The sequence below is a fragment of the Orcinus orca genome, chromosome 11 (assembly GCF_937001465.1).
Source record: "Orcinus orca chromosome 11, mOrcOrc1.1, whole genome shotgun sequence".
In the NCBI taxonomy this organism is placed as follows: Eukaryota; Metazoa; Chordata; class Mammalia; order Artiodactyla; family Delphinidae; genus Orcinus; species Orcinus orca.
The window spans coordinates 11798576-11869902 of NC_064569.1; the positions used below are offsets into that span (position 1 = coordinate 11798576).

At 41.0% G+C, this 71327-nt stretch overlaps 3 protein-coding genes across 4 annotated transcripts; 1 reads left to right on the plus strand and 2 right to left on the minus strand.

Moving 5' to 3' along the window:
* Nucleotides 1-4362: 4362 nt before the first annotated feature.
* Nucleotides 4363-31253, minus strand: ERP27 (endoplasmic reticulum protein 27). 2 transcript variants are annotated; one of them, XM_049693992.1, is made up of 8 exons: nucleotides 30748-31253; nucleotides 30311-30509; nucleotides 29847-29944; nucleotides 27990-28127; nucleotides 16051-16167; nucleotides 12323-12448; nucleotides 10990-11187; nucleotides 4363-10194 (listed from the first exon to the last, which is right to left on the minus strand). In XM_049693992.1, exons 2-8 carry the CDS (start codon nucleotides 30402-30404, stop codon nucleotides 10147-10149), a joined length of 819 nt encoding a protein of 272 aa, XP_049549949.1. In that variant the 5' UTR covers nucleotides 30405-30509; nucleotides 30748-31253; the 3' UTR covers nucleotides 4363-10146. The 2 variants fall into 2 exon arrangements, with proteins under 2 accessions (XP_049549949.1, XP_049549950.1); XM_049693993.1 differs by having other exon boundaries at nucleotides 29871-29944; nucleotides 30311-31253.
* Nucleotides 31254-31405: 152 nt separating this feature from the next.
* On the minus strand, nucleotides 31406-49510 carry ARHGDIB (Rho GDP dissociation inhibitor beta). Its single transcript, XM_004281115.4, has 6 exons — nucleotides 49358-49510; nucleotides 40323-40503; nucleotides 39554-39637; nucleotides 37586-37662; nucleotides 34110-34173; nucleotides 31406-32084 (listed from the first exon to the last, which is right to left on the minus strand). The coding sequence occupies exons 2-6, from the start codon at nucleotides 40495-40497 to the stop codon at nucleotides 31885-31887; spliced, it is 600 nt and encodes a 199-aa protein (XP_004281163.1). The 5' UTR covers nucleotides 40498-40503; nucleotides 49358-49510; the 3' UTR covers nucleotides 31406-31884.
* A 13733-nt stretch (nucleotides 49511-63243) lies between these two features.
* On the plus strand, nucleotides 63244-69451 carry PDE6H (phosphodiesterase 6H). The gene is made up of 4 exons (XM_004281114.3): nucleotides 63244-63373; nucleotides 64991-65165; nucleotides 66307-66347; nucleotides 68892-69451. Exons 2-4 carry the CDS (start codon nucleotides 65032-65034, stop codon nucleotides 68966-68968), a joined length of 252 nt encoding a protein of 83 aa, XP_004281162.1. The 5' UTR covers nucleotides 63244-63373; nucleotides 64991-65031; the 3' UTR covers nucleotides 68969-69451.
* The last annotated feature ends 1876 nt before the right edge of the window (nucleotides 69452-71327 follow it).

The following is a 71327-nucleotide window of genomic DNA, read 5'->3' on the forward strand; positions in this document are numbered from 1 at the left end:
AAATGAAAACCCTTAAAGGTGGAAGAGAGAGAGCTGAAAACAGACTCAATCCTGGATTTAGTTATAGGTCTGAATACCGTGGTGGACAGGAAGTGGTAAAGTTTACATCCTTAGTTAACACTAGAAGGGCAGTGAGTGCCAAAAAACATGGAAGGCAAGATTCAGACAAAACGTGTCTCCTTCACGGGGATTAATGTGCCAACTTTTATAAAAGGAAGATAAAGGATCCTACTAGGGTTCAGGTAATTTGTTTTTTTTCTGTCATGTGCAGCTTGTATGACTGTCAGCTGCCTTTAGGAACTTCATATATTCTTGGCTTTATTATTCACAGAGGCGATCTACATGGATCTGAGGCAATAAGCACATGTTGGAGCCTTGGATTCCAAGGGCTTTGAGCGAGCAGATTTGCGAGAAAAGAGTGAAAAGGAAACAAGGAGGAGGATGTTTATTTTTCATAAAGAAGCCCTGCCCTCACTTCCTGAACTCAGACCACTCTAGACTTTTTTCCATTTTGCGCAATGTTTGCAACACGGAATAAATTTATTAAAACCAAACAAACTAGGCATTGAATTTTGGCATTGAGACTCAGACAGAAATAGTATCAGCTGCTTTTGAGTCGCGTCTAATGATTGATTTACAAACCAGTGGTAGATTAAGGCTGTGCTGGAATGAACTGAACCAAAGTTATTTTCATTCTGAGGGGACGATAGGGAGGCAATATGTCTGTCCTGGCGCCCAGGACAGGAACTAGTTAGTCAGTCGGTTCTGCCCTCCTTTTCCTTCAATTTTCAAAACTGAAAATGTTAGTTCAAGGAACCCTTACAATCACTTTTCCCACCACCTTATTTTATTTTATTTTTTTTTGCGGTATGCGGGCCTCTCACTGTTGTGGCCTCTCCCGTTGTGGAGCACAGGCTCCGGACACGCAGGCTCAGTGGCCATGGCTCACGGGCCCAGCCGCTCCGCGGCATGTGGGATCTTCCTGGACTGGGGCACGAACCCGTGTCCCCTGCATCGACAGGTGGACACTCAACCACTGCGCCACCAGGGAAGCCCTCCCACCACCTTATTTTGCGTGGTGGAAACTGGGACTCAGAGAAGTAAGATGTCTTCCCCTTCTGAGTATGGGATCAAACAATACATCACACAGTTACCAGACAGTACCTACAAAGGGGGATTTTCCGTTTTGGCTCTTCTGGGTTGAAAACCCAATGTGGGAACAATTCGGTTTGCACACAGGTGAGCACACATTCTGAGTCAACTTTTTATTAATTGATAGACTCTGCGTTTAAGGATTCTCCTGTTTTCTCCCCTCTACTTCTCAGCCATTCGAGGCTGCCTTTTATGGTGCATCTGGACAAGGGTGTGTGCGTGTTTGCACAGGACTAGTTCACTGGAGTTTCTTAGTCCGGGCCAAAGTCAATGTGTATTTTTATATCTCAGAATGCTTTCCATTCTTCATCTCATTTTATCCCGACTGTATACTTGTGAGGAGATAGAAAGTTACGATGAACTCCATTTTACATGCAGGGAAAATGAGACCGAGAGATGTTCTCAAGATGACATGCTGAATTTAATGGGCAAGTCCAGATTCAGACCCAAATGTCTCCTCTCTCACCTCAGTTTTCCTAACAGCAGGCCTCTCTCCCACCATTCCCTCCCATTAATATGAATTAGAAAAGTATCTGATAAAGGAAGACTGGAAGGTACGTATGCTCCTATGCTCATTTTCACAAAAGATGCTTCTGGTTAATTTGTCCAATATGTTGGGCTAATTTTAAAGAGTGTTTGGATTCCTAAGAGTCACTTCTTTTTTGGACTTTGTTATTGTAAAATTTAACTTTCCATGTCTACACTAAAAGAGACAGATCCTTTCACATGCTTCTTTGTGGACAATCCATGCCCAACCCTTCTAGTGGAAAATCATTTTACTGTGACAGATGATAAAAGACTAGATGTCTTAAAAACAAAACCCATGACAGTCTTTTAAGAGCTGAGCAGAGGAGTAACTCTGATGGAAGGCACAGCTGCTTGGAGAGGTGACTTTTTCCTTAACGAGATTCCTATTCCCTTGGAGTTTCTTCCCTTTCATACAACTGTGACCACTTCGATCAGATCTTAAAATCTCGATCTCTCCATAGGAAGAAAAAAAATGAAACCTTTTATCTTGTTGGATTTTTGAGTATCTGTTTATTTAAGGATAAACTGAAACATGGTCAAGAATTTGTGGAGGTGCATGAGAAATTAATATTGGCTTCACAAATGAAACAGCCTTTGCTGTGGTTTGGGTTCTATTCCATTTTTGGTGACTAAGAGCTGTAACTATTATATGGTCTGTTCTAAATGCATCCCTTTTAAGATCTTGCTGAATGATTATCACAGCTTTCCTCGTTCATTCTTTACTTATCTAGCAACCAAATCCTTTTAAGTTTATTCTTAAAATTTTATCTCTTCTTGGAACTTGAGAAAGTTGTGTTTAAAATCGGATGTCTTGAAAACTATGTGAAAATTGTATTTGTGACTTTTCGGAAATGGCTTTTGCTAAGATACTAAAATGTAACCAGAATCACACAATTAGAAAATGGTGACTTTCTCCCTGAGGAAACGCTGATGAACTTGAATATTTTGTAATTTAGCAAATTGGAAAATGAGACAGTGGAAGGAGAAATAGAGGGTCATAAGTTGATGACAATTCTAAAACTGTCACCCTTAGTAAGTTGCCATTTTAAGACCTGGTCTAGCTTCCATAATTATATCCAGCCTTAACCTCACTGACTGCCATCCTTTTCCAAATACTAGCTGGCCCCAACACAGCAATAGTTCTCTGACCCTTTAGCCCTTGCCTTACAAATCAACATCCCATCATTGGCGAATACCATTCTTGCATTTCACAATCATGTAAATACCTTACCACAAACCACCTGCCTGCCCACAAACACCTAACATTTCCACTTACTGACTGACTTAGCCTCTTCCCCTCTCCAGCCCTGGTATATTACTAGTGGTGTGAAGGGAAAAGAGCAGGTGGAGTGAGCAGAATGAGTCAATCCAAGTAATTATTTCCCATTTTCTTTCTGTGGCATGTTTGTTTGCCTAAGTGCAGTGGAGTGCCCTCTGGGACCAGTAAGATTCTCATGATCATGGTGATAAAAGTGGAGAGTGCAGGACCAGGCCAGAACTTTCAATATACTGTTCAGTATGTATCTGCTTCCTCCTGGATACTTCGTTCCCTGACTATGCCCCTTTGTGCTATGCCCTCCTACTAACTCAACCTGCCTCAACATCTCCCCCATGTCATCACCCGGAGCAACATCCTAGGAAGAGGTAAAGATAGAGGGAGAAGTAGAGACAGAGACCATGAATTGTAGGAAAGTCATAAAGGATGGACATCAGGGTTGGTAATTATTAACAAGAAAGTGAACATACCAGAGGGAATGAGGAGCAGGAAGTGGAGACAGGAAGGTAAGGCACCATTGACTCTGAACATAAGGGAAAAGATATTTAATAAGTGATATGATAGTGTTTATGAAATTGAGTTGGTATAAATAAGCATTATGGTCAGAATTGAGAATTAAATCTAATGTTAGTTTTTGCTCACTCACAAATTACTATTCAAGTCTTCGCTTTCCCTTTGTTGAGTATACATCATCATCATCTTTAAAATATTTGAATACTTACTGAGTACATTAGAAATTCAGACCATGTTGGAAGGAGTCATTGAGAGGACATTGACCTGTGACCTGGACCTGGGCACCTGGAGGCTCCTCACCCACTCCCCTGTCCTTAGAAGGTACGTTCTGCCCACTGTTCTCATAGCTGGAGCCATTTCAAGGACACGGCCTTGAGAGAGTAACGTGTTGTTGAGGCCATCTGGACAGTATACATGACTGAACCCTGTTAAGATCTCTGTATAAACTTTTAAGATTCTGGTGGGCAGGTGCAGAGATCTACTAGTCTCTCGGCCACCCTAAACAAGCCTTGGATGAAGTTTCCTTGCTGATTAAAACTGCCACCTGCTGACCTGGAGTGCTCTCTTTCTTCTGTCTCTCCTTGCTCTTAGTGTGCAGGGGCCAATTTTAGGTTTCACCTGGGGAGCTCTCAAGTTTGAGAACCAACAGACCAAATTCCCAGTCAACTTCATATTTGTCCTCTACTGGGAAACCAGATGGCTGGGGATGGGAAGGGGTGAAGTCAACATATGGGGTCTAGTCTGTTTCCTGAAACATCTTCGCTGCATGGGAGACACAATAAATGCTTGATGAAAGGATGGATGGGTGAATGACTGTGAGAACAAGTCACTGGAAGCCTGCTCTAACCCTTCTTCTGAAGATAACATAAGCAAACATTCACCCCCAATCCCAATTCAGTGAAGTAGCTATATATTTTATTTGATAAAACAAATTTATTATTTCCTCATTCTTTTGCATAGCATTGGTACAATGATTATGGTAGCCTGAAAGAAGATACTGTGGTGAGCAGATCACCCCCAACTTCTTTAGATCAGAAGCACTCTTCCCGTATGTCTGAGTCCATTCAGGCTGCAATAACAAAATACCACAGACTGAGTGGCTTATAAACAACAGAAATGTATATCTCATGGTTCCTGAGGCTGGAAGTCTGAGACCAGGGTGCCAATATGGTTGAGTGAGGGTCCTCTTCTGGGTGGCAAACTTCTAATTGTATCCTCACGTAGTGGAAGGGGAAGGAAACTCTCTGGGATCTCTTATAAAGGCACTAATCCCATTCACAAGGGTTCCACTCTCCTGACCTAATCACCTCCCAAAGAGCCCATCTCCTAATACCTAATCACATTGGGTGTTGGAATTTAATATATGAATCCTGGGGTCACACAAACACTCAGACTATAGCAGCCCAGCTGCTGGGTGTGTTGACAGATGACAGTTCTCAGCAGAATTCCCTCTCACTAACTTCAAACCCAGAGATTGTCCTCTGCTAAGGAGAGTCACCTTGCCCACAATCACACCCTTTCCTGTGTGTGGCTTGCATCAAATGATCAACATCAGGGTATAAAGGCCCCACCCCCATTCTCCAATTTGGGGTAATTCTGCAAGGACATTTCAGCACCAAACAGCCCCATGGGATGATCTGGATATTGTGTGACTATATCACATCCCAGCTTTTCCTTCTGCCCAATCCTACTTTCTTCATTTCCTCACAGGTCCTAAGAACACCCCCCAATAAACTTTCTGCAAGGAAATTCAGTCTCAGAGTCTTCCTTCTGGGAAACATGACCTGTAACACTACACTTTAAATTAATTAATTGATTTATTTGTTTATTTTTGGCTGTGTTGGGTCTTCATTGCTGCGCACGGGCTTTCTCTAATTGCGGAGAGCAGGGGCTACTCTTTGTTGTGGTGCGCGGGCTTCTCACTGAGGTGGCTTCTCTTGCTGTGGAGCACGGGCTCGATGTGCATGGGCTTCAGTAGTTGTGGCACGTGGGCTCCGTAGTTGTGGCTCACGGGATCTAGAGTGCAGGCCCATAAGTTGTGGTGCACAGGCTTAGTTGCTCCCCAGGATGTGGGATCTTCCTGGACCAGGGCTTGAACCATGTCCCCTGCATTGGCAGGAGGATTCTTAACCACTGTGCCACCAGGTAAGTCCAACACTACATATTTGTTAATTTTTAAATTCTTCACTACAGCTGGAATTAGGTCAAATCTCATCTATTTTTTCTTCCTCAAGCCCAGGCTAAAACCATGTTACTGTATTAAGACTAGTAGGTCTAATGTAGAAATTGAATCCTGCTATTAAGACTTAGTGCAACTGTTTGGACAACGACACATTAAAGTCTGGATTCCACACAATTTTTCAGAACCTATACATGTAGCTTAACCCCCTCATCCTTCACTCTCCCTTACCTTCTGCTCCTAGAGTCACTCAGATATTTCACTGTGAAGCTCACAGAAACAATGACCTCTGGTTGCAGATTGGAAAGAAAAAGAATGACACCCTGGCCTATCTTGGAAATGATTTGAATGAGGGTGAATCTCATGCTTGTTTACAAAGGTATGACTTTAAAATTCATTTGTTTCTTTGATTTCTTGAGTACCGTTTCTTCAAAGGTTCAAAACTCAAAAGAAGTTTTAAACATCCTTCTTTTTCTATTCTTAGGTCTCTGTATGTAAAAGTGCTGTAATTAGGAGCATGCGTCAGATATATCCCACTTCCTGTTCTATTTTCCTTGCTTAGGAAACCAGATCCTTCCAGAAAGGTGAAATAAATAGGACTGGTTCCAAACTCAATTGTGAAGTAAAGTTTGTCCATGATGAGCCTCTCCCCTTTTGTGGTAGACTCTGTCCCTTTGTTGTTCCTCTTCCCCAACTCCGGGGCTCCTCAGCCCACTGCCAGCCTCCCATCCATCCCTCTCCACAGCACCCCCTTCTCCTTTATCCAGCTTTCTCTGTCCTAAAGTTCTCTGAATCAGTCTGATGGCTTCCATGCTGCCTGTTGTCACTACAACTGAAACTTCCCTGTTCTATAGCTCATCACCCAAGGCCAAATTTTCTCTCTTAGGAGGCAACTTTGCCTGACATCCTTGTAGTTGATTAGTAGGTATTTAAATGAATGAATGAATATATGAATAAATGAACTGTTCTCTAATAATGCACCACTTGATACCCATCTTATCCCTCCACACCCAAGGTATACGTGTATTAATAAGGGTCTGATGAAGACAGTATGCCTTCCTTTGTAGCATGACCAAACTAGGTGAGTTGGGAGAGAAATCTCACGACAGGTGAGTGTGAGAGGATTGTATTAACCATATGTTTCTGATGCTTTGACATCTGGGGCCTTGCTGACCCTGGAGAGATTGCTCCTCCCAGAGCTAGCCAATTCTAGAGGTAGTAAGCAACTCATCTGCTAGAGTTTCTTTCACATGCAAATTAACAAGTCCATATTCTGTACCCATACCACCTCCTTTACTGAACTCTCACAAGGCTCTTACACTCTGGGACAAAATCCATTTGCCCTAATAACACCAGGGCCATGTTCAGGGCAACCAGCGACAGCTTCTATGGCCCAGAGTCTGCTGAAATTATTCAAACCAGCCAATCCTGCTTACCCTGCCTTGACTGTTCCTTCCCACAAAAGCCACAATGAAGGCTCTTGCCCATATTTCCTCCTTGTTTCTTCTGTCTCCTGACCAATGCTGGTGTTTCCCCATGTGGCCCTTTGTGACATGGCATGTGCCCTCCTCTTGGGAACTGTGAGTAACAAACTATCTTTTCAATGGCAACCATCTCCTGATCTGTTGGCTTCACCACACATGGATAATAATAAAGCCTACATTCAAAAAAATTATTTCAAAGAAGGACGGGGTGTAGCTCAGTGGTAGAGCACATGCTTAGCATACATGAGGCCATGGGTTCAACTCCCAGCGCCTCCATGTTTGATTGATTAACAAAAACACAAAACTTTAAAAGTTATTTCAACTATTTCTCCTGAAGGAAGACTTTCCTTTGCCATAAGTTCTGACAATTGGAGAAACGACCATTACCCAGAGAAGACAGGGTAGCATTAAACCAAAAAATAAAAGTAATGAAAAACTTACTTAATATGTATTATCACTCTGGATTTCAAAAACTCCTATGAATTATTACTGTATTATCTTCAGTGAACTGAAGTTCTAAGCTAGAAAGTGTTTTTTCCAAGGTCACAAAGCCACAGGCACAGAAGAGGTGAGACTCAAATACAAACTTTCCTGGCATTGCTCTGACTCATGCCTTCCTCCCACTCCTGCCTTCTGTTGTAGTCTTCCAAACCTTCTAATAGATTTTACAAAGTTCTATTGTATAACATCACCACTTCCTTCATCCTCTAAGGAAAAAAGTATGGCAGTCTTGCCAGCTAGGACCAATAAATGACTCCACAATGAAAAATAGCTGTGATATATCTAGATATTTCAACAATAATATGGCCTTGGGAAAATGAATCTAGAGTCTTAGGAAGATATTACTCAAAGACAGAGAAGATCTAAAGATGACAGAAGTTTATAATACTAAGTGTTATCTTTAGTGAATGAATGAGAACCTTTATAAATCTCTTCTTTTGAAAGAAGTTCCATTCTTTGGTCATAACTCCTGTACAAAGAACAAGATTGACTGTGAAGAAGACAGACAAAAATATCTTTCAGTTCTGGAGAAACATAAACTGAGAAGGAATAATTAAATTAAATACCATAAAGAGAAAAAGGCACATACAAAGTACTCTGTATAGTAAAATCGCTATTTGAAGGTAATCAAGCAGAAAAATGCACTGTAAAAATGTAAGACCTATGGTCAGTGGTGACCATAGTTATTAGGGGGAAGACTTCAAGTAAAATATTTGAAAAATTAACTCAATATTGAATAAAATATAGCTCATGGGAATTTATGTTTTAGCGTTTACCAAATTCCTACGATAGTCTGGAATCCCATTATTTTAAGCAAAGAAAGAGGGAACTTTGAAAAAGAGGGAAGAGAGGAAATAATAAAGTCAATCAAATGACTTGGAAATTTTTTAAAAAGGTGAAAAGTTTGGATTATGAGTATGGAGGAAAGACGATTAGATAAGAGGGCTTAAGACCAACCAGCAAGGAGTTAAAGGTACCATTTAGTGATGGTGATTGGCAGCTGTTAAGAATTTCCACTCAGTACAGGTAAGAAGAAACGAGCTTGTGTGGCTACTGGACCTCAGCTGGATATCAGGAAGAATTTCCTGACTGTAAATGTCAAGAGTTCTGGTTTGCAGTATCAAAGGGAGGCTTCTGGGATGTGCCTATCCCAGGAATATTTTTCAGCCTTAAGCAGGAGACTGTTTGGGTGGTTTTCAGTAGACCTGTGGACGGATGGGATGGGCTTCTCAGAATCTACTGGTCTCGTGTTGCCGAGGGGTGTACCATACACAGTTGCTTTCAGAGTCCATGCCAGCAGCTGACTCCCAGCTCAGTGGCCATGGAGATTTCCCCCCAGGAAGGAACAACTAAGTCTTTCAGTCTCTGTTCCCCACTTGGACCAGTCCTTAGGTATACACTGTAGTTTTTCAGCTCTTCAGCACTTAGGTACTTTGCTTTGGAGCCAAGGGCCTCCTGGGAACAATGTCTCATCTGTGTGTTCACAGTAACAGCCTGTGGGCCAGAGACACTCAGCCAAACTCTCCCTCCGTTCCACAAGGGCTGGATTGCACACTTCACCTGCAATAATCCACGTTTAGCCAGCCCCAGGTCGCCCCTGGGGCCAAGCTCCCCCTCCTACCCCTTCTCCAACCTTTTACCTAATTTGATTCCCGTAGCTCGTCTGCCACATTTATACCAATCCTCATGCAAGATGGTCTCTACCAGCTCCCATCCCACCCACAGTGAACGATAACACATTAGTGGCTCATGGCCTGACTCTAACAGCAGATACAAAAGGGGGAGGTCCATTCTGCTGAGTTGGGTGGCGGGATATTTATAAGGGATTTGGTCTGCAAAGAGATGCCAGTCTTTTCCTATAACATGATGGCCTTTTATTTATCATGCAGCTGTTGATTTATAGGGGGAGTTAGGAACTTGAAACAAGAATAGAGTTTTTACACGGTCTGTTTCTGCTGAGTTCAGAGACTTGGAAATACCATTTTACTTCTGACAAAAAGACAATTTCAGAAAGGCATTTTAAACCATCTTTTTGTCCTTGACCCTGAGTCAGAGAGGGACATGAGGAAAGCAGAGTTTCAACCCTCAGGCAACCCTACAAGATGTTGTGTGTAAGTCGCGTGCTGTATACGAATTCAATATCAAATGATACACCGGAACGATCTCCCTCTAGGAATGCTGTCACTTCACAGCAGTAGCGCAGTATTTCTCATAAAGCCTGCATCCAGTGGTATGTGTGACGGTGCATGGGCCTACTCAGTATGAATGCAGAAGAGAACACCGGAAGGGTAAAATTTAAAAGAAAGGGAAAGTAGAGTCAATGAGACTTTAAGGAACAAACTGGAGCTGTGCGTGCACGCGCGCGCACGTGTGTGTGTGTGTGTGTGTGTGTGTGCATGTATGTGTATGTGTAAAGTCTGGTGATCCTGTTTACTGTCTCTGAGGTTTGGGTCACCCCTTTTTATTCGGCATCAAGTAGTTACTTTGTCCTACGCAGAAGAAGCAGGGAGAAATCAGAGTTCCATCTTTGACATCTTTTCTTCTGAGTCATGATTTTCTCTCTGAAAAACACCATGAGACTGATATTCAGATTTGGAGTCCACTCTTGTTTTTGAACTCTGAGATTAGAAAATTGAGCTATTCAATTCCTCTTGAAAGTCCTAAATCCATCTTCAATTTTTATCTCATGAATCCTCATATGGAATTTACTTGTTTCCCATTGATGTTGTACACAGAATGGTAGAATCCAAAATTCAGCTCCTTTGAATATGCAAGACCTTTCCAAACCTGTTTTTGGAGTTCTGTTCCCATGACTACATCTCAAAAAGCATCCCAACTCTGACCACCGTATCCTCCTATCCCTTTGCTCTTTTCTTTTTTTACAGTGATACCATTTTTTCGCCTTTAATATTAATAAAGATCAGAAAGCTTGAGAACACATTGTGTGGACAAAGTTTGGGTAAAACAGGCTTTTGTTTATATTATTGGGGGATGAGAAACAGCTGGAAAAAACCTGGAAACAATCTAATCAATAAGAGAATAGTTAAATCATGGTCCATCAATACATTAAAATTCTGTGTAGTTGGTTAATAAACTATAAGAAAGCTTTTCACATATAAAGTGATACTTCATGTTAAGTAAAAGAGTCAAGCTGTACAATGATATACAATAGTGTATAATACTCTATCAATTATGCAAAAGAAGAGGCTGAGTGCATGTATTTATATGCACATTTCCTATCCCTTTACTCTTAATCAAATCCAGTGGAGGTCAAAGAATTTTTATTCAACAGGAAATTAAAGGGACCAAGAGGGGAGACAAACCTCAACTTGCTTTACCTGTAGTCTCATACTTACCAACCTCTTCCCTTTCAGGAATCCATCACAAAAGTTTTGCACGTGCTCTACTGAGACTTCCGTTATGGGCAGTGTATCCCACACATCGTCCAGAGTCTGGTAAATTGCCAATGCAGGCAGCTGAGGCTCCTTTAGTTTGAAAAATGATATCACCTTCCCATTTTTCTTCACACCGCTGTCCACCAGAATAAAAAGAATCTGCAGTTGGAGAAGTTTGGAAAAGAAAGATCTCTCTGAGGCTCTGGGGAGGAAGAGACACCTTGTGATTGTTGGAGTTTACACTGATGGAATTTAGGGTCTGTGCCACACAGTTTAAATCTTCATTGAGTTAAAATGAATTTCTTCTTATTTTGCATTGTTTTGGTTTTTTATCCCTTTGATTGGGTTTATTTAATTTTAAGACCGTAGAACTGGAAGAGACTTTAGGGGTTAGCTAAGGGAGAAAGTATGGCCTATTGGCTAAATGTGGAGAATTCTTTTTAAATGTTACCTGTAATACTTTCCAGCTGTGTGACTTTGGGTACATTACTTAGCCTCCCTGAGATTAGGTGTTCTCTTTGGAAAAATGGGCTTTTGTTGGCGGAGATTGAGTGAGAGAATGGATTTAATATTTCTAGTACAGTTTTAAGCGTATAGTAAGTGCTTGAAAACTGTTAACTATTTTGTATTATTAAATCAAACCTTCTGTCCAAAGTGGAAATCTTCTTGATAATAGTCTAGAGAGTTATTTACGTTTAGTAACACTGAAAACTTCCAGCGCTAGGGAAACCAGAAAACCAGAAAGTCAGCTTGTTTTATTACCAGACAGCCCTTGTCATCGAGGCCTCTAATTCAATGCAGTAGCCTTGAAGTGGTTGAAGTTTTACTATTTCAGTAACATAAGCAGAACTGCACAAAGTAGGGAAGGGAAAGAAATGAATATTTATTGGACATCCAGTGGGCACTAGATACCTGACAGGTGTTTTAGATGAGAAATAAGTCCTGAGGTCTAAAACTTCAGAGTTTATAGCAAGGAGTAAATAAATCGTGACTAAAAGGTGATTTTAAGTTTCAGTTTCTTTGGGTCTCTATTTTCTCTGCACCCATCAAGGCATTAAAAAAAAGAAATAGACTTACTGCTGATGGAAGATATGATTAAATACATCTTTAAGAGTATAAAATACATCTTAAGTTTTAAATCAGAGTAATGGGATTTATTATGCCCCAGTTCTCACTTTGTTATCTCTTAACCTGATGTATTTTCCTCATTTGTCTCACTTCCCTGGTCCCATCACCCTTTTTCTAGTGTCTTGTTGCTGAGTATGCAAAAAGGTATTTCCCAGTCCAGACTTACCTTCCCCTGGAAGAGCTTAGCTGCTTCCTGGTATCTGTGCAAGCTTTCTTCATACTCTGGGGAGGCCTTGTTCATCATCAGTAGAAGATGAATTGGAATCATACTATTAAATAGGCCAATTACAGTCTGGGAAATTGAAATGTATTGAAGTAGAATGAAAGTGAAAAGGAGGGAAAAAAAAACATTAGTGACAACCGGTGAATAGGTACACTAGAACATAAATGAGAGCTGTCCATCCATGACATCAGGGGCAACTCCTCCAAGATGGTGCTGAGTCAGTCTCAACCTCTGGTTTTCATGCAACTGTGTAGTTTTCTCCTCCCCATACTGAATAGGGCTGAGCTGAGTAACCAAAGGGATGTTGCAGTAATGCTGGAGTGTGACCTCCAGGGTTAGGTCATAGAAGACACAGTGGCTTCTGCCTTGTTCTCACTCATATCACTTACTCTCTTATGCTGGTCACTCAAGCAGTCTTATGAAGAGATTCGCATGGCAAGGAGCTAAGGCCTCCTGCCAACAGCCAGCACTGACTTGTCTGTGATTGAGCCATCTTGGAAGCAAACTCTTCAGCCCCAGTCAACCCTTCCCATGACTGCCTCCCTGACCAAGGGCTGCCACTTTACATGAGCCCCCAGATTCGCAGCACCTAACCCTAGCCACTCCCAAACGGTGGACCCACAGAAACTGTGCGAGACAGTCCATTTTTTTTCTGTTCTAAGTTGTTAAATTTTGGAGTAAGCTGTTATGCATCAATAGGTAACAAATACACCATGGAACATTTTAGTCACCTTTTAAACCCCTTTTCATGTTGCGAGAGGAGCCAGATGCACTTAAAATGTGGACTTTGCATGTCAGTAGTGTATACTTTTGAGTGCTTATGATGTGCTGGGCACTGTTTTCAGGTCTTTACGTGTAATAACTAATTTAATCCTCAAAGTCCCAGTTTTATAAAAGAAGAAATTGAGGCCCAAGATCTCCTAAAGTCCTGAAAGTGTTGAACTGCGATTCGCAGCAAGCAGTGTGGCTTCAGAGTCCGTGGTCTTAATCAGCGGGATGTACCGCCTCATACACAGCTGATGGCAAATCCTCAACAAAACCAATTCAGCCCTCAGCATGGTTGAATCAGAGCACCTCAGGTCAGCCATAAGATAAGCTCTTCAGGAGACCAGAAGCATTGGCCCTTTTTTGCTGATTAGAGATGGTCATTCCCCAGGAAGTTGTCGGTGATGGAGGGGAGGGGACAGCTGTGAACCAGAGGGAGGAGAGAAGATAGAGTGTAAAACTCTGGCACTGGTTCCCTTCATTTCCCTTTCCTGAAATAGTGCTGCAACTGTCGCTATTTTAAACAAAATCCCATTCCTTTTCACCCCTCCCTTCTAAATACAGAAAGCACTGCTGTAAAGCTAGCATGTGCACAAGAAGAGAGAGTATGGTGTGTTAAGGAATCTTTGGGCAGAGTCCCAGGGTGGTGGGAGGGGGAGCAACTAGGTAGGATCCTTCCAGAAGCTACACACTCCTCTGTAGAGATTTTTTTTTCAGCTCTACTGGCCAACATGTAGGTAAGGAGAGTCCAGTGAGTTCTTTCCCCAAACTTTCCCCCTGGAGTTTCAAAACCAGGTCTTACATTTTAAGTTTGGGAGATTGGATGCTAAATAATTGTCTCTTGTTCTACTAGATCCTGCTACTTAAATTTAGAGCATGCATCTACTCTCCTAGAGTGGAGATGGAGAATAAACCTTGAGAAGAGTCAAAAAATCAAAGCTGAGGAGTCAAATGATATAGTTGTCTTAGCAGAAGGGATTGAACACAGCAGAAGTGATTAGTTTAATTCTAATAGATTAAACAGCTGGATTTTCACCTTGAAGCCAAGGATTGAGTGTGTGCCTTAAAAGTGCACAGGAGGCCAACTACATGGCTGTGAATTTCTGCCCAGTTGCTACTGATACAAACCTCTGTACCAGCAACAGATGAGAAACAACTATAGTAGTGTGGGCAGGTCACCCGTTGAGAAAAACTACTTTTCGGAAATGTAAAAGTCACAGTAAAAGTTGAACTTGCTTCTCTAAAGAAATTCTTTCCTAATTTCTTCTTGATGTGATTTGCTGTCCCTACTAATATGGAACTTAACAAATGTCATTGTTCTTTAAGATGAGAGATGGACCAGGCATCAGAGCTCAGGAAGGCTAGTCCTTGCATCTGCCCTCGTTCGCCTGCAGAACTCCAGGACCCTGGACCATAAGCTCAGGGACCGGAAGATCATCTTTCCTGGTCCCACATGCACTCCTGGCAGCTTTATAGACACAATGACCAGAATGATGATGATCTAGGAGAAAAATGCCTTTTCAATTATTGCTGCCAACACCCCTGCAGTGCGTGTGTTTGGAATCTTACCAGAAGTGGAAATGGAGTCACCATTCCATGGAGAAAAACATGGTGTGAGAGGTGGACAGGAATTTAGTCAACAGGAAAAGGGGTGTTTTCTGTTGAAGGCTATGTGCGGCAATGGAAAAACCACAGGACCCAGTCAGACAGACCAGTCATAAAAAAATCAGGGACAAGTGGGTAGGGCTGTCACTGAAGCTCATATGGCCTTGAGGAAGTTACTTCACTTTTCTGAACTCCCATTTCCTCTCCAGTAGAATAGAAATAGACAAGATGAGCTAATGCATCATCAGTTAAACTTTCTGACTTAAAAGATGCCTTTTCCACTTACTGTGTAATCTTGAATGTTGTTTGGAACTCGAGAGTTCTCTATAAAATGGACATAATAATTTCCTCTCTTCTACCTCAAAGAATCTCTGTGAGTATTAAATGAGAAAATGGTGTGAAAGGGCTTTGTAAGTTCTAAAAAGCATGACATGCATATAAAGTACTGTTACTAGAGAGTGCATAGCATTTCTGAGCTGATGTAGATCACTGGAAGTCAACACTCCATCAGTCTACGATTTACGTTCAGGAAGGCAAAAGGCAGGGCATGCAAGGTAATTCTATAAGCTGTAGAGTGTTAGAAGGCCAGCAGGACAGGTGGACCAGCAGCTTCACCCAGGTTTCAGGCAGCATGCAACACCCAAAAAAGACAAACCCAGAAAGAAACCTGAGACCCCTTGAGGGTCTAGGCCAGACCAGGAAATGTGAGTTACTAGTCCACAAGGAGATAGGCACAGAAAATGGGAATAGGTGTATAAAAACTTAAAAAAAATTTTTTACATTGTTGCGACATCCAAATACGTGATCGGTGGGCTTTGTTTTTCAACATTTCATTGGTCTATTAATTTACTTTTATTGTAATTTACAAAAGTATTGGTCACCAATGCTTTAGGAAAACAAAATGGACCTTCAGCGTTTTTGCAGTTGTGGCGAGCTCACAATCTTGTTGCCTTCACTGAACTCTCTCAGGAAACCAAACTCAGAAGTTTCGAAGTAGTCACCTCAGCACTGCACTCTCTCTTTCTTACTAGTCATGTGACGTCATTTAACTTTTCTGTTTCTTTCTTTGTTGGGTAGGGACAAGTCTATCAATCTTAAGGGTTGCAGAGGGATGGCAACATAAACAACTAGGTGTTCAATTAATGGTGGTTAATATATATATATATATATTTTTTTTTTTTTGTGGTTAATATTATTATTGGTCAAAAGATCAGAACTCCTGGAGGAAAGGATTTCTGCTATGAAGGCAAGTACCCTCCCTGACATAGGGACTTAAGGGTCTGCGGAGAGGGGCTATTTACCGTAGGGTTATACTCTGTCACCAAGTGGAGGTTGTTCCTCTGAATGAAATGGCTTAACTTGGTAGCATCCATGCTTTCAATGTCTTCATTCTTTAAATCCAGTTGTTTGTTATCCACCTGGGTCACACAAAAAGGATAAAATTGTCACTGTCTTCATTTATCAGTAAATGTTTCTAGACTATTTACCACATGTCAGGCACTAACTAAAGCTCTAAAGACAGAAAGGTAAATAGGAATTGTTCCCTGCCCTCTAGGAACACACTGTCCTCTGGGACACAGAGAAGTAAACAGAAACATCACACAGAATGCGGCTAGTGTCATCACAGACCCATTTGTCACCTAAGGAAGAGCAGAAAAACTCCCAGGAAGAGGCAGCTCCTGAAGAATGGCTAAGACTTGTTCAGATGAATGAGGATGGGGGTGGGATTTTAAATAAAGAACAGCATTTGCCAAAGGCAAAATGATGCGAGATGCCCATTCTAAAAGCTGCAGTTGGTTTAGCTTGACTCTAGCAGTAGATGTTAAGTGCAGGTAGAAGAGAGACATAGACAGTGGAGTAGGCAGGGTAAATTCCCAAAGAGCCTTGAAGTCAAGGTAAGTAGATTAAACTCTAACCTGAGGGCAAGGGGAGACACTTACAGGATCAGATTTATGTTTTATTTATGTACCCTTCGAATGTGAAATAAAACACACATATAGAGAAAACCACAAAACAGAAAATGTAAACCTCAGTAAATGATCACAGAGCAAACAACTGTGGAACCACCACTCAGGGAAAGAAATAGAACATTGCCAGAATGTCTGAAGCCCTCTGTGATCCCTTCTAATCAATAATCCATTAGTTTTCTGCCAAAGGGACCATTATCCTGACTTATGATGACCTTCTTCATCCTTTCCTTTATAGCTTTACTTGCTTAAAAATGCATCTCTTAATGTTATAGTTTAGTTTCATCTTTTTAAAAACATTATGTAAGTGGAAACAAACTATTTTTTGTATGTGTATCTCAATTCTTTTGCTTAAAATTTTGTTTATAAGAGCCATCCATGTTATTGCATTTAGCTATAGTTTGTTCATTTTCCTTGCCCTATAATATCTGATTGTATAAATATGCAAAGCATTTATTCATTTTACTACTGATGAAAATTTAGACTGTTTTCAGCTTCTGGTTATTAAAATAAGGCTGCAATGAACACTCTTGTTCATTTCTCTTGGTACTCATGTCTCTATATCTGTTGGGCATGTATCTAGGATTAGGATTTGATTGTAGGATATGTGCATTTTTTTTTGTTTTTATGTTTTTTGTTTTTTTGTTTTTTGTTTTGCGGCACGTGGGCCTCTCACCACCGCGGCCTCTCCCGTTGCAGAGCACAGGCTCCGGACGCGCAGGCCCAGCGGCCATGGCCCACGGGCCCAGCCGCTCCGCGGCATGCAGGATCCCCCTGGACCAGGGCACGAACCCGTGTCCCCTACATCAGCAGGCGGACTCCCAACCACCGCGCCACCAGGGATGCCCGGATATGTGTATTTTTGACATGTATTTTGATGTGTGTTTGGGAGACAATGTCAAAGTTATTTTCTAAAATGGACAATAATGTACATTTGCATTTGTACTGTTGGAAATGTCCCATTGTTCCACATCCTTGCCAACACTTGGCGTTATCCACCTTTCTAATTTTATTCATTTTGGTGAATATCTGGTAGTATCTCACTGTGGTTTCACTTGTATTTCTCTGATTAACTAGTTGTATATCCATTTCTTTGAAGTCTGTGTTCAAGTCACTTGCCTATTTTTCTATTGAGTTGATCCTTTCTTTGCTGATTTGAAGATGTTTTATATATTCTGGATATGAACCCTTTGTGGTTTTATACTATATATCTTTTCTCACTGGGGACTTCCCTTTTAATGGTGACTGCATATGAACGGAAGGTAATTTCAATGTAGTCAAGTTATCAACCTTTTCCTATAACTCGTGTGTGTTTTTGTTTTGTTTTGTTTAAAGTGCTTTGACTACACCAAAGTTTTGAATATATTCTCTTATTTTATCTCCTAGAAACATTATTATTTTGTCGTTCACAATGGATCTAAAATCTACCTGGGACTCATTTTTTCTTCCTTCTTAAAATGATGCTTAGATTCTGATTTTTAGCATTACTCTTCTCTAAAATACATGTTAAAAGCTCCATATTTCCCGTTATAAGGCTATGGATGCCTTCTACATTCATAAACTTTGTATGTATGTTTTATTATCATTCAATTCAAAATGTTTTCTAATTTCTGTTCTTATTTCTTCTCTAACCTATTGGTTATTTAGAAGTGTATTTTTTAATTTCAAAATGTAAGATTTTGGGGTTATATGCTTGTTTTTGATTTCCAGCTTAATTTCTACATTTTATTTTTATTATTTGTCAACTTCTGTATATGTGATATGTGTCCTTAAAATTATGCATATATTATAGTTTTTGAATACAGTATTCTGCATATGCTCATCAGGACACTTAGTTAATTTATAATTCAAATTATATATATATATATATATATATTTTTTTTTTTTGACTAGCTTATCTCTCAATAGGGGAGTGTCAAAATCTCCCAGTATGATTGTGGATTTAACCATTTTTTCTTACAATTCTGTCAGTTTCTTCTTATATATTCTCAAGTCATGTATGCAGATTTAGAATTGGTAAATCTTCTGGGCAAATTAAAATTGTTGTCTTTATGAAGTGTCCTTCTTTATCCCTAGGGATGCTCATTGCATAAAAGACTACTTTGTTCATACTAATATACTTATACCAGCATTCTTTTAGAAGTGTTTACATAGCATATCTCCATCCTTTTACTTTCAACCTATCTTTATACTTTACATATGTCCCTATTTTTTAAAACATTGTATCACTTGTAGAAAGCACATAGTTTTATTTTTAAATCCAGTCTGATAATCTTTGCCTTTTAATTGGATTATTTTTATATAATGTAGTTACTAATATATTTAATTAAATATGCATTTTTCCATTGGTTCTGCCTGTTCCAAATCTCATTTTCCTTCATTTTTGGCTTACTTTGAATCCATTGAGCACTTTTTATTATGCCTTCTTTCTCTTTTTTGACTCAGAAGTTACACACGCTATAATTATTCTCCTAAGGATCACCAGCATGGGTTACAACATGCATACTTTACTTATCAGAATCTAATATTAGCTGGCAATTCTACCTTCTTCTTGGATAATGCAGACATTAGAACATTCTAATACACTTTACTTCCTTCCAAATCAGTTCATGGCCCACACTCAAGACCTACAGGTCATTATTGTTCTGTGTGTTAATTCTAAATCTCACAAGACATTATTATTATTGTTATATAATCAATATACATTTACATTTATGCATATATTTACATTTTAGTTTCTCTTCATTTCATCCTGCATTTTTGAGCTTCTATCTGGGAATTTTTTCCCTCTGCCCAGAGAACACATTTAGTATTCCCTTTAGAATGAGTTAGATCTGTTGGGTGACATATTCTTTCAGTTTGATTGTTTAAAATATGCTTATTTCACCTTTATTTTTGAAGGTTATTTTTGCTGGGGGTAGCATTCTTTGTTGAGAGTTATTTTCTTTCAGTTTTTGAAAGATATAATTATTTGTATTCTGCATTCCATTCTTTCTATTGAGAAGTCATCTGAGAATCTTAGTATTACCCTTTGAGCTTATTTTGAAGGTAATCTTTTTTGTCTGATTTAAGATTTTTCTCTTTTTCTTTGACTTTCTGTTATTATACTATGGCATGGCTACAGGTAAATTATATAGATGATACATATATATATAATTATATATGTGTGCAGGTGTATGTAATGTGTGTGTGTATATATATATGTGTGTATGTCTCTGTGTGTGTATTTATATATTCATATATGATCAGGGGCTGAGGTGACTCGAATCTGTGCTGCAGCTCTTGGGAGGGCTGATCTACTTATGGTTCATCTTTGATTTTAGGGTATTTCTCTTTAGGGTCCAAAGTAGAGCAAAGGATGTCTTACTAGTTTTACCCCCTACTTCCCCTTGTGGTCCCTGAACTCCAACATTTAATTTTCTGGCTCCTTGAATATTGCAAAAATGCTAATAAACCTCTCAGCCTCTCTGCTGCTCCTTCTAGAACTGGCTATGTACCCCAGATGAAAAGCAGTCCAAATACAGGGTTCACCTTTTTGGGTTTCCATTTTATTTTAGATCTTAGCCTAGACATTCCCCCTTCTCTTGCTGGTTCTCCAAGGTCTTTCTTTAAAATATTTTTTTTGCTCAGCTTTTTCAAAAAAATTATCCTTAGTGGAAGGGATTGTCTAGTTACCTGGTCTGCTATCCCAGATTTGCATTTTAGAGCTGCCTTTCCATGATACTCAGGTATGTTGAAAGATAGGATGTCATATTGCCAAGCATTGTTCCCAGAAGTTTCCCATTCCCCTCTCCCATCTCCTCATGCCCATAGAGACAGAAGATAAAGCTTCCATCACCCATAGCAACTATGCCTACAGATAAAACTGTCAGGGCCAGATCCTGAACAATTCTGCTTCCTGAAATAGTCTGGGTTACTTTTGAGATCTTTGGGCCACCAACACTTGAACACTCCTTAACTCTTACCCTTTATCTGCTATCTTATATCGGTCCTACCCCATCAGATCTTGCCCTGGATCAGAGCCATCTTCTATTTTTCTCTTCTTTTCTTCCAGGTGGTCTCTCACTAGGTATAGTTAAAAGCAATATGAACCTCCAAGAAACCCAATGCACTCTTTATGGTTAATTTGATTAATTCTGAGTCTGTTTAGTCATATCTGGGTTTTTCTCTTATAATCCATTTGTGTTCAATTATTTGCTGAGTGCCTGCTGTGTATTAGGTACTGAGGCCCAGAAATGCTGACCTCACTCAGATGGCAATTTAATCACTTTATTTCACGATTGTTTTTCACAACCCAAACTTATGAAATACATAATGCCGAGGTACAGAAAATGTTTGTCTTTCAAAAACAGAATTTTGAAAAAAATTCAACGAAACCACAGGATGTTTTAAAAGGTGAACTATTTTGCATATTTAATTGCTTTAAAATTCACACAGTTTGAGTAGAAAGCTTGGGGCAGAAATATAAAAGCAGGAGAAAAAAGTCTTCCTAGGTGGAGTCCTTGCCCACCCTTCTCCCATCCCTCTCCTCTAGTCGATAGAGAAGAAGGTGAACACAAAGGATCTTAAAAGCTGCTTAAGGCCTGCTTTGCCACCTGGCATGTCTCCTTCCTAAGGCTTTGCTAATTGTGCAACCATCAAAATCATCATTATAATCACAACCAGTGTCCTTTTAATCTTTAATATGTTTAAATACTTCCTGATTATTTTTCTGGAAACTTGCAGGCCTGGTGTCTAAGCTCAGGGGACAGAGCTGTGGTCTGAGCCAGGAGTTCCTCCCTTTCTGCTCCCTTTTCCAGGCAAACCCTCACATTTCCCAGAACAAGACGAACAGGAAACTCCAGCTCCTCCAGGTGTTTCTGGACTTAAGGCATGCTGTATACTGGAAGCACCGCGGTTAAGCGGTGATAACATTCTCTAAGAAGCAAAGAGCTTTAATAAAAACCACCCTCCTGAAGCCTTTCCAGTTGGTTGGGCTTCTTTGAACGAAACATACCCGATTATTTCTCTATTTCTTAAACCAAAAAACTCTGGAACGTTCATGTGTAGGGTTCCTGGAAACAACATTTGAAAGGAATTCTTTCTTCTGTAAAGGGAATTTATTTGCCTAATGCCCTGGAAAGAAAAACCCAACCCTGGAACCAAGAGTGGGGGAAAAATTTTTATATATTTTTCCAGTTTTGGGAAAGAATTTTCCTTGAAAAATCATATTATTTTTCTCCCCAAGGAAAGAGGCACCAGAATAAAAACAGTAAACAGTAAACCAGAAGGGTTGTCACCTTACAATATAATTTGAGGTTCCCCAAGAGAATCAGATGTGTATTATTTTATGTTTCAGACACTGTGTGCTACCAATGGATTTCATCACTCCTTTTCTGTTTATTAGTATTCCAGCAATATTCCTTTGAATTCCGCTCAATTTCCGTAATTAACAACCCAACAGTTCATAAAACATATTAAAATTGTCTTAGTTTACACCAGTTACAATATTAAATATCTGGGCTATCACGGAGAAATCATTTGTTTAACAAATGCCCTCATGTCTCTGGGTTTTTTTTTTAACATCTTTATTGGAGTATAATTGCTTTACAATGGTGTGTTAGTTTCTGCTCTACAACAAAATGAATCAGTTATACATATACATATATCCCCATACCTCGTCCCTCTTGCGTCTCCCTCCCTCCCACCCTCCCTATCCCACCCCTCTAGGTGGTCACAAAGCACCGAGCTGATCTCCCTGTGCTATGCGGCTGCTTCTCTGGGTTGTTTTTATAAGTTGCTTAGCTTACCATATACTTGGTAAATATATACTTCAGAAAAAATATTTAAAAATTTGATGTATCTTAGTTCTTGTCTTTCTTATCAGTTTATTTTTATGCACTGGTTTCTTCTGATTCTCTGCTTGGAAAGGTACATTTCTTATAATAGGTTTCCAAGGAATAATTGTGAAAGGCATGAAAGGATGCCTCTACTGTGTTTCCATCACTATCCCATTGGGTCAAAGTTAGGCTAATTATATCTCTTTTTTGGCATGTGGGATCTTAGCTCCACAACCAGGGATCGAACCTACACCCCCTGCACTGGAAGCAGAGTCTTAACCACCGGACCACCAGGAAAGTCCCTATATTTCTTAAAATAGAAGTGATTGAGAATACTCAAAATGAGGTAAACATTCAAATAATATCTGAAATTCCAGTTTAGGACAGGCTCATGGTTTATTCAACATGGGATTACATCTCTGTTGGGGCAACATTAAGAGTACTGTTGAGAGTGGTGAGAGTTGCTATCACTCTCACAAAAGACAAGCTCTGTCCTCACACAGACAGGTTGTCATACACAACTTACTATTGCTCCATTTTACATTTTTCCCAATCGCATGTATATAGTTGGCCTGCACTGTTTTTGCAGGTGATGCGTTCCATAAATATAGCATTTGCCAGTCTCTCATCTCTCCAACATAGCTGTCAACTCATATTCCCACTTATTTCAGCTTATTTCAAAACATGTTCCTACAATGGAAATTTACTGTAGGGACAAATTCTGAAATTTCTTTGCCAAAATATGCCATGCCTAGATTAGCTCTTGAGAAATAATCCTGGGGTTTGATTAAATAGTGCCAGGGAGATAGAGAAATGGTTTAGGAGAAAGTGTGTTTCTTTTCTTCTTTTTTTTTTAAAGGCTTTAGAATGAGGAGCATTAGAGTAAATAGAACCTAGGAGTAAAAACATCGGTTTTCTTTCTCCATTCATCTATCGATGGACACTTAGGTTGCTTCCATGTCCTGGCTATTGTAAATAGAGCTGCAATGAACATTGTGGTACATGACTCTTTTTGAACTACGGTTTTCTCAGGGTATATGCCCAGTAGTGGGATTGCTGGGTCAGATGGTAGTTCTATTTTTAGTTTTTTAAGGAACCTCCATACTGTTCTCCATAGTGGCTGTATCAATTTACATTCCCACTAGCAGTGCAAGAGTGTTACCTTTTCTCCACACCCTCTCCAGCATTTATTGTTTGTAGGTTTTTTGATGATGGCCATTCTGACTGGTGTGAGATGATATCTCATTGTAGTTTTGATTTGCATTTCTCTAATGATTAATGATGTTGAGCATTCTTTCATGTGTTTGTTGGCAATCTGTATATCTTCTTTGGAGAAATGTCTATTTAGGTCTTCTGCCCATTTTTGGATTGGGTTGTTTGTTTTTTTGTTATTGAGCTGCATGTGCTGCTTGTAAATTTTGGAGATTAATCCTTTGTCAGTTGCTTCATTTGCAAATATTTTCTCCCATTCTGAGGGCTGTCTTTTAGTCTTGTTTATGGTTTCCTTTGCTGTGGCACATATATACAGTGGAATATTACTCAGCCATAAAAAGAAATGAAATTGAGTTATTTGTAGTGAGGTGGATGGACCTAGAGTCTGTCATACAGAGTGAAGTAAGTCAGAAAGAGAAAAACAAATACCATATGCTAACACATATATATGGAACCTAAGAAAAAAAAAGAAAAGAAAAGGTCATGAAGAACCTAGGGGCAAGATGGGAATAAAGACACAGACCTACTAGAGCATGGGCTTGAGGATATGGGGAGGGGGAAGGGTAAGCTGTGACAAAGTGAGAGAGTGGCATGGACATATATACACTACCAAACGTAAAATAGATAGCTAGTGGGAAGCAGCCGCATAGCACAGGGAGATCAGCTAGTTGGTTTGTGACCACCTAGAGGGGTGGGATAGGGAGGGTGGGAGGGAGGGAGACGCAAGAGGGAAGAGATATGGGAACATATGTATATGTATAACTGATTCACTTTGTTATAAAGCAGAAACTAACACGCCATTGTAAAGCAATTATACTCCAATAAAGATGTTAAAAAAAAAAAAAGATGCCTAGTTACTGGGAGAGGATTTGGATTGGAAGAATAAAAATAATAGCTAACCTATCTTAAAAAAAACAAAAAAAACAACAATACACTTTTATTATCTTCAGTTTTGGAGGTCAGAAATCCAATACAAGTTTCGCTGAACTAAAATCAAGTTGTTGGTAGACCTCGCAGAAGCTCTAGTGAAGAAAGACATTTTCTTGCCTTTTCCAGCTTCTAGAGACCTTAGCCATTCCTTGGCCCCTTCATCCATCTTCAGAGCCAGCACCATAGATAGCATCTTCTCTCCTCTTGGACCTCCTGTATCCCCCTCATAAGCATTGTTGAGATTACATTGGGCCCACCCAGATAATCCAGGATAATCTCCTCATCTCAGTATTCTTAATCACATCTGCAAAGTCCCTTTTGCCACATAAAGTAACATATTCACAGGTTCCAGGAATTAGAACGTTGAAATACTCATGTTTTCTCTAAAACATTATATGTTAACCAAAAACTAAATCAGATAATAAAAATACTTTTAAGAAATAGAAAAAGAGGGGCTTCCCTGGTGGCGCAGTGGTTGAGAGTCCACCTGCCGATGCAGAGGACACGGGTTCGTGCCCCGGTCCGGGAAGATCCCACATGTCGCGGAGCGGCTGGGCCCGTGAGCCATGGCCGCTGAGCCTGCACGTCCGGAGCCTGTGCTCCACAAAGGGAGAGGCCACAACAGTGAGAGGCCCGCGTACCACAAAAAAAAACAAAAAACAAACTACATGTTTAAATATCTTGATTTTGCTCTCTTAAGACATGGGGAATATTGAAGAGTTTTTAGGAAAGACGTGTCATGGTCAAATTTCCATTTTATATCCATCATTGTGATACCAACCTAGAAACTATAAGAAGTAGTAAAGGGAGATCTATTAAGAAGATATTGAAAATGTTTATGCCAAAGATGCTAAGAATCTAAGCAATGAGTGAAATAGAAAGAGTGGAGGAGAACATAGGCTCAGTAGGGTAGGAGGTATGATTGGCAAAGATTAGATACTGAATGAACACAGCCATTCAGTAAGACAGTGTTTTAGAGGAAAGAACATGATTCAGCAGGCGCAAATGACAAATTCAGTTTTGACACAGTTAAGACTGCTGTGCTTATGAGGATATTCAAACAGTTATATCCAGCAAGCATTTGAATCACAGGAGAGGTCCAGGCTAGAGGTAAAACATTCCAAATCCTCAACAAACACACAATCGTCAAACATGAGAAAGAATTATATCACTGAAGGATTACACATTCATTCAGTAATTGATTCCTTCACAGGCATAGTACAGAGGAATTTAAGGCAGTGAAAATACTGGGATACAGTAATGATAGATTCATGTCATTATATATTTGTCCAAAACCATAGACCATAGGACACCAAGAGTGAACCATGAAGTAAACTATGGAGTTTGGGTGATTATGATGTTTCAGTGTAGTTTCATCAATTGTGACAAATGTACCACTCTGGAGGGGGATGTTGATAATGGGGGAGATCATGTATGTATGCGGCAAGAGATAAGAAGAATCTCTATATCTTTCTCTTAATTTTGCTCTGAACTTAAAACTGCTCCAAGTAAATATTTTTTCAAAAAGTAAAAAAAAATAAAAATCATTCACATATTCATCTATTCACCAAACATTTATGAGTACCTGCTACATGACAGGCACTTTTAAATGCTCGGTGGTTGAAGTAATGAACAAGACAGTCTTTGGCCCCATGGAGCATGGATTATATAACCTACATTGGGAAGAGCATTGAGTCAGGCAGTAGTATGGGTGGAGGAAGAGAATATCCCAGGGAGACGAAAAGAAGTGGACCAGCAGAAGGAGCCTCCTAGGTCAAGGAAAGAGAAAATATTATAGAGAAAAGAGAGGCCAACAATGTCAAATATGGCAGAAATGTTCAGTAAAATAAGACTTAAGCAGTATTCATTGGATTTGGAAATATGGAAGCCACCCTGGACTGGATGAAAGCAGTTTTAATGGAGTGGTACATAAACTAGGTAGTTTAAGGGCTTAAAGATAGTTGGAGACACTGAGTAGAGAATACATTTAAAAGACGGTTGGATGAGGAATATGAGATAGATAGGATGGAAGTGAGAGCGGGAAGGACCTTCAGTCCAGAAATCTTGAAACTTTAACTTTTGCTCAGTTTCTAATTTCCAGTGGACTCTGGTCATTTTCACCTTGGTATTCCACCAACAATGTTAACTCAACAACAAAATAAAGCATCAGAAATCCCTATTTCTGTTATGCCCTCACTATTCCTAGGTACCCTGGTTTTCAACCTTGCCTCCTTTCCATAATTTTGATATCTTATCTTTGCAGGACCTGCCTTTTCTTCACTTTCTACTGCTACCTCTTTGCTACAGATCCTTAGTACATGATCTATTTTGTCAGCCTAATAAAAGTTCTCTCTACTCTTGTCTCTTTGCCTAACAGTCCGTCTGACTCATTGCTGCCAAAATAATTTTGTGAACACATTTCTGTTCATATTATTCCCCTGATCTAAAGGCTTGAGGGGCTGCCTAGTGCCAAGCAACTTAAGTGCAAACCTATTAAGCTGGTATTCAAATTTCCTCACAATATGGTTCCAATCAAGCTTCTCTGTCTTTTATTCATTTGCCCAAAACATGTTCCCTGAGATCCAGTCAAGTTGGCCTGATCACTGTTTCCCAAGTTTATTTTTTTTCCCCCATGTTGGCCATGAATTCTCCTCTATTTTGTCCAAATTTTATCTGTTCTTTAATCCCAGTTCAGTTGTCTCCTTCATAATTTATTTTGGTCAGAATTCCTACCCTGCCTTTATCATTTGAACCCTTGTAATATTTTATCCATGGTGATGCTCTTTGTATTATGGATACGTGCATATTATGTTTACAATCTCCACTATATTTGTAAGATCTATGAAAGGGGAGAATATACTCAATGTGTTTTTATTATCATTATCTTGCATAGCACACAGAGTAGTTGTTACCACATGTTTGATGAATGTAAGTGAACTCTCAAAGGTATGAAAATATAAAATTTTAGAGCTCACAATGACCTTACTGATGATATAGTCAAACCCTTTTATTTTATAGATGAAAGAACTGAAGCCAAAAAATGTTCAGTGACCTGCCCAAGTCACATGGCTGGTTGGTGACAAAGCAGTGCTCCAAATCTTACGTCCTGACCCTCAGTCCAGGCTTCTTCCCATTTCATGACAGCATCTGTTTAGGAAGCTTGAGTTGAGCCATCGTCCTTGTCATCATGGTCCCTGACTCAGGCAGCACCATTAGTGTTCAAGACCTAGACTCTTTTCTGGTCTCAGAAGTCTGTATGTCCACAACCCAAGGAAAAACTGGGAGAAGGCTGGAGCTGCCCACCTGACTTACCAGACGAAAGAGGGAAATGGTGTTCCCAGTAACACTGTAGTGGGCCAGAACCTCGGAGGCAGTGCTGATTCCAAATGACACATCTTGGAAATCTTTCACCACACTGTGGAGTACGGACACTGCTGGTACTTCTAAATCCTAAAAACGAGAAGAAAAAACCCCACAGGTTGTTTTTGGAGGAGAGAGACAGAGAAACAGACTAGGGAGTAGAAATGTGTTCATTCATATCAGAAATCATAGTGTCCAGTGAGACAACACTGACCTCTCAAAATGCAGGCTGGATTTGCAGTGACATTGTTGAATTTTCCAGACTGGGTGGGTTAATAGGTAACTACAACATTGTGGCTAAGCCTGGGACTCCTGTCTGGCTTTACCATAGAACTTGCAGTTTACTAGTAGCTGAGAGGGGTCTCAAAATCATAGAGACCTGCAGAGTTGGGCTGCTCTGTCATTGATATACCAGAGGGGGCAAATGTTTGGGGAATAATTTGTGGAAGCAAAAAGAAATGCAAAAATCAGAAATAGGTGCTGTCAAAAGGGTCAAAAAAGAAAATAATAAAAATAAGAGAAATTAAAGTGGAAGCTTAGAAGGTTTATTAACAAAGGCTTGTGTAGGAGGTAGAGGAACAGTCCTCTTTCCACTGTGTGCAAGCCATCAAGATACTGTTCATGGGTTGGTCCAATTCTAGAACCCAGGCCTGCAGGACAGAGCAGGGAAGCCTATTCTGAGTGATGATTCCAGTCCTTCTATAGCAAGCTGGCATTATCTCCCTGCTGTCATGGGACCTTTGTCCTCAGCAGCTCCAGGCAATACACTAGAGTGAACGTATTTGTCCCTGACACCTTTCTAGCTAGAGAAGGAGATGTGCTAAGAGAAAAGATCATGGTTAGCCTTGCATCTGGGGTCAAGCAGAGGGAGTTGGCACCTTGCTCATCCAAAAAGGTGTGTGGAGTTCATTCGAGGTTATGAACAATTGTTCATCAAGGCTTCCTCTTTTTTTATTCTGCTCCTTAGAATGGAATAGCTCGTGAATCAAACAACGACACCCGGTGGTCATTTAAGTTATTGCACCCAACTCCACTTCCTTGGCACTCCTTCCTGTCTGAGGGTGGCTGTTTTTGTCTACAGTTCAGATCTCTCATCACTGAAAAATTTGCTCCCCGGTCTTCCTACCCGACTTACATCTCATCAAGGCTATTTCCAGCTGTGTACACAGAATAGACAGGGTGATGATGAGTTGGAATTAATGAATGGAAGCAAGACAAGAAGGTCTGCCAGGAGAGAGCAGGGGCTTGATCAGCTATGAGAATCTCCAGATGTTACCTCCAGACAAATAGAAAAATGCTGGAATGATGCCTTCTCCTTTATGGCTGCTTTTCTTAGCCAGGAAGCCAATCTGGAAGATGGAGGCTAACACCTTCCATATACAAAATGCCATCCTTATTCAACATTTCAGAGGAAAAAAAGAGGAAGAAGCATAGGGGACTACTTATTTGGTAAGAGGCTATACACTGGAGGCAACTATTGACAAATGCGTTGCCTGGATGATAGAAGTTGGGTTACCCTGGCCCCTGCCTCAGAAATTCAGATAGTGTTGGAAGCTTCAAAGCATCCACAGATGGGGAGACCCAGTCGGCAGTCTCAGAACTCTTGAAGCAAGTGCGAGGAAGACATAATTCAGAGACTGGGAATGGCTAGAAATCGAGAGATCTTGATGGACAAGCTAAAAGCAGACTCTGTACCCCTTGGCTGCTAAGGCAGTGTCATCTGGCCAGCAGGTGACTAACGTGGCTCCCTTGAGGTAGAATATTTCTGGTTCTTTGGAGGGACGACAGCGGGGGGGTATCTGGACGAACCTGGAAGAAGCCTATGACAGTCACCTCAGCAGCAGCGACGAATTCCACGGCAGCCTGGACATCTGTGAGCCAGACAGGTTCCCGGGCACCGGGACCATCTAGGCAGAGACAGAGGAGGGTGGGGGGAGAGTGAGAGAGAGACAGAAGGTTTGGGCATACTGAGTAGAGAAGAAGCAGCTCTAAATCATAAGGGCATCTCTACTTTTTCTCTTCATACTAAGGCCAATGAGATTTAGCAGTTATCATTCCAAGACTTTATTTATTTATTTTTTACTAACATGGGGAGGGGGGTCCCCACAAGATAGCCTATTTCTGAAGGAGAATGCCAGACTAGGGGAGGCAGATCTTTGTCTAGCATCTCCTGGGAAGATTCCTAGGTTTGGAGGACATATACCCAGAGCCCTGTCACGTTCCCTTCCCTTCTTCCAACAACACTTTCACCCCATGGTGTTCTTTTCTTTTACCTGAGGATTCCTGAACTTCTGCAGCAACTTCCGGGGATAGCTTGCACATGAAGAGACATAACAGATACAGGCGTCTGAACGGCATGGCCCCCATTTTCCCGGCCGTGGTGTCTGAGGCTGCCCACTCTTCAGCTGACTGTGGTGTTATTCAAGCTCTGGGAACTTAGCAGCTGGCTCTGGGATGGGGGACCTTCAACTTCTGAGATAAGAGATGGAGTTCAGTGACAGGGCCTCAGAACAAAACCAGCTAGAAGAAAGTCAGGTCAGTGCATTTAAATAAAATATTCTATGCCGGGTATTGACCTATGCACTAGAGATACAATGATAACTGTGACCTGATCACCTCTCCCAGGCTAGATTGTTTATGTGAAAAATGGGCAAATGAACAGATCATTTAAATATAAAATAGAAAATGATTATAAAATTGGGAAACTCACAGGGTGCTAGGACATGATGAACTAAAGACATTTTAAACACTGGTGGGGTCCAGTGAAGGCTTTCTTCCTGCTGGGGATGCCTAAACAGAGTCCTGGGTAAATAAAATTTTACGAAGCAACGAAGGTGGAAAGGGAGTTTCATGTAAAGAGCCAAAGCACAGAGATGTAAACGTGGTGTGAGAGAGAATTATTAGTAATTTAGTATTACCAGAAAAGGGAATGATAAATCCAGGCAGAAAGGCACGCTGGGACCAGATCGCAGGGGGCTTTATATTCTAAGTGTAGGAGCTTGTCTTATTTCGTAGGTGATGGGAAGCCACTGAAAGATCTTAAGCAGGAGAGAAACAGTGCCTGATGTGGCCCAGGTGCCTGTGGAAATTCGAGAGATTCTCACAGGCAGAGGGATATATAAGTCTCCAGCTTAGTAGAAACTTCTATATGATAATACTATAAAATAAAATAAATTGAGATTTCCTACCATTCCTATCCTGAAAGCTCATTGCCCATCGCACTGGAACAGGGGAACGAGACTGTTCCCAATGATGTAACACCACGTGTACTGTGCTCTGCCCCAGTTCCTCTGAGGAAACTCATGAATGGGAACCATCCGGTTACCATATTTGTTTGAAGGAAGAAAGCAAAGAAATGAGGGTCTCAATCTGATCATACAACTGTTTTATTCTTGTGCTCTTGTGCTGTTTACAGTGTCTCCCAGTGAAGAAGAACCCCAGGGAATGTGATTAGGGACCTTCAGTGAGTCAGCAGCAGCCACAGGAGAATCCAGGGGTAGGAAGGAGATACAGGGACCCAAGGCAAAAGGACTGTTAGTGCTAGTTTGCCCATTTCCTGGCCTCTAGTTGCTTGAATGGGAATAAAAGAGGGAATATTAAATGATTGTCTACTGGGATGGAGAACTGGGGAGATCTGGCTATGAGAGGGGATCAGAAGCGTGGGGGCAGGATTAAAGCCTGGGTTTTAAGCATCTTGTTCGGGGGACCACTGTGAGAGACAGTGTGGGAGAGGATGCAGCGATAAGAGAAGGTGGAGGTTGCTGGAGGTGGGGCTCAGCTGTGATCAGGGAGGAGGGACGGGGCTCTTCTGGGTGGCAAAGGTAGGGAAAGGGATGGGCGGAGGTGCTCATTCTGTCCAGTCCTTCTTGATGGACAGGCTCCACTCCCAGGTAAGGTGGTCGTGCTTGTCATCATCCGTGAAGAAGGATTTGTTGTGGTAAGTGCCTCGAGCCAGCATGCCCTTGGGGGCCTCCTCAGTTGGAGTCAGAAACTCGTACTCCTCTGGCCGAGGCCCGTAGCTGCCAACCATGAATGTTGCTTTATCCACTGGGAAGAAAGAAAATTCATTAGGGTGAAAGCTTGGTAGAGGGAAAACAAACACTGCACACTGAAGAATTTGGAGCACAGCTCCCTGTGATCAAAGCCAAGAGCAATGGTTTCCAATCATGGCTAAACACCAGATTTACCTGGGGCAACTTTTTTTTTTCTCCTAAAAACATTTTTTTTTTTAATTGGAGTTTTTTTGAATAATACACTATTCTTTGACCCACTCCCAAAGGTTAGTGATCTGCTGTGGGTCCCAAGCATCGGTGTCTTTAAAACACATTACAGCTGATTTTGAGATTCAGGAAGGTGGGGAATCAGCGCCCTAAATCCATGGGGATCTAGACTCTTTTTATGGAGATGTAGCAGATTATACCATAAAAAAAAATCCCAGGTGTCAAAAGGTACAAACTTCCAGTTATAAGATAAGTAAGTCCTGGGGATGGAATGCACAGCATGGTGACCATCGTTAACAGTACTCTAGTGTAGATTTGGAAGTTGCTGAGAGAGTTGGTATTAAAAGTTCTCAACACAAGAAAAAAGCATTGTAACTATGTGTGGTGATGGGTATTAACTAAACTTTTGGTAATCATTCTGCAATATATACATATATCGGATCATTATGCTATAAGCCTCAAAATGATACAATGTTATATGTCAATTCTATCTCCATAAAAAAATATCTCAAACTAGTTGAGACCTGAGTTCTGGCTTCAGCTCTGCAACTACCTAACACTTTGGAGCCTCTCTTTCTTTTCTATATAATGAACTTCAAGGGTCTTCTATATACAAACTATCATTCTATGAACAGTTGGAGGAGATAAGGTAACAGCTGGGCATCAGAATGAACAGAATTCATGGATGGAATAATTAAATGGAAAGGAAAACCCAATCATTTGGTAAAAGCAAAAAATAGTGATGAACTGGGACAGATGGTAAAAATAGCCAACCAAAGTTATTAATAGGTAACTGGATTATATATTAAGAATAGTAGGGATTAGAAAGTATAAGTAAAGGTAGGTAGGCAGGCAGGTGACATTTAGTTAGCTGTTGTTTTGAATAAGCTTGGAGGAACGGCTACAGACACCTCATCGACCTCTTGCCCGAGTGAAGTACCACAGTCTTTACGCCCAAAGGAAAATAATAAACTGAACTATTTTTTCATGAGACTAGGTATTGGAACGATCAACCGAGATCTTTCAGGTTAACAACTTCTGTGGCATTTGAGTCACTGAGTGGTTCTCTATGTCATGCAAATTGATCAGTGCCTTCCCTAGCCCTCATTGATCCATTCGGAGGAACTGACCTACACATTATTGTTTCACACTTCTGGGGGATGCTGTTTGACACCTTCAGGTAAAAGGGAACTTTACAAGTGCTTCCATCAGCCTTCCACCGTTCACTTCTCCCTGCCCATATTAATGGAAGACAACTGAAGACAGGTTCCCACGGCATGTACCGCTTAGGTACAACTTGTCGAGAAAACTGCACGTTAAGTAATGTGATATTATTTGTTTCAGTTACAAAGCTTTTCTCGATTCTAGAAAGAGTACTTTTTTCTATTTCTTTGTTTATGAAATTGAGCACTGTCCCTACCCCTCTGCCCCGCCACCTGCCCCCCGTATGCTGCTACCACCTCCCATCGGATAGGTCTTTCCTATCTTCGATTTCTGTGACACCCAGGTTTTATACTTGTGGACTGATTTTTTTTTTTAATTTTAAGACTACATTTATGTACTTTGATTCAAACTTATCTTGGTTACTCTTCCCCTTTATAAGTAATAAAGTTGAATTCCAGAAGCTGAATGCTGAAGGTTAGTGGCTGACCCAGTCTTAACTAAGTTTCCTGAATACAGACCTTGCCATTAATATGTAGGTCAGAAGTATATGTGTGCCTCTCATCGGGTGAGTGTCCACAGCTATCATCAGATTCTTAAATGAGTTTAGGGCTAAAAGTTGCTAATAACCTGAAGTTTAAGTGTCGGTGAGAAGCAGAGTTTGGGACAGTGGAAAGTGTTGATACTTTACCTTTCACCCCAGTCCGGTAGGTGTGTTGAACATATTTCAGTCCTGACACAATATCCCTGTTCACCTGTAGGTGGGAAGGAGTCAAGCGATTCGGATTAGAGAGGATCTTTCATTTTCCCTCATCTTTCATGCTGATCCTACCTAGCTGAGGCTTCTCTGAGGACAAAAGGACTGAAGATTTGGTTCAGAATAAGTTACTACTGTCTTTTAGCGCGGTGATGAGGCAGACATTGGAGAGAGGAGGTCACAAGACTCAACGTTACCAATCTGGTTGTAACTGTCTAAAACTGTGATTTTTGGTGTTGGGGATGGGATGGTTAATTACAACATTGTCTCAATATTCTTCATTGTATTTCTCCTTCCTCAATGGTTCAGAGAATGGTCTTGATCTCCCCTCCCTGATATTACTGGCCAGAAGACCATCCTCATTTTAGGTTACAAAGGTACCCATGGAAACTATTGTGTAAATATCTGAAAACTCCTAACTTCAGAAATGATCCACCTAACATATGAAAAACAAACAAAGAGAAAAGTCGTAATGGAAAATCAGGTCTAGAAGGTGACTTTGCCTGGAATGTAACTGTGATTGGAGTCTAGAGATGAGGAGATGGGTCACAGGAAAACATCCCCCTCATATGTAAATAATGGGTGAAATCCATTTGCATCTGTATTTTGGATGGCTGTCATTTTCAGACGTTGTCTGAGACCTTGCCACTTTCCCAAGCCTTTCAAAGAAAATTTACTAAAGCAGAATGAAAATATAGACAGCCCAAGCACTTTGTTTTTCCATGATTCATTCTACCTAGGACTGAACTGGTCTTTCTGTTAATCTTATACAGTCGTCATGTTTATACAAACAAATTAAAGTGGCCATGGCAGCATTAGCTTGATGGCTTGGTTAATTGTTCACCGATGTAAGAATTAAAGCATCTTAAAAATAGGTTCTCCTCGACAATAGGTAGGACTCCCTTTTTGTTTTGGACAGAATAGTTAAGGCAATCTGTCAGCGCTACATTTTGTTTCGTTGGCAATAAGGTAGCATAGCCGTGAATACTGCCAGCTGAGGTTTGAAACTGTCACTCAGTAAAATCTGTAGCATAAGCCTACCAAAAGCAGACAGAAAGAAAACAGCTTCATTGAAGAAACTGTGGTGAAATGAAACCCAAACTTTCTAATTCCTCTGACTTCCACATGTGACTCATAGAAATAGGAAAAATGAATGCATCTTTCTAGAAGTCTCTAAGCTGGTCTTCTGGGCCTAGTAGAAGATGTGGTCTGGTGGTTAAAAGACCAAAAAACAGGAATGGTGGCAGAGTAGTAAATAAGGGCTTCAAAATAAAGAGACTCCTGCTTTTCTACTGCTCAATAGAGTGTTCACTTAACATAAATATGGTTGAGACAGACGAAAGAAAAGTATAAATATTCCTAGTTATTCTCTTCCTCTGCCTGCACATCCCTCCCAATTGTCTTTTCCACCCCAGGAAAAGACAGTTTACTGGGAGCATGAAGAAAAGTGAGAGCCGGGCTTCCCTGGTGGCGCAGTGGTTGAGAGTCCGCCTGTCGATGCAGGGGACACGGGTTCGTGCCCCGGTCCGGGAAGATCCCACATGCCGTGGAGCGGCTGGGCCCGTGAGCCATGGCCGCTGAGCCTGCGCATCCGGAGCCTGTGCTCCGCAACGGGAGAGGCCACAGCAGTGAGTAGGCCCGCGTACTGCAAAAAAAACCCCAACAAACAAACAAACAAACAAACAAAAGTGAGAGCCATGGAAATCATATATACCACATCTCCTTGGGAGGCAGAAGGAAAAGGGGAAGAAACTAAAAGAAGCATCCCAGTTTTTGGAGAGTGTTGTTAAGTTTTGAGGAAGAAAGAGAAGAACTTTGAGAGCAACTAAGAGAGTTAATGAAATTCTAGGGTGTGTTGCTGGTGTTATGAATGCAAACTTTCTTGGACATTTTTCAAGAGACATCAGTAAAGATTTAAATCATTTTCCAATGACATATTTTCAGTTTGGAACTGGTGTTTCTTCCTCGATCCATGCTGGGACAGGCCACAGGGAGGTTCGACTTTATGTGGGTTACACGTAGAGAGTGACCTTTCCCTGTTAGAGACAAGACCAAATCTCTGAAGTGGATGGGACTTAAAAACTGCTTTCTGTGCCCACCTTCTCCATCGCCTTCATGTGTAATCCTGACTGCCGAGGACCCAACCCTGGCCTTGCTACCCATGGCAGAAGCCCACGCACCAGACCTTTCCTTCTCATCTTATTCACAACAACATTTTCTTTTTGAATTTTATTTATTTATTTTTTATACAGCAGGTTCCTATTAGTTATCTATCTTATACATATTAATGTATATGTGTCAATCCCAACTGCTTATTAAATTGAAAAATTAAGGCAGTAGCATTAATGATTTGAAATTGGACTGATGTGAAACCCATTTGAAGAATATTTGGATACAAGGCCTTACTAAACTCTCAGGTGCTTTAGTAATAAATACAGGAAACAAGTCAGTGACTATTATAGAGTGTCTATTATAGAGTAGGCATCAACAAATATTTTCGGAAGGAAATTATTCTGAGGCATATTTGTATGTGGTGGGGAATGATTGTCCATGGACCCTGAATCATATCCTGAACCTTGGAGAAAGAAGGGCTGGTGTGCAAATAGAGAGGGCGGATGGGGTCTTTGTTGGTGGAGCCCAAGCCCTGGAGGAAGTGACCAAGTGGGAGTGAGGGGCAACCAAAGCACCTATAAGCAATTAAATGCAAACAGTGAATTTCTAACTCATTTGTTTTCAAAGTCAAGGTTACTTTTCTCCTTGATTTTGGTTGCTCACTGGGATATGGGCCTATTCATTCTATGTCAGTTTATCTCCTACTTAGTTTTGCTCTTACTTGTTTACCTGCTCTACAACTAAGTTGTAATTTCCAGTTATTTACCAAGCACCACACCCCCTGAATTTATATATCCTTGAGCAATTAGAGCTGAGGCTCTAGCTTTTCTACTTTCTTTTCCTATTAATTGATTCATTCATTTATCTATTTCTCAATAAGTAGTCATGAAATATCTACCATTTAAAAAGTTTTGCTTGAAATATTGCAAAGAAGGGATAGATAGTCTCTCCCTATCTCAAGGTGTTTAGGCTGAATAGGGGAGAAATGATACAAATGGTATAATACAAAGTAATGTGTGTCTTGTGGATGGGAGTATTAGAAGGTCCCAGGAGAGGGATCCCATTGGCTTCAGTGATCAAGGGAGAGTCCAAGGGAAGGGTCCTGGCTGGAAAAAGGCATGAAGCAAAGGTGCACCTGTAACAGGTAGAGCCCAGGATTGGGGAGAGGACAGTCCAGGGAAAAAAGAGAAATAAACAAAAAGTATGCCAACGTGATAATGCAAGAAATCTGATTTTTTCTTCCTCTGATTATAGGAAAGATTTAAACTTAATTAAAACATACAAAACCAGATACTTACTTTGAAGTTAATTTTGACTCTATATTCAACACCTTCCTTTAGCACAAAGGTTTCTTTTTTGAGGGCTTCCAGATCCCCTGTAGAAGTGGATTTTGAAAGAGTTAATTCTCCTCAGAAGGACATTCACAAGGAGATGAATGAAGTTGAAGCTCCAGAGCCATTTGCTGGGCTCCTCAGAGCAACATGGTCCACATGGTCCTCAAGTCAAAGAATGTCTGAGATTAGCTGCTGCACAAACACACATTTGAAATGCCTGAAATCTTGCAGCCAGATGTGAAAGAAATGTGATAGAGCTTTTCCCCAAGTTTGACTGCAACCTTAAGGATATGTAAGATGTTATGGTTAAAGACTCTGCCCCCACCCCTCAAATAAAGAAATAGGAGAAAAATATTATATGAGTGCCAGCTATTTTTTTTTGTAGATTTGTGGTGTTTTCTAGCTTTAAAAAATGTACTCATTTGGTTCCTTTTTATCATTCTAAAAAAATTTCACTTTTGTACTTAATTTTGCTTTTGCATTTGCAATTTCATATTATTTTTCTTAAGGAAAAGGAAACATCACTTAAGTTATAAAGGCTTCAGGCTCCATAAAACTGAGATCTGCCCCTAATTAGAGAGGTGATCTTTCTCTGCTCCTCTCCCAACGTGATCCTGTATAATTTGACATTCGGGGTGACTGTGTGTGTGTGTGTGTGTGTGTGTATGTTTTGCACAATTCTGTGCACCTGCTTCATGTACAGAGTTGGTACCAGCATCCTATGTATACATCTGGGATTCACCTCCATAGCTTTTTTGTGACAGAAAACTGAATTTGGTTTTCTTGCTGCTGGGAAAAGAGGACAGAGACCAAGTTTTCCCTGCAATATCATCAAGCCCTTCTGAACAGAGCAGGTTTCCTTAGTGCTAATTCAGACCTTATCTTGCAAAATGATGGTTGTACCTGGTAACTTCACGCAATTTCGCACAGGAAGAGGTCTGAGGTCCGATGAGAGAGAGAGAGAGAGTTTCTCTCTTGGAGAAATGCTAGAACATGGAGGTAGCTGAATGTATGCTCTAATGATTTCGGTTGAATAGGAAGTGTGTCTTAACCTCCAGTTTCCTCTCTCTGACAAAAAGCCCATATAAGGTAAAGAGTGGATGTGTCCTGTGTGAGGGGAACCACCTTGCTGTTAAGCCTACTGTTCTAGAGTCATGCTTTATTCTGTCTCATGAGTCCAGTTTTTGAATCTAGTAATAATTTTTGGTTTTTTACTAAAGACCTGCCTTTCATGCCCCCAACCCCTAGCTCAGTGGCCCTTTCCTCATTCCTCCCATTTGCCAATTTTCCCCAAATCAGCCACCTTCCCCGGCTCTCCTCATTTCCTCCAGACCTAAGTCTCAGGAAAGGACTTGACCCTTGTCACAATAAAATGAAAGAAAATAACATGTTAATTTGTACATTTTTAGTGGGGGAAGTTGCTTCTTTAAAAGAATCAGAGCTTTAAGTTAAACAATGTGTATTTAACAGTGGAATTCCTAGCGTTACTCAGGAGGTCTTAGATTTCTTCCTGTCTTCGGGTAAGTTCTGTAGCTGAGGCAAGGTCAATATTTTCTCTGATGTTTAGATTGTATAAATATTACCATTTCAGAAGCATACAGCTTGCTTCTTAACATTTCCATCAGCAGTCTTTTTACACAAATAGTAATTCTCCTGCTACCATGTGGAGATAAAAATCTGAAGTAAATATGATACAGGTAGATATATCCAGTACTTACACCTGACCCCTTTTCAATTAGAGACAGAGACTGGGCTTTTCATTAAGCACAGTAAATACTGTGAAAACTATGACTTGTGAACTGGACTCAGCATACCTTACTAGAATTCACTTTACTAGGATTTTTCTCTTTTTTTGCTGGGACAGAGGACAAAACCCAGTTTGCCCAGTGATGCCATTAGGCCCCACTAAACAGAACAGATGTGTCCACTTACCAGTGAGGTCCATGGTGATGGGTCCTGGGGCACTTTCACAAACCAGGGTAAGACGGGTGACAGTGACATTGGGGGCTGTTGGGTCTGCAGGATTCAAAAGGGAATGTAAGCACAGAGAGGAGGTATTTGCGTACTCTGTGTGTGTGTGTGTGTGTGTGTGCATTTAAAGTAGGAGAGAGACAAGATAACAAAGAAAAGGGATATCTCCATCTGGAGGAGAAAAGAAATGGAAGTGGCTGATTCACCATGCTTGGTCTTAGTGGCCTTATACATTCCAGTGATGCTATTTCTGCTTCAGGTCCTTGTAGGTCCATCTCAATCCTCAATAGCAGACATTTCCTGAGTGGCTATGGGTACTCTGCTGGTTAGTCACGGCCCATCCATATCTTTGGGCCATGTCTTAGTTCGCCATTGCCTATGTGTATGTGGAAGAGATGGTTATTTAGGTAAGGAGTGAGAAGGAGAAAGAGAAGAAAAAGAGAGAAGGTGAGCAATCGTGGAGAGAAGACAATTCTGAGTGGTAGTCTGAAATTCCTTCTAAACCCTCCCTATGTGTTATTTTTATCTATGTCAATGTCAACTTGCACCTTATCTCCAAAGAAAACTTAATTATCTGGTCCATAACTTGATTCGGCACATAGAGATTGCACCTCACTCACTTAACCCTGGAAGCACTTGGTACACTTTCCTTTGCAACTGCTCCTGAGTAGCTGAAATGTCTGCCTTGTCAGTGCCCCTTCACCTGCCCCGCATCTCGGCACACACGCACCTGCTACCACAGGCCCGTCCCCCAGGAGCGTTTTCTTGTACTTCGCTAGACTTTCATCATCTTTGTCCATCTCCTGCAGCTCCTTCAGGGACTTCTGTGGTGGAGGCTTGTAATTGAGCTTGCCATCCAGCTCTTCATCCTCCTCCAGGTGTGGTTCTGGGGCCTTTTCAGTCATTTTGATCTAGAGAGAGAGGGAGGGAGAGAAAGAAAGAGAGAGAGAGAGGACGGTCTATTAGCCAAAAGTCAGTGGATATGAACGATGTTTGTGGGGCTGTTCTTAGCATTATTTTTGCCCTAATGAACTTGTGTAATTGCCAGTGATTTTCCAGATTTTCCCCTAATTCAGCCTCATTGTATTTCACAAAATAAGAATATAATGCATTCCAGGCTTTCCTTTCACATGCCTGAATGTTACCATACTGGGATGTGTCCCTCCTGTTCACTGAATGAAACTGACAGAAAATAAGTAACTCTTTGGGAATCCTGTAAAACAAGTGAAACAACATAGTACAGCTGTCCCGGACCATAATGAGTGGCCCTAGCTCATATACTTATAGAAATTATCACAGTCCTCCAAATCCAGCCAGCCTTGCCAGTGTCAAAGTGCTCAGTGTGTACAATCCCAGTTATGATGGTTTCAAGTATGTGCTAAAAAAAGTTAGCTCTTTCTCATTCATTGAATCTTTCCCTGAACTCCTGCAAGAGCTCAAAGGTAACTCATGAGAGGTTGTAGGTCCCTGTGATACCTGCCTGAGTGTCTGATTGGTTTTCACCCAACACTGCTAATAATTCCTTGAGCTCAGGTACTAAGTGTTGTGTTTCTCTTGAATCTCCCAAGACACTGAAATAGTTCAGCCATTTTATAAGCGTTCATTCATTGACTTAATAGGTTCTATATATAAAGATCTTCTGTTCTTTTGAAATGACACAAAATAGCAAAGGACTCTAAATTCCTCCAGACAAATTGTAACTGTGTCTTTAGTACTTTCTATCAATTTCCACTTCCCTTTTAGTACCTCTCTACCCTCTCGAGATTTCCCCTGACTGACCTTATGCTCTAAGACCTCACCTGGGCATACTCTGGGGTCTGTCTTCTTTCATCATCATTTATATTTACTTGTTTTGGGTTAAAACATTGAGGGAAGATCTAATAAAATTATTCACACATAAGTGTTGATGAATGAATAATAAATTTTAAAATTATTCCTCTTGGGGCATGTATAGTCAGAGCTTTTCAGAGCTGAAATGAACCTTAGAGGTAATATATTCCAAACCCTAATTTAATCATTGAGAACCTTGAAACCCAGAGGTTAAAAGAATTGCCCAAGTTCACATAGCAGGGTGAGATGCCATGTCTTAATAAAGAGGAAGAAATATCTACTGGAAGAATTTCAGGCCCCATGGCTGGAAGCAATGGAGCTATTTGGGGGAAACAAGGGAGATATTTGGAGAAGGAGATAATGTCCTGATTTCCTTTTGCTCTGCTCTGAGGGTAACTCTCTTCCCTGTTTTGGGTAAAGGCTTTAGTGCTCGGAAGTGGCAGAACACTAAGTAAATACCTATCACATCTCATCCTGAGTGACTCTTCAAATCTCTAAAAAGTCCCCTGAGAGTGAAGCTGTGTCTGGCCAAAATCAGTTATGGTTTTGAGTCTCAATGTCACTATTATTGGCAACAGGAAGAAAAATAATTTGGAAGTGAAGCCAAACAAAAGCAGTTTTAACAGAATAAAAAAAGGGAAGGAAAAGAAATCATATCTCCTGGCTCATCCATCCTCTTCCAGCAAAATAACAAGCCAAACACTGTGACTCTTGGATCAACTCTGAAAACAGTATTGCAATGCCCAGGTCCACTTCCTGTGTAGGAAGGAAGCATGTAGGCCTGTTCCTGTGGCAACTCTTGCTTCAGCTACAGAACCAGCTCCACTCAGAGTTGAGCCTCTAGAGAAGATCACAATAAACAGAGTGACTAACTCAACTCATGTTACAAAAAACACTCAGGGAAAGTGAATGAACTGGTTGGAGAAACAATGAAGGATACAGTGGGTGGAGGTTGTAGGTTGTGGGTAGTTTAAGGACAACCATTAAGTCACACATAAAGAGCAACCCAGAGGAGACTAATCAGATGAGACAGGTTCTCCTCTGGAGCCTGACCAGATATCCAGGATAGAGGTCACATAAGAAACCTGCAGACAGAGCATCAGGAAAGCTATCTACAGATGAAAGCATCTCAGGCCCCATAGGCAGGACTTTCTGGAATATATTGCTTGGTTCTAACAAGTCATGTGCTTGAAGTTTGACCATGAGATGATGACATCACAGAAGATCACGGTGACTTTAATAACCTAGGGAATAGTAATTCTGCACCCTCAAATCTCAATTTTGAAAGGAGAGAGAGAGAGAGAGAGACAGAGACAGAGAGACAGAGAGAGAGAAAGATCTGGTCTAGGACAGCATTTCCTAACTTCTCACAGTGTAATCATTGACAAGTCAATTTATCTGTCATCTAGAGCTTGATCTTTTCATTAGTGAATCTGAGACTTGTGTCACTTTTAAATTTCCTTGATTCATTACAGATACAATAATTGCTCTAGAAAAATGAGCCAAAAATTTATTTAAAGGCATTGAAGATCAGAGGCTAATGTGGGATTACTATATGAAATTGTAGAAGTCAAGAGGAGGAAATTCGGGACAACATGAAAATAATTTGGTCTAATTATATAGCATAAAAAAAAGAGATATGTAGTCAGATGACCCCAAACCAGTTCACTCAGGAGAGGTGATTGGAAAAAAAGATGAAAATGTCATAATATGGCAAATAAAGGACTGGAAACCACTTCTTAGGGAAAGGCCTTTTGAAAGCAAAATTAAGGTCACAAATATATGATGAGCATCTAGTATTTACAAGACACTGTACTTTAGCACATACTGATACTTGTTATTCTCCAAAGTGGAGAAGACATTGGAGGAAGAGCAATCTAGCCATACCAAAAAGCCCAGCTTGTTTGACTGACGGTTCTTAATCTTTTTGGAGATTACAAAGCTCTTTAAAAATCGGGTAAGGGTCATGGTCCTTATAAAAGGAAAAAAGGAAAAAGCCCATGAAGTTGTGCACGCAGTACAGGGGTTCATGGACTCCTGAAGTCCTTTGTAGATTCTACTGAAGTCCATGATTAAGAACATGACCTTGAAACTGTAACTTTTGGAAACAATGAAGCAGAGCGCTGAGTGTTAAAGGGGAAGCTTGCTTGTCTCCGAAGCCTGGCCAGACCAATGTCACAACTCAGCCTCAAGCCACGGATCCTGTCTGTGAACCTGAAACGTTGGCCCTCAGAAGCAGGAGAAGAGACCATGTAACATCTGGATCTGACCACGAGCCCAGCAGAAGAGCGATAGTGCACAGGGGGCGGTTTTAGGGAAGAGTTCTGGGTCAATCTATTTGATTTTGGATAATTATTCCCTCACTGAACTAGGCCTCATCATGCATGAGTTTTCATTCTGGCTTTGCCACTAACTAGCTGTAACCCTGTGAGCAAATGTTCCAACTGCTGTGATCTTCCTTTCCTCATCTTGGGAAGTGAGGGGTTAGGGCAGACCATCTCTAGGTGCTTTCCTTTTCTAAGGCCTTTACCTGTAGTCAAGTGTCAGCTAAATTAACATTCTGCTACCTTATTTCACCGGTGTATATAAGAGACTACCTACCTCTGTTTTACTATTTCAAATTTATGTGAATTCCCCAAAGATCCTACATTTTCAATTTCACAGTTCATTTCCGGGGAACTTCAGATTCTCCCAAAGCCGCAACTGGCTTATATATCTTGACAATGGTTTCCCAGACTACCTGTGTGTGTATATTGAATTACAAATACAATTTTCCTTTTTTTTTAATAATTTTTACTGTTTTTTTTTTTTTTTGGCCGCACTGTGCAGCTTGAACGATCTCAGTTCCCTGACCAGGGGTTGAACCCGGACCATGGCAGTGAAAGCCTGGAATCCTAACCACCAGGCCACCAGGGAACTCCCTCATTTTTCTCTTTTCCATTTTATGGGTGCTGCTGAAGTGAAAATAGTAATTTTATGGAAATTCCAGACTTTTTTCTAATCTTGTCATCTAAAGAACAGCTGGTTTTGTAATTGATGATAATAATTCTAACAGTTATCACACGCAAGTGCTAAATGCTGTCATGAGGATTATCTCATTTAGTCCTCACCACAACCTTAAGGACTGCGGTTATCACCATTCCCTTCTACAGACCGGGGAACTAAAGGAGAGGTAAGTAACTTGCCCAAGAAGACTTGCTGTGTAAGCGGCAGAATGAATATCTGAGCCCGGGTGGTCTGACCTGAGGCTCTACGCTCTGTCGCTCCAGCTCTCTTTATTAAGAAGTAATCATGAAACTGGAGAGCTCTGGAGAGCTCGTTTGATCATTGTGGGAATCTCCCTGGGGGGTGCACAGGCAGAGGTAAGTGCTGCTTTGCAAAACTCTGCAGGGCGGCTTTAGCAAGTCAGGGAAGTGTCACATAAAGAGCGTTTTCAGTGCAACTAGGCTCCACGTCCCCTTGCGCAAGTCACTGAACCTCTGCTCCAGTTTTGGCCTCTGCAAAATGAAATCATTGTGTTAAAAGATCTCTGAGACCCCTTCATAATTCAGTGACCCTAATGCTCCTTAAGTTAAAGAAGGCTGTAAAACAAGAAAGGGAAAGAGGAAGTGGAGGTGAGGCTGGGGAGTACCCAGCCCATCAGCACAGAACGTTCTTGTTGGGGTCTGCTCACCTCCCTCTGCAGCTCACCCCTGTTCCACAAAGAGCAGGGTTGTTTTGTTTTTGTTTCTTTGTAGGTTGTTTTTGACTTTGGTTCTTTACACAGTAGAAGTGAAATGGAGAATTATCAATGTTATATTTCATAAGGCCCCAAAGCACATATGCTTTTTTTTTAATGTGCTCACCACTCTACTTATCTATTTCCTGCTTCACAGATGCCTACACATGTGAATTTTCACAGCAAACCCACACACACCCATGTTTAGTATTCAGTGAAACAGTGCCAAGATTTAGATGGGCTGAGGCAGCAACTTAATCCTCTCAGGCTCAATTAAAATGTCAGATTAAATTAGGGTGGGTACTCATGGCATGAGTATAACATAGCACAAATCGGTGTTTTTGCTTACAAATTGGGTGAAATTTCCAAGACACTGAAAGTGAAATGCACTTAAGAATTTACCAGTCTCCAGGATGGAGCACACTCTACTGGTTCATTAATGCAGTTCTAAATAATTGGAGGGCAAGAAAAGGTAAAACTCTTGAGTTTAGATGAAACAAATCACCTGGTTAATTCATAGAAAGATGACCCTGTATGTCTCTTGGAACTTGAGCTTTGAGACCGATGGGGCAGAAATTCAAAATATGTATCCACGATTGACTTTTTGTGGGACTTAAGCCAGTTATTAACCTCATTGAGCCCAAGTTTTTCCACCAGTAAAGTGGGAATAATAATCTTTCTTTACAGGGTTGAAGAGTGGGAGAAAACATGAAAAGTTCTTGGACTGTCCTGGTCAATAGTAGATGTTCAGTAACACTCTATTCCCTTCCTCTCCTCCCTTCCTGGTGCCGCTGTCTGTTTTGCTACAGTTTCAGCTTCAGCAAGGTAACTGACTGTCAGACACCAATGCTTTCTTTTGGATCTGCAGTGTTGACAAGCTCATCTCCTTCCTTCTTAAAAATAGATCTTGTCTCTTTGAGGAGTACGAAAGAGACAAGAAGTTCTGGGAACTGCAAGGATTGTTTATGAACTGAGTCAGCCATAAAATGGGACTGTCACTATTATATTTCTTTAAAAAGCCATTTAATTTTAGATTCTATTTATTGCTCCCTTTCATAAGTGAAGCCAAGGGTCACTCCGTGAATGATGGGAAATGACAGGAGACACAGGCACAGCTAATGGAGAAAATTCCCTCTGGCTCTGGAGCAAAGTACAGTGGAGACTTAACTCATGCCCCGAAGTTGCCAGTTGCTTCTTAGATGCACAGGCCGGGAGTATTAGATAGAAGAGTAAAGTGGAGGGAGAGAGAGAGACAAATGTGGAAGCCGCAGAAGTAGGGGGTTTCCGTCAGAGAAGTACCTACGTGAGCATCAGCTTTCCCTGTCATCTTCGTTTCCCAATGTCCAGGATATGCCCACTTTCCCCACATCTGGGGCTGTAGCTTTCCAGCAGGTCATGGAGAGCTGGACCCTCTCAGGGCTAGCGGAGGAGGATTTGGGTCTGCTTTGCTGTCTACGTGGTAATTTGGCTCATTTGGGGAATCCAAGTTTATCCTTCGGGACTCCAGAAGCTGTCCTGTTTCTGGCTTCCTTTCTGGTGTGTCACTATTCCCTAGTGACCGAGAGGAATTGGTGCTTCCAGGGCTTCTCAGAGCTGCTCTTTACCACCCCCCACCAAGAACATCTGCAAGTGCAGTGCTGGATAAGAGGAACCAACCCCATGCCTGAGAGGACAGTGTCTTGTTACACTGTCTTGTTACAATAAACATTAAGATCAATCAGAGGAGGGTACAGGTTCCTAGAAGCAGAATTCTTTAGCATTTCCCTTGAAAGAATTATTTCCTGAGAAATAATACATCATTCCTTCCCGGACATTCATAGTACAGTTGGTCTTCTGCTGATACTGAGGGCACGGGACTCAGAACATCCATGGATTTTAGTATCAAGGAAGAAGGGGGGTGGTCCTAGGACCAGTGCCCCGTGGACACCCAGATTCATACGCAAAAGGAGAGAGAACTCAGCGGACGCATTCATCTTTCCTGAGCCTCTACTGTGTGAAGTCACTCTACTTCCACAAACATTCATTTTAAATAATCCTCAAAGAAAACTGCGTTAAGTCAGCCATTATTGGGCAAAAGACTACACTGCAATTATTCGATCCATTCACAGAGGTTTTAAATTAAGCATGAAAAGTTAGACAGAAGTAGAGACAATTTTTATAAGCACAAATGGTGAATACCAGCCCTTCTAAGAAAACCCAAGTGAATTTTTACAAGCTCTGGCTGTGGAAACCAGAGTGTGTGCAAACCAGCAGGGAGGGACTCAGTGATTCTTCATTGAATGGATAAATGTTGAAGTTTCAGGAGTAACGTGAGACCCATCTCTGGGGGTGCCAGTATGGACTCTAACCCAAGATCCTGGGTGACAGTAACACTGACCCAGGAACAACGATGCTCAGAATGTGGGATTAAAGACTCTTTCTTCCACGGGCATTTCCTAAAATGTCCCTCTGAGGCATTGTAGCTACCGGTTCTTTTTTGCACCAGTGTGTGAACTTAGCCAAGTCATTGAACACTCCTGAGCCTTCCTGTCCTCACTGTGTCCTCTCAGAATTCAGATTTATAAATTTCTCATACCAGATATGACCCAAAGAAGGCCCTCCACGTAAGTTGTTTCTCTTTCTCTATCTGCTTAATTTTTACTCCCCCCAAAGCATCTCTCTTCCTGCCAGCTGAAGTTTGGAATTTATTGTGCTCCCATGAATTGGTCGGGGCGCTCATCTTTCCATCTGATTGACTCTGCTGTTCTGAGCTTCCACTGAAAACAGAACCTTGACATTGCTCCGAGGATACTTCCTGAGGGACAAACTCACGGTCTCCCAAATAAGGACCGAATTCCAATGCCTGGAAGATGCCAGCCTTTGTTCGGCTAAAACCTGGTTATTCCGCGTGTGCTGGATCTGTGCGGTATGGATGGGGAATGAACTATTCTCTCAGAAGTCCACACATCTCAGGAAATAATAAGATGATCTTACTATGCCTGTGTCATATCTGGATTTGGGAGGGATCTTTCCTTATAAAGGTAACGAAACAAAGCAATGGCGAAGGTGAATGATGGTTGCCTATGACTGGACTCTCTGGGACCAGCACAGACCGCTTGATTCTCTTTGCTTAATCATTCCTGCACTGAGGCTCCAACATGCTAACCCTGAATTCAGTGGTTCTTGGTCTCTACATGAAGGGGTGACTATGGGACCTCCATGTAGGAGAAATCTGCATTTCCCGACCCTGAGCAGAAGAACAGCTCAGAGTTTATCAGACCCATGCCACAAGTTACCCTAGGTCCAGAGTTTAATTACAGACCACTTTCTAAAACATGCTGCCTAGGACATCCTCTAAAAAGGAAGAAAGTATTTCCGGTCACACCTAAAGCACTTCTCATGGCTGCCAGATTCAGACCCTGACATTTGGAAGGCCCACTGACTGGGGGTCCTATCTGGATTTTTCTAGAATGTATCTCTTAATAAATTGTTTGGTGTCTTCTGTGTTTGCTTTGAGTTCTCTCAGAGGTAAAGAGCTGGTCTTTGGCAACAACAGCACTTATCTTTTTGCCCATCTCACTGGCTCTTGCTAATGGTAGAAATGCTATCCCTGTAGAGTGATGAGTAAATAGCCATGCTCCCCCTTGGATAATTAAATCCCACTGTACCCTAGGGGAGGCTTTCATTACGCATTTCTCTTACATCCCCAGAAAATTCTTCAGTGGAAAAGAGCTTAATATTTGACAACTTTGAACCATTTTTTTCTTTTCAACCAGTCCCTTTAAAGTCTGCCTATAAACAGGAAACCACACATCTCCACCCCAGCAGAAACCCACCATCCACCAACGCGTTTCGTATCAGTTTGGATCTACAGTCTTTTTGCTTCTGAGCTTGGCCAGATGCCGGCTCCAACCTTGGAGGAACCTGGCCAGGCACGCCCAGTGGGTACATGCAGAGCCTTTTTCCAGGACATCCAGAATTTATCTCCTGGGCTGCAGCACTCACCCTCCCTCACCGAGGTGCCTCCCCTGAGTCACTGCTGCCACTCCCGCTCTGCCGCTCTGACTTCCCCTTCTCTGCAGCCTCCTTAGGTACTTTCTTTTCATAAAGTTTGCTTTAAAGAGGCACAGCCCCTCTCAAAAAAATAAACCGTAGAGGACTGTAGTCTGGTGTAGAGATTCCTCCATTTGTCTGTGCTCACCTGTAGCCTCCCCTACCCTGAAGGTATTTCAACTTACATTCAAGGGTTCACGTCTCCGTCCTGGGTGCCTCTGTCTCTCAAGGCTGACTTCTGAGCACTGGCAGTTAGAACAGGAAGGAAGTTGTGAGAAAAAAAAAAAAAGTTTTAAACCTACTTGAAGAGGAAACCCTGGGCTGTCTCAAATCCTGTTCCTTTGCGCTGTGTATCTCTTGATCAGCCAACTCTGAACAGCATTCCTGACGATTCATGGCACATGTGAGAGCATGGCCACCCACGTGAGCACGGATATACCTCAGTGTTCAGACAAGGGTCTGGAGCTTATAACTGTGCGCCCTATGGATAATTGTGTGGATATGTCTAAAACTCAATTTCCGTGCATACGCTTCTGAGGCAAGTAATCTAAAACCAGTAGCAGAAAATTCACATAGACCTTACTTTGTATCACTAACTTCTGTTCCTTTGGGGTCTCTGCCAGCTTCCTTATCAGCCAGATATTTTGAAAGTTAGCTGGTAGTGAATGCTGGGTGCTAAGACATTATGAATTTTAACTACATGTATTTAGCCCTAAGTCTTAACATTTGTCCTCAAACTGAGCTTTAGAGTTTTGTCGGTCATAATTTCAAGATGTAGCGTGTATTCCAGCACAAACCGTCAAATGTTATTTATTGTAGTTTTCACTAATTTTTCTTTTAAATTAAAAGAAGCCAAAGCACTGTTTTGATTAAACCTCGGAATGCATTACAAAATAAAACTTCATTAATTCATAGTCTTCTAACTGAGAACTTGTTATAATTTAACAAGTGCTAAAACTGTCTTTGTACCTTATTTGAGGAAATGGCTTGTGAAGTAATTTAAATGGAAACAAGTTGCAGAGGCCATATTTAAATCATTTGAGGGAACAAACAGTTTTTAAAGCACCCAAGCCACATTTTCACTAGACGTTTCCATTGTTGCTGCCAATAATAAATGCTTATTTATATTAATATTTCAATATTCAGTATTTACATTGTTCTAATATGTTTAGAGTTGACTAATTATGCAAACTGACATTTAACTGACATTTATTTTGTAGTCATTTAAATGTAGTGCATTCTGTTCACTTCATTTAGTAAGTTGAGGCCACCAGCTGGATCTTATCCTTAGTCAATGGAACTGAAATAAGTAAGGAGGTGGTGGTCATTTGATGGGAGAAAAGAGATTAATCTAGAAAAATATGAAAAGGAAAACAGTATAGAATTAAAATTAATAAAAGTGAGGAAAACCAAATACAGATTTAGTCTATAAATTTCAAAATGCTGTAGACAGGACATAGCCTTTGAAACAAAGTATCTGACCGTATTATAAATAAAAGCGAATATTAATTTACACAGAAGATAGTAAAGTTTGTAGCTCAGAGCTCTCAAGAAGGGACATATTTCTTCTTTCAATAATATTTTTTGAGCACATAATTCCTCCAGGTATTGTTCTAGACACTGCATCTAGAGACACTGTTTATAAATACAAGGTATCTAGATACAGCAGTAGGCAACAGACAATCTCAAAATCTCTGCTCTCTTGTGGAATTTATGTTCTAGGGGAGACAGACAATTGAAAAATAACATAGAATAACATAGGTAGAGTTACCATATGATCCAGCAATCCCACTCCTGGGCACATATCCAAAAAAAGCGAAACCTATAATTCTAAAAGATACATGCACCCCAATGTTCACAGCAGCACTATTTACAGTAGCCAAGACATGGAAGCAACCTAAATGTCCATTGACAGATGAATGGATAAAGAAGACATGGTATATATATATAGAAGGTATATATAGACATGGTATATATATATATATATATATATATATATATATATATATATGATGGAATATTACTCAGCCATTAAAAAGAATGAAATAATGCCATTTGCAGCAACATGAATGGACCTAGAGATTGTCATACAAAGTGAAGTAAGTCAGACAGAGAAAGACAAGTATCATATGATATCACTTACATGTGGAATCTAAAAAAAATGATACAAATGAACTTATTTACAAAACAGAAAAAGGCTCATAGATGTAGAAAACAAACTTATAGTTACCAAAGGGGAAAGGAGGAGGGAGGGATAAATTAGGAGCTCGGGATTAACAGATACACACTACTGTACATAAAACAGATAAACAACAAGGACCTACTATATAGCGCAGGGAACTATATTCAGTATCTTGTAATAACCTATACTGGAAAAGAATCAGGTGTACAGAAGGATCTGTACACCTGAAACTAACACAACATTGTAACTCAACTATACATCAATAAAAAACAACAACATAGGTAGAATAAATTATTTGGAACAAGAAGGATTTGAAAAATTGGGAGTGGTAGATTCAATGGATACCACTACCCATTTCTCATGCTCTTAGGGAAGCCATCACTATTCAAAAAGGGCATTTTTTTTCCTCCTAAACCCAATATGTCCTCACAATTTTTCTTAATGCACTGCTTTAGGCACAGACATTGGAAGGTATGGAAACCTCTGAAAGTGTCTGTAAAAGAAATATGTATGTATGCAGTGTGTGTACATTTATTGGGGAGGAGAGAGAATTCATAGCTTTCATCAAATTTTCAAGGAGGTCCGTGACCTCAAATGAATTAAGAGTTGCTAATGTAGAATAGAGCCTCTTCTTGATGATATAATGATGGACTTTCAGTAAGTAGGAGGACAATTGCCATATTCTTCTAAAATATCTTCCAGCATCACAGTCAGGGTTGGGATCTACCTGAAATTACCATTTCTCATTTTCTTCTGTTGCAGTTCATTTTTCACATGTATTTTTTATCTGATGAGAAAACTGAGATTAAGAGATTCCGTCAAGAAGATTAACATGGCAGACATCTCCCTTCTAGCCCATGCTGACAAAGATGTGTTATGTACCAAGGCTCCCATCTCCATATCTGAGCTTCTGCAAGTGTACGAAAATGCCTGTCATGGTAGTAAGATGCTCTTACTCTAAGGACCTTAGGTCTGTAATGCCAAATGAAATCAATGGAACTGGGAAATTTGCACAGGAATTTCCGGAAAACAATCAAAACTTTTAAGTATTTTCCAGCTTTCCTTTGCTGCTATAAGGATACTGAAATGTAAATTCTAGGCAAATTTTCCATGGTACCTTCGCCATGAGCCTGAAAAAGTGACGGATGACTGCAGACTGTTGAAACTTCCCCCTTCTGCAGAGACATATTTCGTTTTTTTTTTTTTTTAATTTAAAAAGCATATATTAAGCATTCTGTTAACCGGCATTTTTAAAGCGCCTTCTAGGGACATCATATGATGCTAAATAAGGCCTTCCACAGACTTAAACTAGATGCATTTGAAATAAAATAGATGTAAAGTTCTATATCTAAATAACTAGAAAAAAGAAAAGGAAGTTCTAAAAGTTGAGAATAAAGAGAGTTGAGATTGTCTTGGAAGTTACTCCCAAGGCTGTAGCAGACAACAGATTTAGCAAACAATCAATAGTGTGATGTGTCAGATGGTGGGAGGGTGGACAATTCAACTTTGGACCCTCTCAGTAATACTGTCCTGATCACATGTATATATTGTACTATTAGAATGTGGGCTAGCCATGCTAGATGACACATGGAGTATTATGTTAATGCAGACACAGTATTTCAAGAAAAATGTTGGCTAACTACATACGTTCTAGATGAGACCAACAAGCTTGGTGGGGATGTGGAGGAGGGGTGACCAGAGGGAAAATTCTAGAAACTATCAGAATAATTACTGAAGAAACTAAGGATGTTTAAGCCAGGAGAAGAGAAGTTCACAGTGTTGGTAAAAATGCTATTGACATTGCAGAAATCACCAAAATCAACTCTAAATACATCCATCGTGACCAAAAATTGTCTGAGCTCAAAACTAGCATTATTCTCTCATCATTCGATGGAGTAAAAACTTGAATGTTTTAGTTCCCTCCCTTCTCCCCAAATTAGACCATGCACTGCTAGGTCATAGCACAAGGCCTGGGGTCTAACGGTTTCTTGCCTTCAGAGTTGCCATCAGGATCTGAGTTTGAGGACTGAACTTGTTCTTAGGGAGTCTTCTCTTTTGGCCTGGTGCTTTTATATTAAACAGAGAAGAAGAACGACAATTCAGAGGGCTAATCTCGTTTTTGTTTTGTTTTTTTAAATTTAAAAAGCAAATATTAAGCATTCTGTTAACCAGCATTTTTAAAGCACCTTCTAGGGACATCATATGATGTTAAATAAGGCCTTCCACAGACTTAAAACTAGATGCATTTGAGATAAAATTTCTGCAGGGAAGAAATTTCTCTCTGCCAGTGACAAGTTCTGAGAGAGTCACAGAGTGGTAGGAGCTGTCGTTTTGGACCAGAGTTTTCACCTCTTCGGAGCAGTTCCTCAGAGCTCTGTGAGAGGCTGACTCCCAGGCTACAGTCCTCAGTAAGATACCCGGATAAAACTTAACTCACAGATTTTAGGCTGCGCAAATTTTCTTCAGTCGACAGACATCTCAAAGGAACTCTTCAACTTCAGTCCTCAAAGAGATGTGGGATTTGCATCCCACCATTGCCTCCACCCACCCGCACAGACATATTTCTTGGAGGCTACAAGTAGGGAAAATAAACTCCCAGGGAAGACTTTCTGCCGCAAGAGGTATTCATTCTGCAATGTGTCCTTGAGGCCCAAACAGCACCTGGGGTGGAGCGGAGAGCTGCAGTTCAGGCAGATATCCTGGCTCTGTGTCTTCCTGTCCTTGTATCCTTAGGACAATGGTTTCACTCCTCTGAGCCTTAGTTTTTTCTCTTCTGTAAAAGAAGGCTGATATCCAACTTCGGCGTTGCTGGAAGGGTTGGAAATAATGTGTGAGAAATCATAGAGCAGCATCCCTACTTCAGAGTAAGTGCTCAATAAATGGTCCAGCCTAAGAAAATCATCACCACCATCACATTCTGATCCTTATTACTGCAGAGCAAATGTTAGAATAACTAGAAAAGAGTCATTTTCATCTCAGTGCTTATAATCAGCCTGCATGCATATCCAATATTACCTCTTTCGCTGAACCTTTCCACTGCTGATGCAAAACAAGTGTGTAATTTTTCTCTGAACCCCTAGAGTGTGCACTGTTTATACAAATATAATTTAGTACCTTAGTAAACACTGCCGTATATTATTTAGTGATTATTTTATGAATATTAGTCTCATTTCTCCACCCAAATACAAATTGCAGGAGGAAAGGTCTGTGTTTTACATAACTTGTAGTCTTTGGAATGCCCAGTGTAAGACTTGACCAAATCATGCCAGAATTGAAGTTTTTTAGTAGAAGTGTATCTATCTAAACTAGACAGAATTACCTACATTCTACCCCTGATTCCATCTCCTTCCTGTGGTGAGAATATTGCCTTGGGGAAGGATGAGTATGAGTATGGTCACGTGTCTGCAGGGGTCAATGAGACCAACCTTTCTTTTTCTTCCTTTCTTTCATATATATGACATTTTAACTACATTATTCAGGGTTCCATAGTCTTGGCATAAAGACTCATTTCTTAATTCCACAAACTCTTAATCTTTCCCAGTCCACAGCATGCTACGACCTGTGCATAGGTACAGAGATAAACAATACACAGAACTAGACCTGTGCAGCTAGTCCTTGTTGCCAGGGATGTAATGGGGGAAAACAGAAATAAACAAATGGAAAACTTTTTGTTAGCCTAGGAAAAGTAATATACATGGGGTATTATAAGAGCACTAAGTAAGGATATCAGAGAAGCCTTCTTGGAGGAAGTGACTACAATGCTCAGTCTCAAAGGATAGTAGGTGTTGGGTTGTTGACATGAGGAGGGTTGGAAGGGGAGGAGAAGGCATTTGAGGAAAGCGGAAACGAGCAAAGGAGTGGCATCCTAAAATAATGTGGTATGTGCAGGGGATTACAAGGAAGCAGCTCAGGGTGGCTGGACCTCAAAGTGCACATTACATAGGGCAGAGAAGCATGCCTGGAGCGGGGTAGGTGCAGGTCCAGGTCACAGTGGACCCCTTACACTATGTAAACAAGGAGCTTGGCCTTGATCCTGTCTGTGATCAGAGCCATTGAAAGTGAAGGAGGGACAGGATCGATTTTGTGTTTTCCTTTGCAGTTTACTCTGGTAGCTGTGTAGATGGATTCGATGAGAACAAAACCAGTTTGGAGACTGTTTAGGCCTGAACTAGAGACAGAGGTGATCAGATTCGAGAAAGATTTAGGTGCAATTGGCATGGCTTGGTGATTAATGAGATGTGAAGGATGAGAGTGAGAAGGAGTGAGGAATCACAGATGACTTATGGGTTTCTTGCTAGGGTGAGTGGGTCCTTGGTAGGAATACCAGCTGAGATAGAGAACACAAAGGAATGAACAGAGGTATTGGGGGAGTAATGACTTGAGTTTGGACATGTTGAGTATTGAGTTTGAAAGACACTGGGTCATTTCTAGGAAGTGATTTCAGACAGTAAGTGTGATGTATAAAACTGGATTTCAACCTTAAGTTAATGATTTACGCTTCATCAGGCAGTAGTTTAAACCAGGTTACCCTAAGTGCGGTCTGAGGATCGGCAGATCAGCATCGCCCAGGAATTTGCTAGAAATGCAAATTCTTAGGCCTGATTTCAGAACTATTGTATCAGAATCTCAGGGGTTGGTGCCAGGAAGCTGTTTTAAAAAAACTCTGCAGGTAAATTTAAAGTTTGGGAAACACTGGTTTAATTATGTAAATGGATGAGATCTCCCATTGCTGAACCCACTTTTTTTTTTTTTTTTTTCTGGTACGCGGGCCTCTCACTGTTGTGGCCTCTCCCGTTGCGGAGCACAGGCTCCGGACGCGCAGGCTCAGCGGCCACGGCTTACGGGCCCAGCCGCTCCGCGGCATGTGGGATCTTCCCGGACCGGGGCACGAACCCGCGTCCCCTGCATCGGCAGGCGGACTCTCAACCACTGCGCCACCAGGGAAGCCCTGAACTCACTTATTAGTTTTAGAAAGGTTTTAAAATATAGAGTCCTTAGGATTTTCTAATCATGTCATCTGTGAATAGAAACGGTTGTTTTCCCTTGTTTCCAGTCTTTGTGGTTTCTATTATTTTATGCCTGATTGCACTGGCCAGAACTTTCAGTCCCGTGTTGATAAGAGTGATGAGAGCAGACATCCTTGACTTGTTCCCGAGCTTAGAGAGAAAGCATTCAGCCTTTCATAATTAAATGTGATGTTAACTGTAGGTTTTTTGTAGATAGTCTTTATTAGTTTCCCTCTATTTCTAGTTTTTTGAGAGTTTTCATCATGAATGTCTGCCAGATTTTGTGAAATGTTTTTTCTGCATCAGTTAGTAGGATCATAGAATTTTTCTTCTTTAGTCTGTTGATATAGTGGATTATGTTGATTGAGTTTTGAATATTGAACAAATCTTGTGTATATGGAATAAATCCCACTTGGTCTTGACGTATTAGTATTTTTATATATTGCTGTATTGGATATGCTAATATTTTAAGGAATTTTACATCTAAATTCATGGGCGATATTGGTCTGTATTTTTCCTTTTTACTGTTTTTGTTTGATTTTGGTGTGAGAAGTTTCATGTGGGTATGGGTGAAGGGGTCAATTGTATGGTGATAGATGGTAACTAGATAACTAGACTTGTGATGACCACTTTGTAGTGTATACAGATGTTAAACTATAATTCTTACATCTGAATCTTACATAAAAATAATTTTAAAAACTCATGAGAGTAAAACTGGCCTCATAAAATGAGTGGGGAAACCTACCTTTCTTTCTATTTTCTGAAAGAGAATATTGTATTTTTTTTTTTTTTTTTTTGCGGTACACGGGCCTCTCACTGTTGTGGCCTCTCCCGTTGTGGAGCACAGGCTCTGGACGCGCAGGCTCAGCGGCCATGGCTCACGGGCCCAGCCGCTCCACGGCATGTGGGATCCTCCTGGACCGGGGCACGAACCCGTGTCCCCTGCATCGGCAGGCGGACTCCCAACCACTGCGCCACCAGGGAAGCCCGAGAATATTGTATTTTTAATGAAGTTATTTTTTCAAGCTTGATAACGTCGTTCTGGAGAATCCCTTAGCGTGGTAGGTGTTAAGGGAAGGAGGGACTGGCCCTGTGCATTCCTCCTCCACATTTAGAGTGTTCCTCTCTAGGGTCCCTTGTGCCTTAGTAGAGTGGGAAGCTCAGTCTAGGAGATTCAAAATGTGGAGGAGATGCGTTTTTGACGTGTGTCTTCCGACTCACTGGTATTTTAAGAAACACTAAAGAAAGATTAGAGATTAGCACTTGTGTAAGCAGCTTATAGGACAGCTAAAATCTTAATTACTTTCTAATTACTTAGTACCTGCCCTTTAACTCTTTTCCTGTATATAATTAACAAGACTTTCCCATCCATCAGAAAGGATTAAGAGCTAAGGATTATAGAGCTATGGAACAAAGATTATTTTTTTAGAAAAGTATTTTATGATATTTAGATTTAAATTTGACATATAGGAAGACTCACTCTCTGTGGTGTACAATTCTATAGGTTTGGCCACATGCATAGAGTTGTATATCCACCACTATGATCTAGATACCAAATCATTCCATAGCCCTTCAAAAATTCCTTTCATTTCCCTTTATAGTCAACTCCTCCTCTCACCCCCTGGCAGCCACCAATCTGTTCTCCAGCCCTATAGTTTTGCCTTTTTGAGAATATCATAAATAAAATCAGACAGTATAGAGTCTTTTGACTTTGGATCCTTTCACTTAGCAAAATGTGTTTAATATTCATCTATTAAATAATGTTATTACATTTATGTCACTCCATCCATCTATAAATCTTCTATTTTTCTTTCCCCCCAGCAAGGTTCCTGCTGGCTTTGTTTCTTTTGTCTGTGAAATCCAGGCACACCCAAGCTTCTTCCAGGAAATTACTTGGTTATTCATCACCTTGTTCATAGCTGCGTGACCCTATTACCTGATTGATAAGATCTGAGATAGATAAGTGACCAAAAGTTCACCACACTAGGCAAGGCAATGACCAGTGAAGTGACCGGGTAGAAGAACTCTGTCCAACAGAGGCAGGGGGTGTTGATTGGCTAGTCTACTCCAATCCTCTAAGACTCAGTAGAAGTAGTGGAGGCAGAGCAGAAAGAGAAGCCACTTTGAACAGGGAAACACGATGCACCTCCTGAAGGTACCAGGTGACCAGGTCTTTAGAACTGCAGGGTCTTGAACAATGTTTCATTCTCCACATAACCTTGCCGAAGCTCACCGTGTTCCTTGTCTTTCATACGCCTCCTTGTATCCCATACTTTTACTCTTTTCATCGTTGTTTCTTTCTAGATATTCAACATTTTCTTCTTCTGTCATTTCCTTTCTGTTTCAAGAACTTCCTTTATTATTCTTTCAAGGTATTTTGATGACAGATTCTTTTCATCTTCCTTTGTCTGAGGATGTCTTTATTTCCCCTTCATTCCTGAAGGATCAATTCACTTGATAATAGAATTCAGAATTGACAGTTCTTTTCTTTCAGGATGTGAAAAGTGTGCCACTTCCTTCTGGCTTCCGCTGTTTCTGATGAGAAGTCCTCTGTTCTTCACCAAAGAAATGGAGAATGTGGGAGGGTTTGACAGATAAGCATCAAGACATCCATGGGTCTGGTGTGTAGGAGTAGAGAAAGATGTGAAAAGTAATGGAGACAAAGGAGGGAGTGGAAAGACCCATCCAGAGACAAAACACCCTGCTGCCTCTGCAAGGTGTTTGCTGTCTTCAGAATCCTCTAATTTTGGTAAATACCAAGGGAAAGATTACTGAAAAAACCCCTTAAGCTGGCTAGCTGCCTATGTAACCTGCTTGGGGCTGCAGGTTAAGAATCATTCCCTGCCTAGAAAGGATAAATTGACATTCTTTCTCTATAATCTCATGGAGTACAATTCTCTTATAAGTAACAATTTAGAGAAGCGCACTGTAGTTCACTAGCAACGCATCAGAGTAACCAGCAACACAGGCATCTCGGTCCAGGTCTGCTTTGCTGTAGTGGAGTAGAAAGACAGCTGAATAAACAAGATATGTGCAGGGCTGGGCCTTGCTCCTGGCTCCCCTACTCACTTTATATGCAATCTTGAATAAATCATTTAATTTCTTTATGACAAATTTGTCAAAAGAGCTTAATGATGCTGGCATATGAGTCAAGGTCTATTCAAAACTGTATAAAGTGATGTACAAATTCATATCAGTGGCTCAATGCAATTGGAAGATGGGTGTCAAGGGTCCCACTGAAGGGGATTGTAGTCTGGACCTTACACCCTGAAGTGTTTGGTGCGAAAGATCCAGCAATGAATTCTCAAATAAATATCATCAGTTAAGAGTTCCCAGCTATCACTTGTGCTTTCTCTGTCACGTATCACTGAATTTTAGGTTATTCCTGATTTGTGGTTCCATCTGTCTGAGAAAATGCCTATAACACCGATTAGGGAGAGATACTGGTCTTTCTCAATGGCACTGCTCCCATGATCAATGTCTCCAATGAAGCAGGGGACACTGTGAGAATTATGTGATCATCTGTGTGTGTATATGTGTGTGTGTGTGACAGAGAGAGAGAGGAGAGAGAGGGACAGTATGCAAGGGCTTGTGTGTGTCAGGAAAAGGGAAGAATGGGGGGTAAGGACTAAAGGTAACAATGGAGAAGGAAAAAAGATTTTGAACTACAATCTGCAAGTCTCCCCTTGGAAATCAACACTTTGTGTGTGAATTCAATACTTATTTATGGACAGGAGAGAGCCCAAGTCAGTTTGTAAGAACATCCAATTAACAGAAAAGCCTGTCCCAGTCTCACCCCACCCTCTTGCAGCTTCTTTGCACCTGGGCTGATGCTCCTAAGCCTATGATGATGCGCTTAGGTAGCATGAGGGTATTACAGAGATAAATCAGGATGCAAAGGTCCTTTATTCATCCACTGTGAGGAAGGCAACTGGACAACTCATTGGAGAAACACTCAGCTCTGTGAGTATTTCTCAACTTCTGGAGAGTTTAAGCAGGATATAATCAAAGGGCTTTTGTTTGCGTGGGGTGGGGGTGTTCAATTTGGCTCTAAAACAAAGAAATGGAAGAAAAGAACACACTGAACCTGTGGGCCTGGACCAGGGATGGGGATGGAAATGGGAGAAAACATGGAGGAAATACACCCAAACTTCCTTATAATGCCCTGTGACAAGCTAATGAGTGAAATTTGATTATTACAAGGTCATTGCAAACCTTGATTACTAAATTCACTTAGAAGCAACCCCAAACTGACCCTCCCTTTTGGCGGCTCCATAGCAAACAGTTTTCTGGGAAAGGAGGGATCTGGGGCACTAAGTGACCACAGAGCAAACAGTTCTTTACTCCCAGGGTGTGCTTGAAAACTAAGTCCAGGCACCAAGAGGCTGATGTGGGAGCGTGAGGGTGAGGGGAATGATACCAGAACCAGTGGGGGAATGACCGCAGTGCAGGACAGGTGTGCTAAACCTTCTCCCTCCGAGGCTAACATGTTTGTTTGCTCCTAGCTGAAGCAAGGTACTTGCTGGATTTTTGGTTTTGTTTTTTTCACGGCTTTGGTTTGGGTCTTCCTTGGCTCTCCACATTATTAGATTCTCTCTGCCTCAGCGGGACCCTGGGTGACGTTTATAGGTCCAACCACATCCGTGGAGGAAATTGCTCCTTCGCCTATATTCGCCCCATCCTCGCCCATATCTTTGCTGAGAAAGAGGGAACTCGAAGCCTAGGGCGGTAATAGTAGCATTAGAGAAGCTGACTCAAGAATCTTCGGAAACTGCCCTTCCTTAGCTGGAATTTATGGAACATCATCTGTAGCTTCCTACAGCCGAGCTCTGCTGCCTTGGGTCTAAGGCAACAGTAACCTCAGTTCCCTCAAACCTATGCCTTGAAATCTTACATTGCTGCATCCACTTTCTGCAGAGGAAGAGCTTGTAATTTTCAAAAGGGGAAGGGCTAACCGGGTTTTTTTTTTTTATTATTATTTGCGGTACGCGGGCCTCTCACTGTTGTGGCCTCTCCCGTTGCGGAGCACAGGCTCCGGACGCGCAGGCTCAGCGGCCATGGCTCACGGGCCCAGCCGCTCCGCGGCATGTGGGATCCTCCCGGACGGGGGCACGAACCTGCGTCCCCTGCATCGGCAGGCGGACTCTCAACCACTGCGCCACCAGGGAAGCCCCCTAACCGTGTTTTAAAAACAGGGAAACCATTCTGTCTCGCGAAGGAATGAATTACTTAGCACTTTGGGAGGCAAAAATGTGAAACCTCTGCTTGCAGCTAAAATCAAGTCTGATACTAGATTCAGGATTATTCAGCTTCCAGGGATGCCCTTGGAGTTCTCAGGAAAGCACAGTCAGGATAAGTTCAGCTGTAGGTGATACCTGTGGCCGACAGGACTGATTTCCAAGGCAGGACAAGGTCATATTTGTTCTGCTCATCCCAAAGATGTCACAGGGAAAACTGGAGGGTAAATCTATGACAGAAACACCCTAGGGATTGGTTGACTGTCCTAGGTACTCAAAAATGAAATATTGTACTCAAAATGCACAATAAATGTAAAAACAGTTATTATTCATAGCGCAAATCCTGAGGGCCATGAGGATTCAGGGATTAGCCAGGCAACTGTTACATAACTCTTTCCAAGGGCAATTCTTTTATGTAAGGCATCACACTTGGAATTAGACAGGAACTCCGTCCAAGCCTAGAGAAACTTGCAACTGCAATTTCAGAATTATATAAACATGCAAAAGAAACTCACCAGAGAAAAGGGGAAGTGTAATCAGGGGTACATAGAAGTCAAGTGTGAATTTTAAGTTCTTTGGGGTTGCTGTTAGGATTGTCAAAGGAATCCAAAGAAGTCCTCTTAAGACAGAATTGTGAGAGCAAAAATAACTTAATAGTTGGGGCATTTGAAGGATGCAGAGGATTTCCCAGCAAGTGCAGGTAGCAATTACCTCTCTGGTGCTTGACAAGGACCCTTCAGCAGATGGCCTGGGGGAAGGGGTGTGGGAGTCTGGGTGAACCTATGTCGAAACCATCAATTTGTTTGCAGGGCTTCCTTGACTGTCAGAAGGTCTACTATAAAAAGGTTACTCCTTTTTGAGTATTTTTCACCGAACACTCTACGTTATTCCCTCTTATTTTCCCCATTACCCTAAAAAGAAGATATTATTTGATTCATTTTATAGATGGAGTGAGACCTAGAGAGGTTATGCAACTTATCCAAGGTCACATAAACAGTTCTGTGGAGCAGGTATTTGAGATTATTTCTATTTGATTCTAAAGCATCTACTCTTTACACTGTTTTGGCCCCTAAAGGGTGACTTGACTGACTAATGTTACCTTAGCTTAGACCCTCACATTATAGACTTTGGATCTAACATAGTAGGATCCCAGTTAGAGTTGCCAGATAACATAGAAGATGCCCAGATCAATTTGAATTCCAGATAAACAACAACAAGACAAGTTTCTAAGTATAAGTAAGTACCGTGAAATATTTGGGATATACTTATACTAGAAAAAAAGTCATTTGTTGTATAGCTGAAATTCAAATTTAACTGGTCTTCCTGTATTTTTATTTGCTAAATGTGGCAATCCTAAACCTAGTAGGCTCTCTAGATTAAAGAAAGGAAAGTTTGTAGTTTCTTATTGCTTTGAAAGAATTGGTAAGTCCAAAAGCTTGATCTGAGGGAAATTCTCCAATTTTCCTCTGTGGCTTTGGCAGAGCTGGGATGTGTCTGTTACTGGTGGCACAGTCAGAGAGTAATGCTTCTCTCGGCTGCCCGCCAAGCCATTCCCATGGTCCCAACCACACTGGGGAGAGGCACAAACTTTGCCTGTTTACCAGAGCAGGAGAGGGCCCGCAGCACAAGAATTGGATTCAGGGAGTAGAGGAGCTGGCAGCATATTTTCTAAAGCCACTGAGGGCTTTATGAGGTGAAGATCAGCTGACGCTTTACATATGGTTTGACGGAGAAGGTCACCGGAATGTCACAGGATCTCAGGACCCAAGTTTCAAAGTATTAGTTCTCTTTATTTATTTATTCACTCATCTGACAAATATGTATGTGGCATACCTACTATGTGCCGGGTACTGTTGTAGGTTCTGAGGCTACAGAAATGAACAAAGACTGAAAAAGCAGCCTCATGGAGCATATTCCAGTGGGGGATTAAGACAAGATCCATTGCATGTATAGGTGATCCAGGACCCTGGCCAGCTTCACCATCCCTGGTTCCAGCTCACAGAGTAGTCAATGTGTTTTTATTGAACAAGTTGAGGACTGGCCAGGATCGAAATAAAATAGTAATTGGGGAAGGGAAAATAGGGAAAAATATCTTGGAGGCAAGGAGTTATTAATAATTTTACATGATTTTGAGAGTAATAAGAAAAAGTTAATAAAAGTTACACAATATAAGTTTTGAAGGGTGTGCAGTGTGGCAGAGAGAGAGAAAAGATGGTTAGCATGAGCTAAACATTGTTGGGAACAATTGAAGTTAAGAATATTAGCATAAATCTATAATGAATGAAATATGGAATTCTATGAAAACAAGCTCCCAGGCGGTAGATTATGGACAGGTTGGCTCCAGGTGGGAGATTAAGGCTGTTTGGAAGTTCTGTGGAGGTTTTTCAGAATCTTCCTTCCCAGATTAAGTGCTATCGACTTTTGTTATAGAGTAGGAGAAAGAAAAGTATTCTTTAGCTTAGCATAAATCATGCTAATTCGTTATTACATGTTATTATAACATGTAATAAAAATTTGTTATGTTCTTTTATTTGTACTTGAAGAATGACTATGTACATTTTTGTAGCTAAAATGAAAGTCTGGGAAAATTATATTGGATAGCTCCTTGATTTAGATAGGAGAAAATGTTGAAGATTTCTGAGGAATATGTGGCTAGAAAACTTTATATCTGGATGTGGAGTTAAAGCACACACTTACTACTTAATCACCCCACACTGTCTTCTGTATGCTTGTGTGTGTGTGTGTGTGTGTGTGTGTGTGTGTGTGTGTGTGTGTATTGGGATGTATTGAACACTTCCGTGGTGTTGGTACACCAGGTTCAGAGTTTCCCCTATCCAGACTACTACACTGTCATCCCCAGAACTAGGAAAGAAGTCTCTGCATCACATGAGAAGTAAATAAAATAAGGACCATAAAGAACAGAGACCATAAAAAATGGGTCAATAAACGTTTAGAGTCAGGTTATTTTACAGCTAGATGGAAATATATGTAAAGCTTAAAGAATTTTTCAGTGCTGCAAAGACTATAGACATTCTTTAGTTCATTTCTCTCCCTTTATAGATGGTAGAACTGGTGATCAAACAGAAGGACATCATTATAATAAATTCACATAGAAAGTTAGTGGCAGATTTATTGGAGCAACAAATCCATCCAGATTTTTGAACTCTATCAGTTGCCAGTTTATATCCCACTCTACTGAGCGCCTCCCTTGATGTATACCACATTCTCTTAAAAATCCCTTTAAAAGATAACTTCTCCCTTTTGGTGTCAACACAAGATACTGAGCTTCTTTATCAAGGTGTTTTTCTCCCCACCTCCAGTTTACCGTCAGGGTCTAATACGTAATGGTTCTCATACCTTGAAGGGTCTTCTTTTTTTCTCTTACTGTCTAAGGAGCCTGAAAGAAAACCATCAGCCCCCCAAGGACCAGCAGAATGAGTGACAATTCTACTGTGGCCCCTCCAACTTCAAACCAAGGTCCCACCACCCCACGCAAAGGACCCCCCAAGTTCAAGCAGAGGCAGACTCGTCAGTTCAAGAGCAAGCCTCCTAAGAAAGGTGTGAAAGGGTAAGACCAAGATTAAAAATTAGACTTTCTATTGTTTTTTTCCCTCCATATGGCTGATTCACTTTGTTGTACAACAGAAACTAACACAGTATTGTAAAGCAATTACACTCCAATAAAGATCTATAAAAAAAAAGAGTGCTTTGGCTTTAAGAAATTAATGCTCACAATATTAAATAGACTTAAAAAAATTTCCAACCACACCCTCTGTTTTCCTATCTAAGAGAATCTTTGCTGAATCATGTTTTCAGTCCTGGAATCCTTTCTACAGGAAAGGATTCCTGATCTACAGCCAGAATTAACATGGAAAATGGAACCTTCACAGTGACCTTCAACTTGACCTTTCAGACTTTTCTTGACCACTCTCCTTCGCTGATGTAACCTGTGTTTTAATCTGGAACACAGAAACACTGGCCACTTCTAGAACACACCGTTTATTTTTATGGCTTCAAATCTTCTCTCTTCAGTTCTTTGTTTTTCTCTTTCTCTTCTTGGCAAAATCTTGTTTATTTTCAACACACACTCATGTTAATTTCTTCTGAAAGCCATTGCTGACTCCCTTAGACAAACATTATCGTTACTTCCATGTTTGCATTTTGTACATTCCGCAATGGTAACTTGTGTTATTTTATATTACATTTATTTCTTGTCATCTGTTCCCTGAGACTGAGATCCCTCAGAGAAAATTTGTGTGTTTGTTTTTTTCCTTAACTCCCAGGACCTAACACAATGCCAGGGACATAGTAGATGCTTAATATGTACTTTTGGTAAACTAAACAAATGGATAAATTAATCATTTTAATGACTTTCATATTGCTTTCTCATTCTAATTTCTATTTTAAAAAGTGGAGCTTGACTAAATTGCCCCACTGATCTCTCTCTTTTTTTTTTTTTTCTGGCTCTCAATTGTCTTGAGCTAAATTTTTACATAGGGGAAACTATCCCTCCTCTGGGACACATTGTCTAAAACCTGCCTGAGTGCCATTTCCTTTGTGCCAGCTCAATGCAGACAGAAGGGATTTCTCAAATACAAAAACTTAAACTTCTTCTTCTTTCTCTTTGAATCAGGAAACTCTTCACATGACTTATTCCAGGATCCTTTGGCTCCGATATCAGCTAATGTCTCTCGTATTTTTTTCCATAGGTTTGGAGATGACATTCCGGGCATGGAGGGACTAGGAACAGGTGAGCCACCCGAAGATTTCAGTGACTTTCACCCTTGGAATTTCACCTTTTTTTCTCCTTCAGGCCACATGGGGGCATTTGAAAGTTACCAGAAATACCTAAGGCAGCAGATTCTTTAAAGACCTAGAAAAGTGGGGTTTTAACTTAACTTCCAAAATAAGTATGTGTATGCCCAGAGGCTAAAACTCTAAAAGAAATCAGACTTGCCCCCAAAGTTTAATGAATCTTCGTGTTTTGTTAAACACTCTTGAGGGCGTACAACGATGAACTGTAGTCTTTCACGGTAGAAGGATTCTTAGAGTGAGTCTAGACCAACTTTATTTTTCAGAAGAGGAATCTGAGACATAGAGGAATTAAGTGACAATCTGAGACCACAGAGTGAGGTACTGGAAACAAGGGTGGGGCCAGGAGAGACTTTTCACTCTACAGGGCCAACCACTCCCTCACCTACTTCCTTTTTTCACACATCCTCTGGCACCCAGAACAGGGCCCTACATACTGAAAGTATCCGGTACAATATTTTTTAATTGGCTAGAATTTTTATTTGTTGGATAATGCATGCAAATTACTGCACATCCTTTTTTAAAAAATTATTTATTCTATTTATTTATTTTTGGCTGCACTGGGTCTCTGCGGCTTCACACGAGATCTCTCTAGCTGCGGAGAACGGGGACCACTCCTCGCCGCGGTGCGCGCGCTTCTCATCGCGGTGGCCTCTCCCGTTGCTGAGCTTGGCCTCTAGGGGCGCGGGCTTGGCAGTCGTGGCTCGCGGGCTCCAGAGCTCAGGCCCAGCAGTTGTGGCGCAGGGGCCCAGTTGCTCCACGGCATGTGGTGTCCTCCCAGACCAAGGCTCGAACCCATGTCCCCTGCACCTGCAGTCGGACTCCCAACCACTGCTCCAGCAGGGAAGTCCCCTGCATGTCCTTTTAAAAATTAATAGACGTTATTTTTTAGAGCAGTTTTAGGTTTATAGGAAAATTAAACAGAAAGCACAGAGTTCCTATAGACCCCCTCTGCCACCTTCCTCTCCCTGTACATCGTTTCCCCTATTATTAACATGTTGCATTATCGTGGGGCATTTGTTATACTTCATGACCCAATATTAATACATTGTTATTAACTGAAATAGCTTGTTCATTCTTTGTGTTGTCCAGTTCCTTGGGTTTTGACAAATGCACAATATCCTGTATCCACCATTACAGGTTCATACAGAATACCTTCACTAGCCCCCCAAATCTCTTGTGCTCTACCTGTTCATCCCTTTCTTCCCGTAAACTTCTGACAACCACTAATCTTTTTACTGTCTCTATAGTTTTGCCTTTTCCAGATGGTCCTACAGTTGGAATCATATAGTATGATTTCTTTCACTTAGTAATATTTATCTAAGCTCCCTCCGTGTCTTTACATGGTTTGATAATGCATTTCTTTTTATCACTGAATATTTCATTATATGGTTGTGTCACAGTTTATCCTATTGATAGGCATCTTGATTGCTTCCAAGTTTTGGCAATTATGAATAAAGCTGCTATAAACTTCCTTGTGCAGGTTTTTGTGTAGCCACATGTTTCCAGCTCATCCAATACACTTTTGATAAATGGTGGCACTCATAGCAATCAGTGTCCTTTCCGGGCAACTCTCAGTTTATCTACTTTTTATTGTCTAATGCCACTCCTCGGATCTCAAATAGAATTTCTAGCCACTTTGATAAAGCTCAGATGCTACTCTTTTAAATCAAATGCTTCTCTATTTTGGCCAGGTGTGTATAAGACCAGCAAATTCACTTTTGACTCTGGAATACATCCTTAACTCTGCCAACATATTTGGAACAGTGGCAAAAGGTTTATACTGATGGAAATTCTGAAGTCTTTGATCTGGTTCTAGTCTAGTCTCTACAACTGTGAGATGTTTTGCTGGGTGTTTAATCACTCTGGGTATCAGCCAGCTTCCCTGTAATTTGGGAACAATAATATCTTATTGCTGATGCAAGAGACTGGATGAGATGATGCCTTGAGATCACTTCTCAGTATGCGGTAAGATATAGGCATTTCAGAATGTAAAGGAGCTTAAGAGCAGTCAGAGAAGCCCAAGAAACACGTCTGGATTGGTAAGGAGTAAGGAGACTGGATTTCCAGACCATGGGAATTTAAAGCACCCCTATTTCTCACTTTAACCCTTGGCCTAACTAGAATTCCACCTTTGTTCCCTCTTTAGTGGTTTTGTGAGACTCTGTGTGATCAGAGAGCTACACTCCCGCAGGATAGCCCCAGTCAAAAGCCTTGGATCATCTCCCCAAAAAGGACGCAGAATAAAACCAACACAAATACCTTGGGAGCCTGTTCTGGGGGAATCAGAGCCCTGCAGAGGATTAAACAACTGGTCTGATCCTTCCTGGGATGAAGGGCCATTCTAGACAACTTGCCGGTCATCTAGACAGCATATGGAAGGGAGGGGTGAGGGGTCTCTGCCTGAAGGATGCCCTTTTGAGCAGAAGAGGCTCTTCTAGGGGTGAGATTGGCTTATAAGTTCTTCTTTTTTCCCTTGCAGATATCACGGTGATTTGTCCTTGGGAGGCATTCAGCCACTTGGAGTTGAACGAGCTTGCTCAGTTTGGGATCATCTGAGGCACCAGAGGTTCTGCCACTCTCAACAGCATCTGCTGTAACTTTGGTTACTTCTGCCCTATTGATCTGCCAGAGTCTTGACATAACAGCTGTCGGAAGTGGTTTCTTTGGCTTACACAGTCGTTTCCCTTAAGTTACTATTAAGAGTTCTCTTAGTGTCAGACTCTCTCATGCAGTATAGTTTAGCTCAGAAGAGTGGGTGAAATCAACTTTTTATAGGGCCTTTCAAACATTACCACTTTTTCCTATCAGCTGGTTAGAAGTCATCAGTATTTCTCTAAAGTTTAAGTCTTTCAAATCTGTTTTTGCTAGGCATTAATTATGATTGGTATTAGGCTTTTAAGATACCATTTATGTCACTCCTCTACCATTTTCTTTAATAAAGGAGATACCTCGAATCTCATGATGAAGTTGTATTAAATGCTATATGCAAATATCTGATGTCCTGTTCTGAGACCCAATTAAACAAAGAAGGCACAGTCACACGGGAAATAAGCACAGTGCATGCAAAGCAGCATAGGATTAAGAGTCAAGTTCCGATTCTGCTTTATAACTTTGTAAATCACGGCCTCTCTGGGTCTAAATTTTACTGGACTAGGTTATCCCTGAGATCTGATGCAGCTTTAAACTGTACAGTTCTGAGTAGGTGGCAAACTGGAGATTTAAACTCAAGACTCTGAGCCTTCTGAGTGCCTTGATTCAGTGGATTGAAAAGATTTGTATCCTTTAAAGTTTAGACTCAGATGCAAAAGATAGGTAGCGGAATTGGAAAAATAAAATGATGGTTTGCTTCACCAGTGAAGTAGTGTCAGATGTAATGTGCACATAGCTATATTTCCCCAATACTTTCAAGGCAGTTGTGCAATTCAAGGGCTGCCTCTGTCTGGCTTGGATGCTTTGGGTACTAGCAGTATTAACTTCTTCATTTCAGTTTTGTAATTTGTGGCAAAAGAATGGAGTAAATTAACTGAAAAGAGAGGCAGGATGATAGAGGGGAAAGAGATTTGGGTTCTAATCCTGCCGCCAGCATTTTGGGCAAAGATCTCACTCTTGGGATCCTCCAGTTTGCCTGAATTAAGTAATCTAAGGTTCACGGTAGCGATAAATTCTGTGACTTTGTCTGAGCACGGGAACGAGAGGTGCTCAGCGCTGGAGAACATTTCTTCGGAACATTTCTTCGGCTGCAGGCTCTGCACTCACTGTTTCGCACAAATGACATTGTTACCTTCTGGCCAGAAATCTAAAAGCCCAAGGGACACATCTGGATTGGAATGGGGTAAGGACACTGGGTTTCCAGATCATGGACATTTAAAGCATGCCTATTTTTCATTTTAACCCTTGGCCCAACTAGAATTCCACTTTGTTCCCTCCTCATGTTACCGAGTCCAAGCTTGTATTGCTCACTGCATGACAGGCCGAAAAAGGGGCAAGGAAGAGCGACTTTATTCAGAAAGCCAGCAGACCTAGAAGATGGTGGACCAGTGTCCCAAAGAACCATCTTGTCCAGGTTTGGATGCTAGTTTATTTTTCTTTTAAACTGGGGTATAGTTGTTTTACAATATTGTGTTATTTCCTACTGTACAGAGAACTGAAGTGGAGTTCCCTGTGCTATCCAGCAGGTTCTTATTAGTTACCTGTTTTATACATATTAGTGTATATATGTCAATCCCAGTCTCCCAATTCATCCTACCTCCTGCTTTTCCCCCTTGGTGTCCATACATTTTTTCTCTACATCTGTGTCTCTATTTCTGCCTTGCAAACAGGTTCATCTGTACCATTTTTCTAGATTCCACTTATATGGATGCTAGTTTCTTTTCTATAACAAAGTGGCGGAGGTGTGAGGAGGTAAAATAAAAAGGTGATAAATTGTTGCAAATATTTTCTGGTCCTGGCCAGACTCTGGAGGGGGTTGTTAATTTCTTCTTTCCTGTAGCCATTCACAGGTGGCCTAGTCAGGATGTTTCCTCTGAGCTTAAACAAAGGCATTTTAGCTTAACATTCAGGCATGGCAGCCAGGGTTCCAGGCGGGCCATTATGCATACTTTAAGTTATAGGCAACATCCCTTTAGTGATTAACTTGTAGCAAAAGCAATAAAATACAAAGGTTAAAGTAAAAGAAACAGATCCAGTATGGAGTCAGATTTGTTCTTCCCTATTATACTTAGTGAAAAATAAAAAGTATAAAAGAAAAAGTAGGGGGCTTCCCTGGTGGCGCAGTGGTTGAGAGTCCGCCTGCCGATGCAGGGGACGCGTGTTCGTGCCCCGGTCCGGGAAGGTCCCACATGCCGCGGAGCAGCTGGGCCCGTGAGCCATGGCTGCTGAGCCTGCGCGTCCGGAGCCTGTGCTCCACAATGGGAGA

Coding starts and splice junctions, on each gene's coding strand:
- ARHGDIB (XM_004281115.4), bottom strand. CDS start 40,497: ATGACTGAAAAGGCCCCAGAACCACACCTGGAGGAGGATGAAGAGCTG. Junction 39,638..40,322: donor GGACGGGCCTGTGGTAGCAG/GTGCGTGTGTGC, acceptor TGAATCCTGCAG/ACCCAACAGCCCCCAATGTC. Junction 34,174..37,585: donor GAGTCAAAATTAACTTCAAA/GTAAGTATCTGG, acceptor TCCCACCTACAG/GTGAACAGGGATATTGTGTC.
- PDE6H (XM_004281114.3), top strand. CDS start 65,032: ATGAGTGACAATTCTACTGTGGCCCCTCCAACTTCAAACCAAGGTCCC. Junction 65,166..66,306: donor CCTAAGAAAGGTGTGAAAGG/GTAAGACCAAGA, acceptor TTTTTTCCATAG/GTTTGGAGATGACATTCCGG. Junction 66,348..68,891: donor CATGGAGGGACTAGGAACAG/GTGAGCCACCCG, acceptor TTTCCCTTGCAG/ATATCACGGTGATTTGTCCT.
- ERP27 (XM_049693992.1), bottom strand. CDS start 30,404: ATGGGGGCCATGCCGTTCAGACGCCTGTATCTGTTATGTCTCTTCATG. Junction 29,945..30,310: donor AGAAGTTCAGGAATCCTCAG/GTAAAAGAAAAG, acceptor GTCTCTGCCTAG/ATGGTCCCGGTGCCCGGGAA. Junction 11,188..12,322: donor CTAAGCTCTTCCAGGGGAAG/GTAAGTCTGGAC, acceptor CTCCAACTGCAG/ATTCTTTTTATTCTGGTGGA.